The sequence below is a fragment of the Sciurus vulgaris genome (genome assembly GCF_902686455.1).
Source record: "Sciurus vulgaris genome assembly, chromosome: 15".
Taxonomy (NCBI): domain Eukaryota; kingdom Metazoa; phylum Chordata; class Mammalia; order Rodentia; family Sciuridae; genus Sciurus; species Sciurus vulgaris.
Window position 1 is genome coordinate 76,609,410 of NC_136476.1, and position 54,070 is coordinate 76,663,479.

At 39.6% G+C, this 54,070-nt stretch overlaps 1 protein-coding gene across 1 annotated transcript; it reads right to left on the reverse strand.

Moving 5' to 3' along the window:
- Positions 1 to 22,712: 22,712 nt before the first annotated feature.
- On the reverse strand, positions 22,713 to 51,477 carry FBXW2 (F-box and WD repeat domain containing 2). The gene is made up of 8 exons (XM_079112476.1): positions 51,383 to 51,477; positions 51,174 to 51,282; positions 45,964 to 46,473; positions 38,068 to 38,262; positions 35,908 to 36,041; positions 33,566 to 33,652; positions 32,812 to 32,981; positions 22,713 to 27,849 (listed from the first exon to the last, which is right to left on the reverse strand). The coding sequence occupies exons 3-8, from the start codon at positions 46,451 to 46,453 to the stop codon at positions 27,561 to 27,563; spliced, it is 1,365 nt and encodes a 454-aa protein (XP_078968602.1). The 5' UTR covers positions 46,454 to 46,473; positions 51,174 to 51,282; positions 51,383 to 51,477; the 3' UTR covers positions 22,713 to 27,560.
- Between the last annotated feature and the right edge of the window lie 2,593 nt (positions 51,478 to 54,070).

A 54,070-nucleotide genomic window follows, 5' to 3' on the forward strand; every position in this document is an offset into this window, starting at 1 on the left:
TATGTATGGTATAGAGCATTAAAAAGTTAATAAGTTCATTTTTAATCTCCATTTCCCAAGTCAAAGAGTTGGAGTTAGCCCAGAGAAGATGCTGGTGAAATGTTTCCTCAAGTATTGGGTTTTTTTTGTTTTTTTTGTTTTGTTTTGTTTTTTTTTTTGTTTTTTTTGTTTTTTGTTTTTTTTTTTTTTTGGTGTGTGGGGGTACTGAAGATCAAACTCAGGGACATTCAACTACTGAGCCACATTCCCAGCCCTATTTTGTATTTTATTTAGAAACAGGGTCTCACTGAGTTGCTTAGCACCTTGCCATTGCTGAGGCTGGCTTTGAACTCACGATCCTCTTGTCTCAGCCTCCCAAGCTGCTGGGATTACAGGCATGCACCACTGTGCCTGGCAGTATTAGGCATTTTGAACCTTTCCCCCACCGCCCCCAGTACTGGAGATTGAACCCAGGGCTATTCTATCACTAAGTTGTATCTCAAGTCCTTTTATTATTTTATTTTTGAGACAGGGTCTCACTAAGCAGCTGAGGCTGGCCTCAAAGTTGCAATCCTCCTTCCTCAGCCTTCTGAACTGCTGGGATTACAGATGTGTACTATCACATTCATTTGAAACATTCATTCTTACAGGACCCCTACAAAGTGAAAGAAGAAGACCTGGCTCAGGACAAAGGTTTATCCCAGAATGCAGTGTTAGGTTTCTCTGTTCTCCCTTCATGGTTGTGCCAAAGACGAATTAAGAAGAGTTTCAGGAGAGTATAGTAGACTGAAACATCATAAAATGATCATGGGGTGTCATAAATGCTGCCCAAGGACTCACTATATTATCATAGAGATATACAAAATCCCTCTCCTACCCTCCAGATGAGGAAACCAGTTATGGGGTGCTGTTGGGACAGCCTCCAGGGCACCTCTACACTAGATTCAGCTCACGTCTCTCATGATGGACATCTCAGATTCCATCCACCGAGAGATCACACACTTGTGTCATCTGCCCAGCCAGAGCTCTGGATAAATCCTCAAATACTGTGAGAGGCCTTGAGCTACTGATGACAGAGGTCAGGGGTCTTGGCTCTGCTCCAGGCGGTCAACTAGGAGAGATGAGCTGCTGAAGAATGGAAGCCTGACAGGAGCCCTTGTGCAATGCCTGCTTTTCCATGTTTGAGGCTCACTGGTAGAATCCTAGAATGTTTCAGTCAGAAGAGACAGCTTTCTAAAGCAACAAGGTCTAACCCAAATACTCTGCCTTCCAGAGAGAAGGAAAAGATATATTCAAGCTCGCACAATAACTTGGCAGCAGAACCAGGCCTGGAACTGCTATGAGCCCCATTCCCGATGCAGATGATCAACTTTCCATGCTAAGCAAACAGCAGGTGGGCGGATGTGGTCACTAACCAGTGCCCTAGCGTGTGGGTTCCTAAGCTTTAACCCCAGCACACCATTAACAGCTTAATCCAGTTCATCACCCTTTTCTCCCTGGAGGCCTGTCAGTCCACAAAACATGGATTAAAAATGAATGGTTCTAGCTGGGCACTGTGGCACACGCCTGTAATCCCAGGGGCTTGGGATGCTGAGATAGGAGGATCATGAGTTCAAAGCCAGCCTCAGCAAAAGCAAGGTGCTAAGCAACTCAGTGAGACCCTGTCTCTAAATAAAATACAAAATAGGGCTGCGGATGTAGCCCAGTGGTCAAGTGTCCCTGAGTTCAATCCCTCGTACACCCCACACCACCGAAAGAAAAGAATGGTTCTGAGCCCTGAAATAGGCAAAGAAATGGCCCACAGAGCCCATATGGTCTAGTTCCCTCAGTGATGCACAACCACCAGGATCTGTGCTGGAGCACCATTCCAGAGGCCAGTGACCTCCACGAGCTGGCTGATGGCAGGCCATGCAGTAGCAGAGGGTGGACAGTGGACCATGGGGGACATGGGCAAGGTGGGGAGCTAGCCCAGGAAAGTGGCAGCATGACCACTCTGCCTCATTGCAGCCCATCCAAAAGTTCTTTCATATTGAACTCAAGTCTATCTCTGAACTTCTCCGTGGGCCCAGCTCAGCTCCTGGAGGCCTGCAGACCAAGTCTGCTCTTTCTTGAGATCTGGGTAGGAGGTGGCGCAAGTCACGCCACAAGCGAAGTTGCTAAGTTAGGCAAGAGCCCCCATCTGCATGCAGCCCAGGCCCACCCTGACTGCTCTCGATAGGGAGAGATATATATGTCTCGCTTAGGAGGAGGAAGCAGGGGGAAGAAGAGCTGCGCCGCCTGGGATTCTTGGACGGATTCCTCTGTCCGTAGGTGCTGGAACTGTTCTCCGTTCTGCAGAGAGCAGAAAGCCTGTTGCTGTTCTCGTGAATGTTATATTCTGGTTGGAGATAGACAATGTGTGCATGTAAATGTATGTCATACAAAGTAACTGCAGAAAAAGACAGGGCTAAGAAGAAAACATGGGCTGATGACAATAGAAAACAGAAAATCCCATGGGCAGGATTTCACTTTTACTAGAGTGGCCGAGGGAGCTCTCTTGGAAAAGGTGCCCAGAGTTGAGGCCCAAGAGGAGGAGGAGGAGGAGGCAGCCTTGGTAAGGTCAAAGAGAGGGAGCGGCAGAGGGAAGTTTTTAGGACAGAAACAAGCTTAGAATATCCAAGGGAGAAAAACACCAGAATGGAGAGCATCCTTCAAAAGAGGGTAAGCAGGAAAGGAGACAGAATCTGGGAGGAGGTTTTGATCTGGGCCACAACCTACCAGACTGAACTGAGCTAAAGATTAAGTCACAGTAATGCTTTCCCTTCCAGAGCCACAGCAAAGCAGAAACCAGCCTCATTGTGATGATACCTGCAAAGGTCAAGCACTGGCATATATATGGCTGGGATGGGGTCCCCGGGGCAAATCCCCTGGAATCTGCAGCTCAGTTCTCAAACCCAGCAGGAAACATCCATCCTAAGTGTCCACACAACCTCAGGAGGGCCTGTCTCCAGCTCCCCACCCAGGTGCTCTGTCCTCCTAGACTAGAGAAGGTTTTAGGAGATTTCGTGAACTATAGGAGGCCAGACTCTGAACTTCGTGGACTCCTTCACTTGCTTTTCAGCATCTTCATTCCCAACTAGGCCTGTTCTCAGAGCCAGCTTTGGTAAAACACTTCACCCTGGGGTCCCATATTTTATCAAGAGTCAAAGTCCTGAGTCAAAGGAAAGCATCTAAAGTTGCATAACGTTTCCGCCATCCAGGAGGGGGAGTGCCTGTTGAGTCAGCAGGTTGACGCAGGGCCTGCCTGGTTGGTGCAGAGCCCCCTCCAGCAGGCCACGCTGCCTTGTTCAGGTAACACATTTATTCCCACCCACCACAGGCATTTGACTCTTGGGAATTCATGGGAGATTCTAGAACTTGCCAAGCTATGTATTAACTGCAACTGCACAATTCCTGCAAAGGCAGTTGAGGCGGGGGTGGGGTAGCCCTGAATAAACAGACAGTCAGAGGACTGGGATATCAGCGGAGAATATTCCCATGGAAAAACAGCCCAGCCCCTTCCAGCAAATGCTGCCTGGCTCAGCAAAGGGTGCCTTGTCCTCTCACTGGCACTGGTTCTGTGTTCCTTTCCTATTTCAGACCAGAAGTGAATGCATGGACAATCTCTGTGAGTCGGTTTTATCTTTTTTCAGGATGACTTAAACTTAAGTAACAGGAACAGGAAAATCTGTTCCTTTCCTTTGGCTCCTAAGTCCACTTCTGACAATTTGTCCTAAGGAAATATTTCCAAAGATTGTTTTAAAACCTTGTTTCAAAAGGGTTGATAATATCTATAATAGCATGAAGTGGGAACTAACCCAGTACCAAATAACAGGTAGATGAACAAACTCTGGCCTGTTTGAAGGAATAATATGACAAGTTTTAAAATGGCAAATATTACCTGGGTGTAATGATGCATACTTCTAATCCCAGCAAATCAGGAGGCTGAGACAAGAGGACTGCAAGTTTGTGGCCAGCCTCAGCAATTTAGCAAGGCCCTAAGAAACTTAGCAAGACCCTATCTCAAAAGAAGTACTGGGGGTGTGGCTCAGTAATTAAGCACCTCTAGGATCAATAACTGATACCAAAATATAAAAAATAAATAAAATAAAATGGCAAATATGCAGTTCATTGAAACATGGAAAAGCATATACAAAAGAATGTGTGGGGAAAATGTTAGAAATCAAAACTGCACAAGCCAATCGGTTTCTTCCCCAGAGGCCTACAGATGAAAACTGACAAGAGTTCAACAAGCATTTCAAAGAAATTTAACTAAAGCCCAGGTATTTGTTTTTTCTTGATGGGTATTTTGTGTGCTTAAATAATGTAAACAAAACAATCTTTATGAAAATGCTAATTCATACATCATTCAATATAAAGTCATTGTCCTTTTACTTTTTTTTCAAATAAAAATCAATACTTTAGACAACTGCTAATTGTTCAACCCCATGGTAGGTGGTTGGGATAGAGAAATGATGGTTTGCTGCCAGTGATTTAGGAAAAGTGGGGTCTCCTCTTCACCCAGCCTCTACCTTCCCAGGATTACCCAGGAACAGCACACGCTCACACCAGAGGATGGAAACCACTTTCTCAGGTAGACCTGCGCTGGACCAGGGGAGACTACCCACCAGGCCCAAAGGACTTGTCCTTGTAGAAAACTGTTCTGGTCCCCTAAATAATAGCTGTGAACAAAAATCTACTATGGTAGCCACTAAAACCTGCTATGGTAGTTTTCTGATAAAAATTATTATCATCCTTAGTATTGTATGCAGGCACTGTGCGAGGCCCCCTTTATCTCCTTTCATCCGTGACCTTGAAAAGGAGGCAATAATATCCCCCGTTAAAGATTAAGTAATTGAGGCTAAGAAAGGTGGAGAAACTTGTCCCATTGCCACAGATTTAGTAAGTGGGAGTGATGGCTTTCAAAGCAAGAGCTAACAGCCAAGCTTGATGTCTCAACTACCTTGCTGCTGTCTCTGCAACGAAGACCCTGCAGGAATCCAGCAAGCCAGCACCTGGGGCCTCCACCTCATGGGCCCCGGCTGGCCTTAATATTTCAGGGAAATATCCTGAGAGCTGGCTAGAGTGGGTTGTTGACATTCTCCAGCAGGGCCATGAAACTGGCTTCCCAGCAGTCACACTAATGGGCAGCCGAAGCAGCTCCAAAGCAGAAGTGCTCTTGGGGCCTCAGGAAACATCTGCGAGTCCTCAAGGAGGCACAACCTGCCCCTTATCACCACTCTAGGGGAGATAGCAGGTCTGTCCCCTCTCCAGGGCAAGGACAAACATACTGCCTGTACTTTCCAGGCTGTGCAAATGGAATGCCTCATTCTTATTTAAACTTTTTGACTGGCCACTTGGGAGCAGGCCCCATACTGGGCAGCGGGGTGGCAATCCTGAAATCAGAGCCACCACCTGCCTCCTAGGGCTTATGGGGCAACAGTGAAGAAAGACACAAGTATTATTTGCAATTTGAGGTGACTGGTGCAAGAAAAGGATGTGGTGCAAGGGGAAAATATGAACTTTGGAGTCAGAGAGACCTGTTTCTTCATGTCCTGGTCGTATGACTTTGGGCAAATTTCTTAACCTCTCCAGGTTCTTTCCTAACCTGGCAGAAGTGTAAGTAATGACACATGTACTTTTATTGCATAATTACCACGAGAATTTAAAGGAATAAGTACAGCCACAGTTAGAACAGTGAGCAGTAGAGGGAGCTCACTTAATGATAACTGCCGTGTTCACGTGATTAGTATTATTTTAAAGGCTCCAGTCAGGCATCTATAAAGGGTGTTGTTAAGGAGAAAACAACAGAAGGGACACATCAGCTGGGTTTTGACAACAATAAGAAGTTGGTTGAGGGGCTGACAGACAGGGTCTTCTAGTTAGAAACAACATCAAGGACAGCTTCCTGAAGGAGTATGGAATGTTCAGGCAACATGAGTGGACAAAGAATGAACTACTGAAATATTCCCATCAAGCTATAAGGGCCTAGCCCAGGACAAGAGGACCCTCTGAAATCCACTTTCTACCGTCCTCAATTAAAGGGCCACAAATGACCTCTCAGTGTAAATTCATAAGCCAGCATCCTCGTAAGCTGTGCTCCTAAAGCAGAGTAGCCTCCATGCCCCAGGCCTGACAACCCACAGTGAGCAAACACCGCTGGGAGCTAGACTCCACATGGCCCAACCCTTAGACTCATCCCCTCTGGATTAGGCCTGGGGCTGATGCCTGTCCTTGCTAAGTAACCTTGATAAGTCACTGATTTCTCTTATCTGTTTTATTATCTGAAAAGTGGGAATAATGACAGATCACCTAGAAATCAGTGTGCATTCTCCACACCTAACCCATGGCAGGTACTCTCTAGTCTCAAGAGGAAGTGGCCGCTGTCCTGCCTAAACTCACTGCAGAGTGAAGGTAGGTCTGACATATTCCTGGAGAAGCCCAGTCTCCGCCACTAAAGGCAGAAAAAAAATTCTCACAAAAATGGCATATTATAAAATAGACTGTATTCTGCATTTAGCTTTTTCAACGAATAATAAATCACTTCAATACATATGGTTCTTCATTCTTTTAAATTGAGATATAATCCCTGTATCATGAAGTTCACCTTTTTAAAAAGTGTATAATTCAATGGTTTTTAGTATATTCACAAGGTTGTGTGACCATTACTACTATCAAATTCTAGAACGATTTCATCATCCCAAAAGAAACTATACCCCTTAGCAATCATTCCCCGGCCCTGTATCCTCCCAGCTTCCCATAAATATTGAAAATATTCTGGCTGTATGGATTTGTCTATTCTAGACATTCTCCTGAAATGGAATCACACATATGTGGCCTTTGTGTCTAACTTCTTTCACTTAGCATAAGGTTTTCAAGGTTCATCCATGTTGTAGCATGTACCAGAATTTCATTCTTTTTATGGCTGAATAATATTCCATTGTGTGGATCTTTAAACCATGCTTTGTTTATTCATTCATCAGTTGATGGACAATGTGAACTGTTTCTATCTTTTGGCTATTGTGAATAATTCTATTTCCTTTTTAAAATTTTTTAATTTGTTTTAATTAGTTATACATGACAACAGAATGCACTTTGATACATCATATATAATGGAATATAATTTCTCATTTTTCTGGTTACACATGATGTAGAATCCCACCAGTTGTATAGCTATATATGTACATAGAGTAATAATGTCTGATTCATTCTACTATCCTTCCTAACCCAATAACCCCTACCCTCCCTTCACTTCCCTCAACCTAAACTAAAGTACTATTCTGCTGTGGGCTGGGGAGATAGCTCAGTTGGTAGAGTGTCTGCCTTGCAAGCACAAGGCCCTGGGTTTAATCCCCAGCACTGGGGGGAAAAAAAAAAGTACTATTGTTCCCTAGCCCTGCCCCGCTTATTGTGAATTGGCATCCTGGTTTGTTTCACTTAGTATGATATTCTCCAGTTTCATCCATTCTCTGGCAAATGTCATAATTTCATTTTTCTTTAAGGTTGAATAATATTCCATCATATATATAGACCACATTTTTTTTATCCATTCATCTGTTGAAGAATACCTAGGTTGGTTCCATAGTTTAGCTATTGTGAGTTGAGCTGCTATAAACATTGATGTGGCTGCATCACTGTAGTATGCTGATTTTAAGTCCTTTGGGTATAAACCAAGAAGTGGGAGGCTGGGTCAAATAGTGGTTCCATTCTAAGTATTCTGAGGAATTTCCATACCACTTTCCTAATAAACCCATTTCTCTTTAACAGTTGCACAGCAGTGCAAAGATTAGATACAGCATACTTTACTTATATATTTACTATTGAAGGATAATTCTGGTTTCTTTCTCTCTCTCTCTTTTTTTTTTTTTTTTTAATGGTGCTGGGGATTGAACCCAGGGTCTTATGCATGCAAGGCAAGCACTCTACACTCTACCAACTGAGCTATATCCTAGCCCTGCTTTCTCATTTTTTTGATAATGCAAAAACATATTGCCACAACATCCATTCAGTCTTCCATAGGAGGTAGTCAACACCCATTTCTGAGGAAATTTTCCAATGGAGGCAAAAAGTTACATTGACAAAGATTACAGCAATTTCCATAGTAACACGAATTGGGAGCTAGGGTCCACAATAAGGAACTCTTTAGATAAATTCTGTTGTTTGATAAAAATAAAGTACAGTTGCTAAAAATGGTAATTACAAAGGCAATATTAGCAGCAAGTATATCGCTAATGGTCATCGTAAGCCAAGAAAACACACACACACAGATGCCAAAGGGCCTCCCTTGCCCATGCAGGATGCAGGGTTTGACAGTGAGAAGTGGAGCTGGGAAGCACATCCTTGCCTGCTGGCCTTCAGAGGCCTGTTTCTGCTACATCTCCATGGTGACGAGAAGTCAGTCTTCCTCACTAAGCAAAGTTGGGAACCACTGCCACCCTGCACCTACTGAGGATACCAGGAGAGGGCTTGCTCTGAAAAGGAAGGAAGGCTCTCCTCCCACGGGACAAAGGGGAGCTAATGTCCCTAGATTTTGGAGGAATCACGGACCTGGGTCATCTCAATGGCTGTGGAACTGGTCATTCATAAAGGTAACGGGTGACCTGTTGCAATGGCACCTCTGAACTTCCTGTGTACTGTGCTGGAGCCCTTTGCCAACACTCAGTATCTAAGACAAAGGCTGACTCCTCAGAGTACCACTTGACACTGGGCTTTTCAGAGGGGTGATTGCAAAGACATTCAACCACAGGAATTGTGAGCACATTCAACTAAACCAATTGGTGAAACTTTAAAAAAAAAAATGTGTGCCTCCTGTTGCCAGAGTCACATATACTACAATCACTGCCATTGAGAGTACACACACAAAAAAAAAAGAAAAAAAAGAGTATACAATGTAGCAATGTTCCATGGCTGTACATAATTCTACACCAGTGATGAACACGTGCTTTCGGTATATGAATTAGGGGAGCACTTAGGATGGAGCTCAATGGTACAGCACTTGCCTAGCATGTACAAGGCCTTGGGTTCAAGTCCCAGTGGCCAAAAAAAAAAGAATATATATAAACATTAATATATTAATATAATTAATGTTATTAATATATTAATATTTGTATCATTTAATATATATTTATTTTTTGTATATTTATGGTTGTGATTTCTGTATTGCAATTTTGTATTTTGGATCAATTGTAACAAGTTATATTTCTTCCCAAACCTTATAAACAAAAAACTAATAAATAATTTTTGTTAAAAAGTCTGTGTGAATTATGTAGAAGGAAATGAGAGGGAGGGGGGTATGAAAAATGGTGGAATGAGACAGACATCATATAATTTTTGTTAAAAAGTCTGTGTGAATTATGTAGAAGGAAATGAGAGGGAGGGGGGTATGAAAAATGGTGGAATGAGACAGACATCATTACCCTATATACATGTATGATTACACAAATTGTATGAATCTACATCATGTGCAACCATAGAAACGAAATGATGTATCCCATTTGTGTACAATGAATCAAAATGCAGTCTGTAAAAAAATTAAAAGATTAAAGAAAAGTCTGTGTGAAGGAATATAAAGGACCAATATTATAGCATTTTGTAAAGTGACAATGACTTCCAAGTGCTCTGCTACCAGCTCCACAAACCATAAAGTGGTGTCACCAAGATGTCTCCAGTGTTAGGGAGAAGTATGTATTAGTTAGGGTGATTGGAAGAAAGAGACCAAAAAATAGTGGCCCAAACATGATCAAAATCAATTTTTCTCTTACCAAACTGAAGAGCCAGGCCAGGCTGGTGAGGTGATGCTGTAATAAACTGTTTCCCTGTTGCTCTGCCATCCCCTAGGGGGTCATCATTTGCCAAACCAAAGCTGGGTTGCTACTCCTGGGAAAGAGAAAGAGCCAACATCCAAAACAAGGAGCTTAAGCTTCGAGATGCCCAGAAAATGTGCACAGCACTACCTTGCATGTCCTTTAAGTCCATGTAATCACATGCCTACACCCAATTGCAAGAACAGCTGGGAAATGTAGGGCCTTGCTAAGCAAGTATGCCCAAGAAGAGGGGCAGGAAGAATTTAAGGAAGCAAGTAGCCATTTGCTACAGAGATTTTTTTTTTTTTTTAATTTAAAATACAGCTGAGTGTGATGGTACATGCCTGTAGTCCCAGCAACTCTGGAGGCTGAGGCAGTAGGATTGCAAGTTCAAGGCCAGCCTCAGCACCTTAGCGAGACCCTATCTCAAAATTCTCAAAATATAAAAAGGAGGATGTAGCTCAGTGGTAAAGCACCTCTGAATTCGATCCCCAGTACCAAAAAAAAAAAAAAAAAAAAAGTTTACAACATAAAAGAATCATCACAATTTCATCATACAACTTACTGACACTTCTGTTACTTCTCACTTGATATGAATGTGTATTACATTTACAAAGGTGCAAAAATTGTACATATGCAATTCTACATTCTACCAGAAATAAAACAATATGATGTAAATTACATTAGATTGGAACAATGATAAATTATTCTCATCTGTGACATTGGCAAAGATATTTTTTTAAACCTGGTAGTCAATGCTGGGGAGATAATAGGAAATGGCTGTTCTCCAACATTACTGATTAAAGTGTACATTTGTGCAACTTTTCTGAAGGCAATAGGTGATGTATTTCAAAGGTTTTACAAATTTAACCTAAGGGGAAAATTCAGAGATATGGGTACAGATTTGTGTAAATGATGAGTCATTAAAGACTTTTTTATAACGTTAAAAACTGAAATCAACCTAAATATCCAACGAGAGGGAACTGCTTAAGTGAATTATGATACATCCATCATAATTCATGTGATGGACTGTAATGCAGCCATTGGATTCATGCTCTTGAAGAACATTAATAATATGAAAAGTCTGATAACATATTGGGAAAAGCACATTACAAATAATGTATACGTTCTAATTCTGATTTTTTGGCAAAAACTAAAGGCACAGAAGGACTAGAAGAACATTCATCAACATGTCCATAGTTGTTCTTCTGGGTGAGTGGTATTAGCAGTGATTTTTTTACATCCTTGTTTATTCTTTTTTTTATTATTATTAAATGAACCTTTATTTTATTTATCTATTTTTTATGTGATGCTGAAGATTGAACCCAGTGCCTTACATGTGCTAGGCAAGTGCTCTTCCACTGAACTACAGCCCCTGCTGCCCCTTTTTATTATTTTTTTGAACATTTTTACAAAACACATATAACTTTTGTAATAAAGGTGCTACTTAAACCATTGAATTAAATGTGCAGAATCCTACCATGTTAGAGCAGGAAGAGTGCCCAGTGACCACTGTCTTGCATTTCACCAGAGAAAGGGAGACCCAGCAAGGGTGAGTGACTTGCCTAAAGTAACACCACTGGTCAGAACTAGACTTTGAATTAAAGCAGTCTGTCTTTACGCCTCCATACTTATCACCATATCCACTAAAAAACTTTCTAAAAACAACTTACTGCCTGGCAACTTAGGCAGTGTTGAGGTATACACAAAGCAAAGTATCTGCAAGTCCTAAGAAGACTGACAACAAAATCATACACATGCATACACAGGTACATGCCATGTGCACTGTATTTCTTGTACAAACAGTACTGATGATGTAATATACACCAGGAGAACACCCACATTGATAAAGGCAGGATTTGAGCACTTCCTTTACTCTTTCATAAGACATTTGTTAGCTGGGTGCAGTGGCACATTACCTGTTACCCCAACAGCTTGAGAGGGTAAGGCAGGAGGATCACAAGTTCAAAGTCAGCCTCAGCAACTTAGGGAGGCCCTAAGCAATTTAGCGAGATCCTGTCTTAAAATAAAAAATAAGCCAGATGCAGTGGCACACACCTGTAATCCCAGCAGCTCAGTAGGCTGAGGCAGGAGGATCATGAATTCAAAGCTAGCCTCAGCAAGGGCAAGGTGCTAAGCAACTCAGCGAGACCCTGTCTCTAAATAAAATATGAAATAGGGCTGGGGGTGTGGCTCAGTGGTTGAACACCCCTGAGTTCAATCCTCAGTACCCCAAAAACATAAAAATAAAAAATAAAATTATGGCATTTGCAGATAAATGGATGGAGTTGGAGAATATCATTCTGCTGTCATGTATGAAATAGGGCTGGGGGTGTGGCTCAGTGGTTGAACACCCCTGAGTTCAATCCTCAGTACCCCAAAAACATAAAAATAAAAAATAAAATTATGGCATTTGCAGATAAATGGATGGAGTTGGAGAATATCATTCTGCTGTCATGTATAACTAAATAGAACAAAATTTAAAAATGTAAAAAAATGAAAATAAAAAAATAAAACAGGCTGGGGATATGGTTCAGTAGTTAAGCACCCCTGAGTTCAGTACTGTATCAAAAAAAAAAAAAAAAAAATGTTGAGCACCTATTACACTCCGTTTTTAAACACTAGATCTTGGAAACCAATGGTGAAGACATGCTTCTTGTTCTTATGGTGCTTAAAGTCTCTAAATTCTGTTAATGTTTGTTGAACATCTATGCATCACATATTTTCACAAATCTTTGTCTATTATACTACCATAATAATATTAACCCCCACTTTCTGAGTTAGGGTCTGTTAAGCACTATAACTATTTCTAATCTCACAACAACCCTATGAGGTAGGTACCATTAACCCCACTTAACAAATGAGAGAACTGAGAATCAAAGACACTGAGTGAGTGTCCCAAGATTACAGATAGAAGGTGCAGAGCTCTGTTCCAACACATCTCAGTGCCTTAACACAGGGTCCTGTTCCCAGTGGTGTAGCCTCACCTTGCAACATCCGCTCATCAACTAAGACCTAGGACTCAATGGACCTGTTTAGATTTATTGAACTTGCCGGGATGGAGCCCAGGAATCTGCCATCTTAATAACATGCCCATATACACTATGCTAAATGGCAGGAACCACTGCCCGAACCCTACAGTTCCATCTCCAAGAACAGCTCAGGCCCCAGCATAGACATACTAATCCTCAGGTTCCTCTAGGGGGCAGTACAAACCAATATTTCTACAGAACTTGTACAAGGTCAAAGATTATTACCACTGATGACATTCATTCATTCACTGAACCAAGAGTGAGGGCCTACCAGGCATCAAGTACTGGGCTGGGCACTGGTGGGTGATTCCTTTAGCTCTGCTGATACTTACAAACTAGGAAAGCTACTTTATAGCAATGTGGCAGGTTGAAAAGCTGGACTTTCCTTATTAAGAGGTAGAAATCTAGGCTGCGGTTAAAGCTCAGTAGAGAAGCACTTGCCTAGCATGTGTGAGGCCCTGGGTTCCATCCTCAATACCACGTAAATTAAATGAAATAAAGGCATTGTGTCCATCCACAACTTTAAAAAATATATTTTTAAAAAATCTATTAACCCACTCTTTGATTCTGGAACGGTGTCTTGGCTTGCTTTGACCCAGAGAACATAGTAGAAGGGATTTCTAGAGTTCCAAATCCTTAACCTTAAGGCCTTGCTGCGTCTACCTTTGCTCTCTTGGAAGGCACCTGTCACTGAGTAGAAAACTCAGGTTGAAAAACCAGAGGGACCCCAAGGTCCCAGTGGAAACCCTGGATATGTGGGTGAGACCATCTTAGACTGTGCACCCTCCAGACTCCAGCCAACCAGTCATCCCAGTGAACTGTGGGAAATAAACCAGTATTTTTTGTTTTATTTTGTTGGTACAGAGGATTGAACTCAGGGGCACTCAACCACTGAGCCACATCCCCGGCCCTATTCTGTATTTTATTTAGAGACAGGGTCTTGCGGAGTTGCTTAGCGCTTCGATCTTGCTGAGACTGGCTTTGAACTCATGATCCTCCTATCTCAGCCTCCCAAGCCGCTGGGATTACAGGTATGCACCACCTCGCCCAGCTAAACCATTGATTTAAGCAACTAAGTTTCACAGATTATAACGTGGCAATGGGTAACTGATAAAAGCAGCAGTGCACAGCAGATTTTTCATTTATTGAACAATTACTTACTGAGGACCTTCTCTATATCAAGAATGGTCATTCTAGATTTGGGGGCTCTGTACCTGTGGGAGCAAGATAGAAGCCCTCAGCCACTTATGGGGGGGAAAGGACAATAAATAAGTAAATTCCCAGATATATAATCTCATAAGGAGATAAATACTATGAAAAAACAGAGCATGTAAGGTGCTGGAGAGTGACTGAGGTTGGGGAGAGACAGGTTTAGGATAGTGAGCATGGGAAGCTCTAGAAAAATGAAATTTGTGGGTAGCCCTGAGTACCGAGAAGGAGAAAAAACTATGAATATTTGAGAGAAATATGTTCCGGGCAAACAGTGAGTACAAAAACTCCAAAGCAGGAAAAATATCAGTACGCTCAGAATTCAGACTGGAAGTCCCAGCAGTTTAACTTATTTTGAATTCCTCATATTTCAATTTCCCCATCACTGAGTACAGGGTGATGCCGCCATTCATATTCATTATATGCTGACTCAAATAGATATCATTCTAAAGTATTTGTTAAAATATGGTTTAAAAGTTCTTTATTTTTCTATATTTTAAATCAGCAAACTATTTTCTGCTTTTCTGTGGTTTTTACTGTCCAGCATTCTCTTACGATGTTTCGAATGATTTTCTGATCTACAGCGTCTCTTCTAAGAATATTAAACATTTCTAAATCAGAAAAAAATAATCAGTTCTAAATCAGTTTTTCATCTGTTGAGATGAAAAACTAATACTGAGTGCATTCTCTCTCTCCCAAAATCCATTCTGGAGAAATTATTTGAGTGAAATGGAGGAATGGAATCAAGAAACCCAGAAAGCAAGAAGAGGCAGCTTCTAGGAGACAGAAGTCAGTTGGGGAGGCAGGTACAGCCCTGGTGCAGGGCTGAGAAGGGGCAGAGAGGAAGGATCTGGAAGGCTGGCCATTACCTTAGCGGGTGCTGTGTTGAATAATCATTGCCTATCCATTCTCTTTAGAGACCAGAAGCACAGCCAGGCCACATGGATCAGCCAAGAAGAGCAAACAGACAAAGATTATATACACCAGAGAGACTGCCTGCTGCACCACGCTGCTGCTTCCAACACATTTAGGGGTAAATTCCAGAACAGAAGATGAGTCCTACTTAGAAAGGTGGTATCAGACTGGAAGGATCAAAAGTGATCCTGTGGATCCTGAGGTTCTGTTGACCTGCCTCTCTCCTTAAATCCAATGGGAGATACATGGAGCAGAGCCTGGGGTCTTAGCATCTCCTAAACACTACCACACAGGATAGCTGACATCCCAGCAGAATGGGAGCTCACAGACCAAACAAATGAGCCTCCTGAGGAGGACAACCCAGCAAAAGAACAACAAGCGTCTGCCATCCAAGCAAAACTACTGGCATGGAACAACCAAGAATATGCGTGGCAAATAAATGCATTCGACTGAACCAGTCATGTGAACCTCTTCTTCGTTTTTTTTTTTTGTTTTTTTTGTTTTTTTTGTACTGAGGATTGAACCCAGGGGTGCTTTATCATTAAGTTACATCCCCAGTAGTCCTTATTTTTTTTATTTGGAGACAGGGTCTCACTAAGTTGCTGAAGCTGGCTTTGAACTTGCAATCCTCCTGCCTCAGCCTCTCGAGTTGCCAAGATTATGCGAATGCACCACCATGCCCTACTAATCTCTTTTTAAAAGAGGTAAGCAAACTCAGAAAAATAAGGAATTTGAAAATATAAAGCAAGCACAAGATCATTTTTACCTCTTTAATAAAATATAATTAACACGCACATATTTAAAAGATTCGTCTGGATGAGTTTTGCCATAGTACATGCCTATGCAACAAGCCATTGCTATGAGCAAGATAATGAACACCTCCACCCAGGCTGTTGTAACAGAATACTAGAAAATGGGTGGCTAAAAACAACAGAAATTTATTTCTTACAGTTCTGGAGGCAGGAAGTGCAAGATCAAGACATCTGGGGAGAATCAGCTTCTTTAGAGACAGTACTCTTCTTACTGTTAACTCACATGGAGAAGGGACAAAGAAGCTCTCTGGGGTCTTTTTATAAAAACATCAAGGGCTCTACCCTCATGACCTAATCATCTCCCACACTTCCCACCATCTTGGAGGCTAGGATTTCAACCATGAGTTTTAGAGGAATGTGAACACTCAGTCTATAGCACCCTGTAACTCACCTTCCCTCCACTCCATCCCAGATAATCGCTAATATGCTTCCCATCACTAGAAATTAGTTTTATGTACATGATGCTGTATAAACAGAATCAGTCTGCCTTTTTTGTCTTATTTCACTTTAGTATAATTTTTCAGTTCACCCATGTTATTATAGGCATTGATAGTTTTCCTTTTCATTGCTGAATAGTACTCCATTGCACATGTATACCTCAATTTGTTTATCCATTTATCTGTTCATGAACAAACATCTGGAATGTTTCCAGTTTGGGGACTACTGCAAATAAAGCTGCTATAAATATATCTATGTACAAGGCAGTGTGGATAGTCATTCTATTTCTTTTGAGTAAAAAAGCTAGGAATGGAAAGACAGAGTCATATGGTAGATTCTTGTAAAACTTTTAAAGAACCTACTGTATTTTTTTCAAACCATTGAACCATTTTGTGTTCCCACTAGCAGTGTATGAGAGATCCAGTTGCTCCACAGCATCCTCAGTACTTGGTTCTGTGAGGTTTTTTTTTTTATTTTATTTTAGCTATTCTATTGGATGTGCAATGCCATCTCACAGTGTTTTGGTTTTCATTGTTGTTTGTTCGTTCGTTTTATGGTATTAGAGATTGAACCCAGGACCTCACATATGCTGGGCAATTGCTCTACCACTCAATTACATCGCCAGCCCTTTTCATTTAACTCTGAGACATGGTTGTTCTAGTAGTCCAGGCTGGCCCTGAACTTGCAATCCTCTAGCTTCAGTCTCCAGAGTAGTTGGGATTACAGGCATGTGCCACCACACCCAGCCAGCTTGTACTTTCTATTTGCATTTCCCTGGTGGCTAATGATGTTACGCACCTTGCGCTCTTAGCCATTCACATATCCTCAATTGCTGGCAGGAGTAGTCTTGGTGGCCGTCCTGGAATAATCTGGTGGTAGTTGGTCATGTTGAATATTTTCACACAGGTCCAAAGGGGATGTACATCAAGTGTTCATCCACCACAGTGTGGAAGGAGGGAGCTGGCTGGGCACCTGCAGAGACCACTTCTAGCACAGAGAGGTGGTGCCTACAGAAACCACCCAGAGAGGGTTCTGGGGGACTATGCCCAGAAAGACTAGGTCTAGGGAGCATTGAGAAAGCGCAGACCCTCGAGAGAAGTCCTTCTTTCCCCTCCATCTGGCCACTGCAGCCTGGAAGAAGCTGGAAGGAGCTGGAATTCAGCCAAAGAACCCCAGCACAGGGTCAAACAGAGGCTTGCACCCGAGTGGCCTACGATTGTGTCCGGTTGCCTCTTTTTGACCTTTTCGCAGCTGCTGATGCGTAATGCCTGTCTATTCAGTGAGGTTACAAATGGGCAATATTCTTTTTCTCCCATTATAGTTGGAATAGTTTTGAGACCCTTCCCCTTACCTACTATTTGAATGTCTAAGTAATTTTTTCTTTAAAGTTCGGTAAGTGGAACAGAGTGTTTTGTTGTTTGGTCTCTCTGATCTACATTCTATTATACTTTCAGTATGTGGTTTCAACCTTTTTAAATTTCCAAAACGTTTTCTTGTGTTATATTTTTTAACATTTGTTCTGTTCCTCCCTTGCTTTGGTTTTCTTCTTTAGAGACTCCTAGTACCTGTGTTTGATTTTCTTTGCCAGTCTTAAATATCTGTCACTTCCCCTCCAACTTTTATCAAATTTAAAATTTTTTGTTTAAAAAAATTTAAGTTGTTAAAAAAACAACCTTTCTTTTACTTATTTCTTTACACACGGTGCTGAGAATCGAACCCGTGCCTCACACATGCTGGGCAAGCGCTCTACCACTGAGCCACAACCCCAGTCCTCAACTTCGTTCATTTCTTCATTTCCTTTTTCTTTAGACATACTCTTCTTTTTCAATGTATCTCTTAAGGTTTATCTGTTTAGTTCTTGCATTCTTTTTGGTTTGGTCTTCATTTTTAATGTAATTCTAATTTCTGAATTTGCTTCATTTTTTTGGCTTTTCTCATTCTGATGTATGCAGTTCCCCCAGGTCTTACATCAACAGCTCAACATGTTTTTTAGTTTTTAAATAAGCCTCAGTTTTGATCTGTTTTCTGACCCCTGATGTGCTTTCATTGTAATGATGCTATTCTCTTTCCTTTTACCCTTCTTTTTGCTCCAATAACTTTGGAATTTTGCCTGGATGCCTTTCTATTATTTATTTTTACACAAAATTAGTTGTACTTTTTGAAGTGAGGTTACCTTCAGGCAAACTCTTCTACCTTCACAGAGCCCCATGTTCTGTTATTTTGTGTAGAGTTGAAACACATGGCAGCTTGCTTTCTGGGATTTTCTGCCTCTGACCTTATCCTTACTTAAGTCTGGGTCATCTCTTTCTCTGGTCTCTGTCCTCCTCAATTTTTATTTTAGCCCCAGAAATGTTCTCTACTGTAGGGCCCTATCCTAGGAGAGAGCAGGTCGGACTCAAGAATGTACAAGGGGGCTGGGGTTGTGGCTCAGTGACAGAGCACTTGCCTAGCATGAGTGAGGCACTGGGTTGATCCTCTGCACCACATAAAAATAAATAAATAAAATAAAGGTCTCGAAAAAAAAAAAAAAAAGATTGCCACTGGGCGTGGTGGCGCATGCCTATAATCCCAGCGGCTCAGGAGGCTGAGGCAGGGGAATCACAGGTTCAGAGCCAGCCCCAGCAATGGCGAGATACTAAGCAACTCCGTAAGCCCTCACACCCCTGTCACTGGGGAGGACAGGACCTCTCCCAGTTCAGCAGCTGCTGAGATAAGCTGCCTCACTGTTCAGTGGTCATCTGTGGAGCCTATTTTGGGTTCCTCCTCTCCACAAACCTACTAGTACCACCCCTGTTCCTGCCGCCCCTTTACTCTTACATAATGTTTTGGGGACAGTAGGTTTTTGCCCTGACTACTTGTTTATTGGGGCTTATGGGATTACCTTATCATGTAGGTTTGTTTAAGTATTGCCTGGGCTTTTGGTTTTTCTAAGTAGTATCAGGACACATCCAGAGTGTGTCCTGAAAGTGCAAGAAAGTCCTCAGGATAATTAATGTATTCAACAGCAACAGAATCTGGCTCCAACTCATCACCAGCTCCTACTCCCCAAAATTCCACCAGGGGGCAGAACAGGCTTGATAATGGCAGTGACTCAATTTTGGGGCCACATCACCTGTGGGGTGCCAACTGATTGGGTCTGGCAATAATTCATATTTCTAACAAGTTTTCAGCTGATGGGAATTTGCTAGAAGGGAACCATACTGAAAAGACTGGATTACAGGAAGTCAGCATAGACTAATCAAAACCCCTCCCCTCCACCCCAGCAACCCATCCCTCCTGTTTACTTTGTACTAGAACCAGGCAACCAACATGCGCACAGAGAACAAGGCACAGCTATTTTTCTCCAAAGAGAAAAGGAGAAGTGAAAAAAACGAAGCAATCAAATCTCTTCATCTATTATGTCTGCCTCTCCATTGCCTCTAACACACTTAGGTGTTAATTTTCTTACTTCTCTGATCCCCTCTCAGAGTCCAGGCTGTGGTGCCTTAAAACTTGAATGATCAGCAAGTTCAGGAGTCACCTTACATAGCTAAATCTGAATTGACAAACTAAGGAATGTTTGCTATCCTGTGAAAACTGAGATGGAAAATCTCCCAACTTAGGGCCTGAGATATAAAAGCACACGTGGCCTCCTCTTCCCTGACTCTGCATTAATGAAGAACAACCAGGATTACTATGTTGAAGGAATCTGAACTTGGTTCCTTTCTGGATATATTCATTTTAATTTCAATACATATTAGTTCTGGGGAAAAAAATCTTTTTATTTAGGACTGGCTGTGTTTTCCTTTCAATATTATTGATGACCTGCAATATATCTTCATTGGGAAAAAGTTAAAAGAATATTGCCAACCAAGGTGGCACACATCTGTAATTCCAACTACTCAAGGAGGCTGAGGTAGGAGGATGGCAAGTTTGAGGCCGGCCTGGACAACTTAGTGAGATCCTGTCCTAAACAATAAAATATAAAAAGGACTGGAAATTAACTCAGTGGTAGAGTGCTTGCCTAGCATGTACAAGGCCCTGGGCTCAATCCCCAATACCACCAAATAATGCAAACATATAGATATGGATGCTTAAATATATACACACACACACACATATGGTTATACTATATATCCAGTACTGTCTAGCTCCATTGTTTTTACTAGACCTACTTTAACAGACAATGCATAATTTGATGCACTACATTAATTAACAGTATGCAAACAGCAAATAAGTTTGACACACATCCTTTTCCTGTAATTAAAAATAAAAACTACCATATACCTTGAGTTTAATTATAATTCTTAAAATGTATACAATAGTGAAATTTTATTTATAACCAAGATTAATCTCTCAAAATTTGAAAATGTAATAAAAATGGATGGGTGAAAGATGCAGGAATAATTCCAAGAAATTCAAATAAGCACATAAATCTGTCCTCACATGTGAAAGAAATATCAATTAGCCAGATGTGATGACACACACCTGTAATTCCAGCTACTCAGGAGGCTGAGGCAGGAAGATCATAAATTTAAGGTGAGCCTGGGCAATTTAGTGAGACCCTGCCTCAAAAAAAAAAAAAAAGAAAAACAGAAACAGAATGTGGATGTAGCTCAGTGGTAAAGTGCCCTGGGTTAAAAAAAAAAAAAAAGTAAAATAACCACTCAGAACTGATGTGGTGAAAAACAACACTGATCCAGCACTGTGACAACATACATTAATTTCCACTTGGAAAGCTACAGGCTAAACATAAAGTAAAGGCCAGAGTGTTCCTTCCTAGACAAAGAGGAGGTTTCTGGGGCACAAAGAATGTTTTTCTTGGCCAGTGGACAGACAGATGTTCACTCTGTAGCTACTGATAAAACTATTTTTATGCACGTACCTATCTGTAGCATAAAAATGTTTAAAATTTCTTCCTTTGCTTTTATCAACAAATCTACTGGAAACTTGTTCTAACAAAATACAAGAAATTTGCTACAACATTATCTAGAAAGCAAAACTGGAAACTACCTAATTATCCACCAAAACAGGAATAGTTAATCAAATTACAGTACTAAAAGAATGTATTGCAAAGTATTACAGTGATTATAAAGATTTAAAGTACATTTCTGACAGCACACTACAAAACAATGTTTTGCAGTCACATATACACATGTACATTAAGATTAAAAGATAATATTAAAAATTGTAATGAAGCAGCTCTGGGTAATATTCCTTACAAGTTTTTATTAGATTATCTTTACCACAGAGAACATGTGGTTAAAACATAAAGGACAGGAACAGCCCACTGGCAAGGACTATTTATGTCTAATCACAGCATGTGAAAATACTCTGTCCAACTACAGAGTACACTTTGGATGATGATTGGATGTGGCAGGAAGCCTGAGAGAACAAGAGCTGTGTGGAATTGGTCTTTCATTTTGCTTATGACATTTCATTCTGAATTTCTAATATCCTGAGAATCCATTATTTTAGTTCACTTATCATTTAAAATTATTATTAAACTATGAACAACTTACTGAGCATTATAGAATCCCTATTATCAATCTTAAAATGTTTCTGGGCAGAGAGAGTATTCACCTGAATTTTGAAAAATTTTTGGATCAAAGGTCAAAGTTCAACTTGTCAAGTATGGAAGATACCATAAGATTCATTGCCAAATGAACCGAACAACTAACTACTCTAGACAAAAATGCTTGGTTGGGCTGAGTGGGGGGATGGTGGTCAGTAGAGGCTTTGAAGACAGCGAGAGGCCAATGGGATTCTAAAGGTTGGCCCTAGGACTAGTGGGAAGGAACATGGAGAACTTACCACTAGGATGGGGAGAATGGGCCCAAAGCACAAGAGCAAGAAAACACATATACCAAATACTGTTTGCAGGAAGAGATTACCTGGGCTCCCATTATGCTAGGTTAAGGAATCTAGATATGTTCTGCTGGTAACCCAAGCCTTGTGCTCAGAGGCCCTTGCAAATAGATCATAACATAACTTCAAAGATGCACACAGGTGGTGAAGGCAGCAGTCCAAGTTTGAAGAGATTTGATGTGGGGAGAAAAAAGGAAGGAAAAGAAAAAAGGGCAGGAAAAATCCAGGTCTGTGGAGGCTGAAAATCAGGACTTCAAATTCATTACCCACGACTCCTCTAGACAGTTACTTTCCCATGCCTCAGCTCTCTCATCAACGGAAAAAACAATCTGCCCTGTAAGGGTGCTGTTGGGAGAGCAAAGGTATAGAATCACGCTAAGCAAATGACAAAGAGCCCTACACATTCAGAATAAACCCACCACAGAGCATGATGGTCACAAGAGGGGAGAGGAAGGCAGAAGAAAATCCCGAGATCTAAAACCTACAAAATGGTAGTTTTCCCTCCATTTGCATCTATTCATGAAGGGTGCCAAATTTCTCCTTGCAATTTTGCTTTTAAATTTACTGTTTTCCCTTTTGGATCTCCTTGAGAAACTGCTACATTGTTGAGCTTTATACTCTACAACATGCAGGAAAAAGCAGAACAGAGCCTCTTTAGGTCACAGGAAAGGCAGCTCCATTTCTAAAAACACATTCTAAATTTTTTTTTTGGGGGGGAGTGTTGGGGATCAAACTCAGGGCCTCTCTCATGATAGCCAAGTGTTCTTCAACTGAGCCACACCCCAAGCCCCCAAAACACTCACTGAGAACTAGTTAGAGGAATGAGAAAGTCCAAATTGGTTGGGAAAAAAAAAAAAAAAAAACAAGAAAAAGTCTTAACTACAGAATGTGTGTGTAAGGAAATGCAGCTTTATTACTTTCAAGTACAAACAACCGCTTGGGCTTGGCTAGCCAAATGTTGCCTAATTGAGGGAATCTGCTTTCACGTATAGATATAAATGATTTATACTTAGCACAATCACTCATGGGTGAAAGAACGATTCTATGATGCTTGAAAATAACTTCTCATTTTATAAAAACATCTTATTTCACAAATCACTCCACTATTTGCTTAAGTAATCCCTTCTGACCCCCACCCCACACAGTTCATATATAAACTTCACTTATTCCCTCTAGATCACAACATACATCAAAAATTAGTGAGACGTGAGTTGATGAATTTTACCATGGTGCTGTATGTAAGTGAACCATGAGCACTCTCATCAAGAGTACTGTCTCAATTAGTGAAATATATCTGTCTGTTCACTATGTGAGTATAAAGACACCAAAACATTGAGTTTGTCATCTGAATTAATAATTTCCTGGGTTTGAATATGCAAAAACATTTTTTATTTAGGCACACTCATGAACACAAGTAGCTGGAATCCATGGGCTGCAGTAACTGAGTTTACGCTGGTCAGGACTGAAATACTAACAAAGCAACTGAACTGCTCTGGGTCTGGGCAAGACTGGAAACTGAAACAACTTGACAGCAAAACACCATTTTGCACTGGGCATGATCACTTAGCCTGATGGGAGTGGTGCAAGGATCATTCAGAAATACACTGGAGGATTTATTCTGGAAAGATTTCACTTTCGTAGAGCAGGCATGGGAGCTTCTGTTCAGAGACACTGCCAACGATGGCCAGTAGGCATTTTGTCAAGGTTAAAACTGTTCTTTTCATCAGATACTCTGTGACTGCCTAATTCTCAAGTCTCAGTTGTCCCAATTATCTTGGCAAAAGCACCAGCATAAACAGGTAGAGAAGCTGTGTCAAGGGGACAGACCTAAAGAGCGTATCTGCTATCCTTACAACTCTGTGTCCCTAAAGGCAAAGGGATCAATGTGCCCTACCCAAGACTGCATCCGTGAGTAGCAATCAGATTCTTCTCACTTCGCTACAGAGAAAGGCAAGTGGCTCATACACCAGGGCCCAGGGAAGAGGCACAGATAACTGTAAGAGTGATAGTAGGAAGATTCATTCCCAGGCTCCCACGGACCCAGAACACACAATCACAGCTTCAGTGAGTCAGCTGGCTTTGGCTAAAGCAATGCATCGATCCAGGCTCCACTGTCCTTATCTGCTTCCGTTAAGTCAAAATGCCTAACCTAAACAATACAATTTCTTCATGTCTAAAACAATACTGTTTCCAAAGGTATTTTCTTTTCTCCTTATTTTATAAATGCATACTAGTAATCGTTCTGTTAGCAGTACCAGAATGAAAATATAATCTTCAAACTTTATCATTTTCAATTGCCAGAATGGAAGAATTTTCAAACTATGAGAAATGAAGTCCAAACCTCAGATTGTAATAGAATGCTCCCCTCGTGTTTCACTTTTGAAAACCCATCCAAATATATGTATCTTCCTGTGGAACTTTCTCAATCTCCATTCCTTCCACTGGAGGGTCTTTCTTATTTCTCTGATAGGTTTAAAGGATCAGGTTAGGGTCATATTTTACAACACTTATGACTTCAAATAATGGAGTCGGAGAAAACTACCTTTCAAAGGAATGGGAACAAAGTCTACTAAAACCTCACACCCACTCAGCGCTACTGTTCTCCCCTGGAGAGTGAAGTTGTTACTGTACCCTTTATGAACCTGAGAGAAGAGACAGAAACCCCTTGCTTCTGCCATGCCAATGTTACCCAAGACATTTAATACTCATTAAAAAAAAAAAAAAAAAAAAAAGGATGGGCTATTAGATCAATAACTTAGAATTTTTCAGAAATGAAAATATTCACAGATGAGGCAAAGGTCATTTCCTTGCCTCTAGGCTAAGAAGCAGAGTCACCATGTGCACAAGACAACCCTCAACTCAAAGGAGACTAAGAAAGTACAACTTAACTTTAGTTATGCCCTGCCTGTTCCTTTCTCTGACGCTGACTTGCTTTATTTTGTAAAAAGGATGAACTACCTTCTATTTTCTTTTTCTTCGAGACAGTCTCACTAAGTTGGCCTTGAACTTGTGATCCTCCTACCTCAGTCTCCCAAGTCGCCAAATTAAAGGTGTCCACCACCATGCCCAGCTTACCATTTACTTTTTATAAAAGCTAGCAATCAATTCATCATCTATAAAGCAATTAAATAAAACACTCAAGTGAAATAAAGGCCTGTGTGAGGAAGAATCAAAGCCAGGACTCCAATGACTATCTTAAGTACTGCTGTCAAAATCCAGCAGCACCACTTTGACAATAACTTCCATACCACTAAAAACTGAAAAGTTTCACATCAGTCATTTTTAATAAAAATTTTTTCACAAATGAAACTATTGGATAAATTTGAAAATGACGTGGAGGGGAGAGATGGTCTTTAGACCAGTAATCTCAAAAATTATTTATTCAGGCTGGTTGGAAATGAAAAAGTGATTTACCCTTATTGTCCAAAGTCTCCATGGGCTTCTACAAAAGATTCCAGCTATAATTCTAGTTCCATTTCTAGGACAAAGCAGAGGTCATGCACAGAACTCAAATGTGACATGGATTAAACTGGATATTAAGGAAGATATTATTCTTTAGCCTAATCCCCTGGAGTTTCAACATGGTTATTGACAATAAACCAGTCCCTGAAATCAACCACAAGTCTCTACTAACTACACAGCATTCTGAAGTCCACCATCTTGCTCTATGCTAATGCAGATTTGGGGAGAATTGGGTTCCCAATCTATAGTTTGCATTCTCACCTCTGCCAGCAACCCTTTTCCCCCAGCTGACAAAAGATATGCTCTATGTGGGAGGAAGCAAGGAGTAAGTCATATTGCTAGGCAGAGGCTTTAACTGAGGTTCCAATTCTTACGTTCATGTTCAAACTACATCCTGGCAGGTCTGGGAAAGAAATATGCCACCCCCTCACTCCCCTAGTAACACAGGGGAACCGCTTTTACTGCTGCTCCCTCTACTTTCTTCCTAATATTTGTGACAATTATTTTACAACATTTCCTCTGCCACAAAATTACCTAACTTCAGAGTGAGAGAGCAGAGGACACAAACTGGCACCACATAGACATGTTTTGTTTGGAATACCTTATTTAAAATTATCTTCAATCAGTTGTCAATATTTTAAAAATCAGAGGATTTTTAGATGTTTAGTCTTGTCCCCCTGCCACAACCCCACCAAAAAACAACAACAAAAAACCCCCAGATCTGTCAACACTGGGCTTATTTCAGTTAATGACAAAACAGTAAGAGCTGAGTAGGTGCCCTGAGATGTACTCTCCAGGGTTCCGCACAACGCTCCACAGTACATTCTATTCACTTATGTGTACCTAGTGACTCCCTTAGGCATTTTGTTTTTTAAATACTAACTCAGGACAATTCCTTGGTGGGGAGGGAGTTAAACTGCCTGAGGCCACAGGTCAAGTTAGAAGCAAAGGAAGATGACAAGTCAGATTCAGACATCTTTCCTTCTCAATTAGCAGACTGCCTCCCTACAGAACTCAGACTCCTGTCATTCTCAACCACATGAATTACTTAGTTTTCTAAGTGGAAACTCGTATTTTCTACATTCACCCTTTACTCATCCTTTTCATACGATCAAGTTCCTTAATAACTCATCTCCCACCTGACAGGAACAATGAATCAGGGATCAGACGAAACTGCAATATCAACTTCTGCACACTTCAGTAGATGCTGGACTGAAAGAAATCTTAGGTGAACACCTGGGTGCACAGACAATGAATCTGGGGACCACAGAAGTGAAGTGCCTGACATTGCAAAGCTCCTATGTAACACCCAGTCATCTTACAGTTCAGTGACTCCATGTCACCTGTGCTATCATCAAGGCAGGTGGAAGGGGACCAGTGTTTTCCACATGGAAATACAAACTACAGAGATCCTCACATGTTAACCATGGCCAACACTGACTCTGCCAGGGCTTCGAATGAGTTGTGAACAATTTATACAATTAGATTTGCACTGGAAGACAGAAGTTCTGTAGAACTTGTATTTGGTGGAAAGTTTGTGTCACAGGACTCAATGGTCTTTTTAACACTGGCTCTTACAAAAGCTAAGCCCCATGTAAGAGAAGTTGCTATAACAACATCATATAGCACCTTTGCTTCAACTTCAAAAGAAAAAAAGGCTATGGTAAGAAGCTTTAATAACAGACTGAATGTGATTTTTATAGGCAACCAATTAGCAGATTAATGAACCATTTCACTTTCTTTACTTAAAACCAATATTCCACTCAAGTAAGATGAACCAAAAAAGCATCCTCTTATCCTGACCAGCATAACTAAGTACAAATGAAGTCAATGGTGTACCCCATTAGCATGCTGCGCCATATGTCAATAAAACAAACCCTCCCCCACCCTAAGCCCTGGCCCCTGGCAAACATAGATAAATGATTGTGCACTGCGTGATGATACCATTAGGTGAGAACTTTGGTTCATGCAGTGGGCTGCCACAGAGGTTGCACTCAAAACTTGCAGCCCCGGCACCCAAAGTCAGTCAGTGGTGATGGTTTGTGTCAGCCGTGCTCCTTCCACAACACCAGGTGAATACTGTGGTCAGGCATGCTGGTGGCAAAGACCAAGCCTGTGTCATTGTGCCCATCCAGTCCATTCAGCCAGGACGCTTCGCCTGCCAGGAAGCTTGAACCTCTCTTTGATTTCCTGTACTCTGGCAAAGGCCAACGGCTAATCAGGCTCTCTGTCCGCAAGTCCATGATGTACAAGAAGCGGTTGTCAAACAGCAGGGCAAAGACATCTCCAAAGCCAAGCAAGGCCAAGTTTGCTATCTCAGGAGTCTTGATGACCCTACAAGGATGAGAGTTAGGGATCATGAAGTAGAAGGTAACTTTGCTTCTGTTTATGTCACTGTAATCTTTTTTGTAGACATTTAAAACCAGCATAAAATTCAAGTAAATTTAGAGTTAAATGGAAGTTTTTAATAAAAAGGAAAATATGAAGCCAGACACAGTGGTGCACCCTTGTAATCCCAATGACTCAGGAGGCAGCAGGAGGACTACAAGTTCAAGGCCAAGCTCAGCAATCCCTAAGCCCCTGTCACAAAACACAAAAAGGGCTGGGAATGTAGCTCGGTGATAAAGCGACCCTGGGTGCTTTCAGTCTAATTGGCATGTAAGAGGGAGGTAGTATCTGATGAAAGTTTATAAAAGCACAAAACATCCATCCAAGTTAGACAAGATCTTACAGATGATCTAAGTTAAAATCTAAATTTTTAAAATATAAAAACTAAAGCCCAGGCAAGGTACACCCTTTAGCTAAGGATTCACAACTTGACAATTACCACTTAGAACTAGAATGCCAAGAGTCAATTCCAAGCACGAGGTAAAAAGTCTTATTCATAAAATCCTAAATAATAGGACCCTGCAGTCCAGAACAAACCTAAAGGCAAGTGACTACAGTTCTACTCTGCTCACCAGCCAGCAAATACATGGTTTTCTCTCTAAAAATAAAGGCTGAAAATTCATAAGAAGTTGTTAGAGACTGGCAATCTGGGGGGCAGCTCCAACTTTTGCAGATTGGCAGTTTTCAGACTATTAAAGGCACAAAATGGGAGAGACATAACTAGGCAGCAACACAAATGAAAAAAAAAAAAAAAAATTTTTTTCCTGCAATCTGCACCCTTAGTAAAGCAAAAAGTTGATAAGAAAAGTTGTTTTCTTTGGCGGCACTAGAAAAAGTTATAAGATATGAGGTATGTAACTACTGCTCTACAATATGGTTGGGCTCCTGGGGGAGGGAAGTTCAGCTTATGTGTTAATAAGGACACTACCAACCACTGTATGTCCAAGAGTCCAGCCCGCACTGGGAGGGCCTGGTAGACAGAACAAGTAAGGAACACCTGAAGGACATTAGCTGAAGAGTGGGAGAAAAAGAATGGCAGGGAAGGTATACATCACTACCTCTAAACAGCAGAGGATGTGTGTAAGAGAAAGGCCAAACATTACAAGGTCTAGAAGACAGAACTAGGATCAAAGGGAAAGAGTTACAAAAAAGCAGGTTTCAGTTTGATATTAGGAAGGGAGGAGACTTGATGTTTTATCTAGCATTTACCAAGTGCCAGATGCAATTAACATGTTATCACAATCCTCACAATGAGGTGAGGTAAAGGTTCATCTCCATTTTACTAGTGAATAAACTGAGGTGAAGAGTAACATGTCTTGCCATGCTCACACAGCTAATATGATGCAGACCTAGCATTTCAGCCCAGATCTGTCTGACTCTGGAACCTACCCTCTTTTCTCCATGATCTGCTCTTTTCTATGAGGAGAGTAGTGAGCATCTCCAATCAATGTATACAACTCCTAAATGAATGGATAACAGCACAAATGAATGGATTTCAACTGAACAGATGTGGTCTTAGTGTCAGACATGCTAAGTAATGACTGGGTCCCTGAGAAAAGACAAGTAAATGGTGTTTGTCCCTTGGAAGGGGGAAGGCACAGCATACATAACTGTCAGAGACTATAAGAGCATGCTCAGCACAAACACTACACTGGATACAGTGGGAACATCAAGGAATGAGCATATCATTCTACCTTTTATCAGATGGCCTTGGAAGAAGAGCATTCTTTCTTTCCTGAAGAAGTGGAAAGGCATTCCACATAGAAGACATTATTAAAGGACTCTAAATTTTACAAATTCTCTACCACAAGACGTGTTTTTCTTACAAACTGATAATCTTTGATTTAAAAAGATTTTGCAATACTAACAATATCTATAGGGACAACACTTCTACAAAACTAAGAAAACTTTAAGAAGTGCTGGTCCTGTGCTTAAAACACAGATCAGAAAGTAAGTTCACCTTAAACAGAAGAAACTCCTACTAAAAAAGAACCATTTAGATGTCTATATTCAAGAACAGCATTCATCCAAACTCAATCACTGAACACTCCCTGTTGTGCAAGCCTGGGATTAACCTCAAGAAAAGGGGAAACAGAGCTTCCAATCAATGTCCCTCAGATGAAATATAATCAGTTACTCATTCGTCAATCTCTACGTGGTGATTCATGTTCATTCACCCAACAAATATTTACTGAGAATCTAAAATGTGCTAGCTACTATTGGAAGTAGGATTAAGTAGTTAAAAAAAAAAAAAAAAAAAAAAAAGGTATAGTTCCTTATACACAGTCTATGTAAAACTGAATTTATAAACCAAACCTGTTTCTCCATTTCCTCACTTGCTCATTCACCAACTGCTCAAGCTAGGAAACATGGCAACTATCTAACTTTCCTCTACTCAAATCAGAAATTCAACCACCAATCTCTATTGATTTTACCTTCTGAATTTTTCTCTAATGTATTCATTACTATCTCTATTAACCACAGTTCTGGTCCAAGACACCATCTTAGTCTGTACTATTGCCAACAGCTTTCTACTGATCTCTCCCCAAGAAAAAATCTCTTGAATATTAGCATTCCCTCCTGAATTTAGTAAGTATTTCTGTTGCTTCCCAGTGCACATCAAAATATGTGACACAAAGGCAGGTGCTCAATAAATACCTGCTAATGAATAAAACAGCGGTACAATGAACATAAATACAAATTTCTATAAGAGAGATACAAAGAAAGCTGGAGAAAACAGCTAGAAAGTCTGGTAAGTTCTACATCATTGGCGTAAAGAATGGTATAACTAGAAACACTGGAATCTGGGTAGTGCTAGTGATAGGGTTTAACAAGGATATAGACAAGCTGATTCCAAAGACAAACAAATATGTTGCAGAAATAGAACACAGGTCTTGACAGGCTTAGGCCCTTTAACTCCTGTGTCACATTAGACCTATAAACAGACATCCCTGCTGGCAGTCTGAGCCTTTCAACCTAAGTAACCATGCATGCTGTACTGAAATAACCTAGCTGAAGAGATTACATCACATCTCACACTTATTGAGCAACATGCTGTCATGTGTGCTTTGCTTCTTTTCTATTAGCTTCAAAGCTTAAGTAGTCCAATCAGATCTTAGCAACTGAGGCAACAGGATTTGTACTAGTGTTTCAAAAGAGGTTAGTTTATTTGCATTTGGAAGAGAAAAAGCAGATATAAAGTAGCCTCTTTTTAAAGAAAACTGTGAACCACGTGCTTCCTATCAGCAAATAATCTTGCATGTTCTTTGATTAAAGCTAGTGCATCCAAACACGAAAAGCCAGCAGAACTTTCATCTGGGACACCATGCTGAATAGGAAGTATATATGAGAAAGGTAGACGCGAGATCAAACTGAAGCCTTTAAAGACTCTAAGCATTGAAATGTTTACGATACTTCTCTTACACCTTCTTTTGCATTCTCCTCTCAAAATTTTAATTCAAAATAAAAGTAATATTAAACTGTAAAAGATGTGATTTTTCCCATGGTGAATACTTGAACTTTTTTCTTTGCAAAATATCAAATTCTTTCACAAATTTCTTTTCTCACTTTTTGGCACTCTTGGCTTCCTGGTATGTTATGTTTATGCCTACCAGATAATCCAGCCAAGGATGGATGAGTGTTGGATTAGAGTAAAATGTGGAATGCAAGGCAGGGCCCCTATCACATCTCAGTTTGTTTCCCCCGTCTATAAAATGAAGAGCTTATAACTAACATTGTCTGGAGATGTTTCACTCTTTTTCTCAAAGCATAAGCATCAATTATTTCTAGAAATTATTCTTAAAGCTCTGAAAGTTGGTCTGACTCCGGTGACACAAATGACAACGTAACTTGTGACCAGAGAGATTGGGGCCCACCAAAGTCCTGTTGGCTAGTATGAACAGATCCTACTCAAGATGATCTCAAATAGTTATGTATTAAAAACAATGAAGAGAATTCTCAATTTTCTCTTACTCCCCCAAGCTGGCAATTCCTGAACCATGCTGTGGAACACTATTTCTATGAATTATTAATAGGTGTGTGCACCACAAGTGTAAAGTATAGGGAGTTAAAACAAATTCAGACAGGTTTCTTATTGCAGAGTTTCTCACAGTTACTAGGAACATCTGTTAGGTCCTGTACTAGATCCTCAGCACAGGCATTTCATTTAACATTCACTTTACAGATGAGGAAATTGAAGCACAGAGGAGTCAAGACATTTACGCAAAATCATGCAGCCCAAGAGAGATGGCACCTATTCTTAAACCAAAGTCTCAACACTAATGTAAATTCTCTCACTTATTATATGGCACTGGCTTCCATCAGTCCTATATGCTTATAGATATTTCCAATGTCCAAAAGGGGTCTATAATGTGCAATAAGTCACAAAATTATTTGTCCATGGACCTCTTACTTATTTCTTTGAAGGGAAACCATGCAAGTTACACTTCCTCTAGCTAGCTGTCTTTCTACTAATCGATAAAAGGTCACTTGATGCCTAAAGCCCCACTGAGGTTGACCAAGCTCACATAATAATTCCAACTTACTATGCAGAACTTAATTATTAGAACTAAAGAAGATCTGAAAGCTCTTCTCATCCAAGCCTCTCATTTTCCAAAAAAGAATGTTAATTCTAAAAGGAGAAGTGATTCATGACTCAGAGTAAGGGAAAGCACAGAACCCAGATCTTTAGGTTTCAGCATATTAACCCTTTCTTAGTCACTTACTGTCTCTAAATCATTTTGCCTATGTGAGATATTCAATACATATAATCCTGTTTGTAACTGATACAGTTCATGTTTCATAAAAGCAAGCTATTGATTGGTATATTCAAAAATCTAGTCTTGTCTTTACTACTGAACTTTTCAAAAGACTTTCAAAGGTAGAGCATAAGGTCCAAGCAAACATTACCTGAGAATATCATAACTGGCAAAGTCCCACTGATAGAGACCGAGGGCTGAACTACAGACAATGTATTTGCCATCAAAATGAAGTCTTGGCTGCAGGCAGATACTTCTATCCTCAGAGACAGACAATGTCTTTAAGCACTTGCAGTTGATTTCTCTTCCAATTGGCCAAATCTATAGAAAAAACAAAGTTAGGAAAGATGACAGAGAACATCACCACAGAAAAGCTTGTCTTTAAAATACGTTGCATTTGCTAAAGTCAGATACAAAGTGAAATATACTGCAAAGACTCAGGTTTTACAGATAAAAGTCACATATTAAAATCCTTATTCTTTTGCATGATTCTAGATAAAATATTTAACCTCTTTGAATCTCTGCTCCTACAAGGAAAATGCCTACCACACAGATGATTAAAAAAAGATGCAACAAGAATGTTTTGTAAAGAGTGTTTTGTAAATTCCTCACAAATCATTATAATACATGAAGTTTAGATCCAAAGCAGGAGGTATATGTCTTAAGAGGATGAATGACGGGAAAACAATTTTTCTGTACTTCTTTTTCATCGGCAAATTTAAGAGTTAGAAACTGCATACCATGGAGCTATCAAACATCCCTCTCCCAATGAGTTTAAGAGGACTTAGACTAAGACATTCTTGGTCTTCCCCTTGAAACATTCTCTCTTTGCCATACACTTTATTTTTTTTCTATTTGTCAGTTTTTCTTTGATAAGACAAATTAACAACAGAAAAAAAACTCACCTTGATTTCATATTTGTCTGCACTTAAAAGGATGTAGTCTCCAGGGCTATGCAAGAGAGACTTGACTTTGCACTTCTGCAAAACCACCTACAAATATCAACATCTATGTTACAGAAAGATCCTTTTAATGCTGCCCCGATACTTATCTTATTTCACTTTTAAAATAGAAAATGAACTTGAAACGATATACTATGCTACAATAGCTAAGCTATAACTCTATTACCAAGTTAACCTATACTAAGATTTTTGCTACAACTAGATTTTGTTATTAGCAATATCTAAAAGTGTCCATGTTGGCAGTATTTAATCTTCAGTATGGAAGAAGACATTAGAACTAATTTTAAAAGTTATAAAATGTGGCATAATATAAAACATAAGCAACAGAAATGGTACGTACATGTAGAAGTAAATGATCTGTTTTCATAAGCATGAACATTATAAAGAAAAAAAAGCACTGGACTTGGGACCAGAATCTGCCATATACTAAACTCTGCAACCCTGGGCAAGACCATCTAACCCTTTTCTTTCTTTCAATGCTGGAGACTGAACCTAGGGTTGTATGCATGCAAAGCAAGCACTCTACCACTGAGCTACATCCCCAGTCCTATCTAACCTCTTACCTTCCCCACCTTTAAAACAGAAAGCAAGGCACCTATCATCTTACTTCACTTAACTGCAATGAACATAAAATAAAACCATGTAAGTAATATTAGTATTATAATAAAAACTAACGTGCCATTAACACTTGAAATAATCTATAAACACTACATTCCAGTTAATTCTTTAAAATAAATCAGCATGAGGTGAAACAGGAGGCAAGATTCACTCATTCAGAAATCTGGGTTAGAGATTCAACTGAAACTGATGGATCTGCTATTAAGTATTAGGTACCTTGTTGGGTATGCTCCCAACATCTCATTTAAGTCAGTCACAGAAACTTAGCAGATGATAAAACTCAGTTCCTAAAGGTGAGAGTAACTTGTTTGAGACATCATAGGCATATTTTGGCTCAAGTCTATTGTTTTCTCTAACATCAAGTTGCCTTATATAACATCTCTGTTTAAAAATGAAATTTGCTCAAAACATAATGTTGATCTTCTCACAAACTACTCTTCCTCTAGCTCCACCTATTTCAGAAAAAGACAAACACCCACCCAATCTAAAACCTATCAGTCATCTGATTCTTGATCCCCCACAACGAATCAGTAGGTTTAGATGGCTTTACCTTAAAAACATGTCCTTCATGTGTACCGCTTTTCCTTCATTATCACTTAAGTCCAGTTGTGAACATCTCTTGCTTAGACTAAGCCTAACTGGTTGCCCTGTATCTGTTTATATTTCTTAAAACATAAATCAGACCCTGAATCAGACCTTCCAATTCCTTCCTACTACACTTCTGGCATCTACCATTTTTACTCTGGCCTAGTAAATCATACATGATGACCACCTCCACCTGTCTCCCCAAGTACAGAACAGTTACACTGGCCTTCTTCCAAGTCATCAAATGTTCAAGATTCTTTCTCATTCCTCTACCTGAACCACTCTTTTTGCTATTCTTCCCACAGCTACTACCTATTCATTCTTCATGGTGTGCCTCTTCTCCAAAAGCTTTCCCTGAACTACTTAAATAAGATACCTTCCAGGATTTTCTTATAAAACACTGTACTCCTTTTAACAGAATTTGTAATTATAAAGCATTTATTTGTGAAATTACTGTTTAATAAGTATTCCTCTCACTAAACCAACATGCATAAAGATAAGGTCTAGGACTATTCTGCTCATTCCTGTATCCTCAGCGCCTCACAAAATGGTATGAGAAGCTCAAGAGAAGTGCTCACGCATGGTATATCCATTAATAATATACTGTATTTGACCCTAGCAAAAATCTTGTTCTGAAAACTAGAAAACGCAACATTTTGTTGAAATCTTCTACACTTTTCTTTGCCCCACTTTTGATGTGTTTTCTTTTTGCAGTGCTGGAGATTAAATCCAGGGCCTTGTACATGCTAGACATGCAGTCCACCACTGAGCTACATTGACAGTTCTTTGCCCCATTTTAAAACTGGAAGGAAAAAAAAGTGATGACTGCTCATCTGATTAGAAGAGAAACATGAAAAATATAAAGAAAAGCGAAATATGAGTATCTGAAAGGGGGAAAAAAGTGTCCCAATCGTACCAGAAACAATCAACTTCAAAATTCTGGTACTACTGCACACTATCATGCTTTATGACTACATTTATTCCACTTATGACTCATCTACCACTTATAAGGCAATGTCTACCATCCTCCATTGCCCACCCATGAAAAGCCTGTTATCAAGATTTCTTCTCGGTCTTCATACCTTGGTGACCCATTCCGTGTGCCCGGTGAGTGTGTTCAGGCATGTCCCAGCAGATAAAGCCCATACTTTCACAGTGAAGTCTGCAGAGCCACTCACCAAGATATCCAGTTCATCATTGTAGTCCACACTAAACACTAGTGCATATAAATACATAAAGTTAAAACATGCCTCTTTGTCAATGGTTCTTTTATAATAAGTGGTCAGTCATGTTTATTCTCCCTAGCTGCCCAACTATATAATTTCCTAACCTGATCTACTATAAGAATGGTGCTACTCAATCAGCAATTTTATGATTAAAAAAAAAAAAAAATCTATTTCAAAATTCTTAAGATAGCATATTATTCTAAGGTTGGAAAGTCCTGGGAACAATGTAATCTCTAATATCTGTGCCACCTTCAGCATGAAGCAAAACCAGTGAGGGAGATAATAGCATTCCTTCTTAGGATTATCTGAAGAGTAAAACAAAATGTAAAGAATATAACTGCAAAACAGTACCCAGGCTCAAGAAAAGTCAATGTAAAGAGAAAAATACAAGGATCTCAAAGGTCAGTCTAAGCCATTCACTTAAAACAATGTCTGAATTTCTTCACAGTTGTATACCTAGTACCTAAATCATTTCAGGCAGCACAGGAAGTACTATTTGTTTTTAAATGCCTGCCAAGCTCTAAAGGACAGTGGAGACCCAAAGATGAAGACATTGTCCCTTCTTTAAGGAACTCTAAGTGGGGGGAAGAGGAGGAAGTCCAGAAAAAAATAAAAGTTTACCTCTTGCTAGGGAAACACCAAGGAGAATGACTAACTCTGCCCAGGGCTATCAGGGAGGACTTCAGGGAAGAGGCGATATTGGAGATGGGCCCTGAAGGATGAGTAGAGTTTATCAAGAAAAGAAAAAGAAAATTGCAAGTAGCGGGAACAGCAAAGGCACGGAGTTAAGAAAAGCCACAGCAATGTCCAGGAAACAGCAAGTAGAACATTTTCTAGAGCAGGGCTCTCAAAGCTGATCAGGAAATAAAATGACCTGGAAGTCACTGTATATCTTAACATTGTGGAATGTTACACTCAGTTTAAAATCTAAGTTCTATACTAAATCATAAACAACAAATAATTTCTGAAACAGGTAAGTGGTAGCAGATAGCAAAGACTGAAGAAAAACATACAGGAGGACAAACAAAATGTTTAAAAAAAAAAAAATGGTTTTAGCAGCAAAACAGCTAGGTTTAGTTTGAAGAATACTGAGCACCAGATACAGTGCAAGGAATCCAGGATATAAGGGTGAAAAAGACAGGCAAGATCTCTGTCTTCTGGAGTTTACAATCTGGTGGGGAAGTAAGGTTATGTGTACTTGCATGATGAGTGTTACAACAGTAATACAGGTTATGGGGAACCTACAGCAGAGGTGTCCAACCTGCTCAGGGAGTCCTAGAAGGTTACTCATAAATGTGAGGCCTAGGAGCATAGATTGTAACCCCCAGAGGTGAAAGCAGTACATATATGGAGGAAAGGAAGAGGGAAGCTGCTGCACAAGAGGCCAGGAAATAGCTCAATATTTAACAAAGCTCCAAAACAAAATACAACATAGGGAGCTCAAGTCTTAGGCTATATTCAAAAGACCAATTTTCTGCAAAATAGATCTGATGCGCCTTTATTAAGAAACATTCAGGGATATATTCCTTTCATTTTATCTTTAGGTGGTTGCTTGCATCAACTGGTGGTCAAGCAAGCTCCAATTAGATGTAACCTTTAAAGATCACACTATCTGAACCACCATCTCTCCAAAGGATTTTCAGTCTTAAATCTACAAATAAAGTGGTCTGAATTCCCAAGTGCAGGATTCACTCAGTTTGGAAGTATAGACACTTATAAAACAAAAGTGACTGCATGACAGGGTAAAAATGAAACAGAAGAGGGACAACTCTCTTCAAGTACCCTCCCAGCACAAGGGTACATGGAAGAATTTTTAAATGAGCCAAGGAAAAACAAAACGCTGAAATCATCCCAAATAGGATAACTGAGATAAAAGGAAATAACTCAAGTGATTGAGAAGAGTGAAAAATAGCAAGTTAAATTTAAAAAAAAAAAATTTTTTTTTTTAACATACTTGGCTCCTGGTTTCAAAGAATGATGTTAAATTATAAAAATCCTTGAAAAAGGGCAACCCACCCGCCCCCGTGTGCCCCCGGAAGTGCTGGGTCCTGGCTCCGGAACTCCATTCCCAGCAGGCCACAGTGTTGTCAAAGGAGCCTGTCACAAGCTTCTGTTCATCAAACTTCACCGCTGCACAAGTGTGGGTCTGGATGCCATAAACGCACTGCCCTGTGCTCACATCCCACAGCTTTGCAGACAAGTCATCTGACCCTTCAAGAGAAAAGTAGGGAGGTTAATACAAAAACAAATACCCTGCAAGGACAATTAATCCCAAAACCATGGTATTCTCAAAGCAAACGTTCAATGATCACCTTCTCTAGCACTCCTACTTTTAAGGTTGAGAAAACCAAAGCATAGAGAGGGCAACATGATTTGCTCGGTCATCAAAATGCTATCAAGCACACTACGACAAAATCCAAGCCTTTTTGTGTCCCTTCCCTTAACTTTCCAGGCTATAGAACGGGACTAAAGTATCTCTTGGTGCTTCCACTTAAAAAAATTCATAATATATTACAAGCTCCAATTTGAGTCTGAAATGGGTAGGTATTCCTTATTGCTGCATGTTAAACCTGCATGCTTGTCCACTACACAACAGTCCTGAACAAATAAGGAATGTTGAATAGCAGAGCTGTCTGCTAGAAGGTAGTCCACTCAAAGACAAGTCAAAGGTAAGCCTTAGATCATGGGTTAAGTTCTGCAAAAGCTAACTGCTAATTTTTTGAGCCATCTTGAAATATGCAAAGGAACATTAAAACAAAACAAAACAAAAATGAACAAATTACCCCCAGACATTCACAGCAACTCTACAAGAAGTGTATAGAATCAACTTAAAATTCTGTAGAAAAAATTAGGTTTTTCTTCTGACACTGATGAAAATGTTATACTAATCATGATGACAATTCAACATTGTTTTCTTATAAGTTTAAAATTCTAATGATTGAATCATATCTCACAATTTATTTTTTATTTAAAGACTTAATAAAGAGACCTTCTGAGAAGATAGTATAGGCACTATGATCAGGACACCACATTCCAGGAAAGCACCATATAAACAGTTCTCAAAGAGCTGAGGCATGGTGGCGCACACCTGTAATCCCAGAGACTTGGAAGACTAAGGCAGGAGAACTCCAAGTTCAAAGCCAGCCTCAGCAACTTAGCAAGACCCTGTCTCAAAATAAAAAATAAGGGCTGGGGATGTGGTTTAGGGGTTAACATCCCTGGGTTTAATCCCTGGTTTAAAAAAAAAAAAAAAAAAAAAAAAAGCTGAAATAACTAAATAAAGACACAACACCACCTTTAGTTAAAAGACATTATTTCAAGCAATGGAAAAGTAACCATCACTCAGAAAAGAGTAAGATCATGTGACCTCAACTTTGGCAAACTCTATAAGGTACACTAAAATGAAGACTATTATTTGTTGCCACTTTGCTGTTTAGGACTCAGTTTCTCTTCCCATAAAATGTGGGGCTGGACTTGCTTGCTGGTTCTCAATGGGTATCTGAGACAGTGGAACCATCCAGGGAGCTTTAATGAAACAGACAAGCAGGAGTCTGGGGCATACCTCAGTGCTAAAGCACATGCCTAGCAAGTGCGAAGCCCTGGGTTCAATCCCCAGCACAGGATAAAACGAACAAACACACAAACACACACACACACACACACACACAAGCAGGACCCTATCTTCAGAGATTTTTAATTTAAAATATCTGAAATGAATTCCAATCATCTTAAGTTTGCCAGGTGATTCTAATTCATCAGCAACATTTTGAGAACCAAAGGTCTAGAACAGTTCTATCCAACAGAAATACATTAACTGTATAAAAAATGTAAAATGTTGTTAATTAGAAAAATTAAAGAAAATACATGAAGAAAATGTATTTACCTAACTCAATATGTTAAAAATATTAACACTTCAACATGTAACGAATATAAAAAAAATTAATGAAATATTTCATATTCTTTTATATTCTAAGTTTTTGAATTCTGGTATTTCACATCAAGTTTGAACTAGCTACAGCTCAAGAACTCCAAAGTGAAGTGGAATTGGTAGCTACTATACTTGGCAGCAGTCTAGATAGAGGGTCTTTAAGCTTCTTCAGCTTGAGCATTTTATAACTGTATTCTTAAGGAGCTAGAGCAGGAAAATACATCATTTTAGGCCCTAAATAAGCTTGGTTCTGATTTACTTCCAGTGTTCAACTGGGGTCTCATTCATTCGCTGATTTACCCATTCAATATATATTTATAGGACTTCCATATCAGGCAGGGTTCCTGGTCTCATGGGACTTAAATCTACTTGGGAAGACAGAAAGGCTAAACAAGGACTAACAATTCAGTCAGTGGTAAACAGCACAAAAGTCCACAGCAAACACAACGGGATAAAAAGCAAAAAAGTTTCAGATGAGGCTCCAGTGAGATTGATTGTGCTTCTCAACATGCATGTGTTCTACAAACCTATCTCAGGAGTTAGCAGGACCAGCTCCTCAACTATACTTCTCTTTGGTTTTTAAGCCAAGCGTATTTGAAGAAGGGATTTTATGGTTTAAAAAACTTTTCAAGTTTTTACTAATTGAAATACGAAGGATGTCATGGCCCAAAACTTGGACAATTACAAAAGAGAGTTTGGACTGACTGCAAAATAGTGGCAAGGTCAAGTGGGAACACTGAATCAGGAGGATTTTTGACTCTGACCTTATCTACATGTCTGAAAGATAAACATGGCCGCACTGTGGAAAATGGTTTGAAGATGGGACAAAACTAGAGGCAAGAACGCTATATAAAAATCAAAAGGAATCAGGTGTGGTGGCACACAACTGTAATCCCAGAGACTTAGGAGGCTGAGGCAGAAGGATCACAAGTTCAAGGCCAACCTCAACAACTTAGCAAGACCAGGTCCCAAAACAAAAAATAAAAAAGGGTTGGAGATATGGCTCAGTGGGTTCAATCTCCAGTACAAAAAAAAAAGAAAGAAAAGAAAATCTAAAGTGTGTCCATATATACAGTGGAATATTATTCAGTCTTAAAAAGGAACAAAATTCTGACACTGTTACAATGTGGAGGAATGTTAAAGATATTATGCTAAGAAAAATAAGTTGGTCACGAACAAATACTACATGAGTACACTTAGTTGAGCTTATTACATTAGTCAAATTCACAGTAGAATGGAGATTACCACAGACTGAAATAATAGGCAATTAGTGTTCAGCTGCTAAAATTTCAGTTTGGAAAGATGCAAAAAAGTTCTGGAGATGGATGATGGTGATGGTTGCACAACACTGGGAAAGTACTTAGTGAGATGGAACTATAAGCTTTAAAGGGGTAAATTTTTTGTTCTGTCTGCACCACAATTTGAGAAGAGAAAAAACTAAGGGATTTTCCAAACTATTTAAACTAATTTTACAGAAAAATGGGACATTCCGTTTTATACATTTAAGAAATTAAAAAAAAAAAAAAAAAAAAAAAAGGAAAAAAGAAAATCAGGTTGGGTTCCATTTTACACTGGTTCAAGTTTACTCCTAATTGTTAAACCTTTAGGAGCCACTGTTCTCCGCACCTTTCTGGCATTACTGTAAGCCTCTCTTCTGGACTCCCATTTGCTATCCTCACATTTTCTGAAAGAGGTCACCAATAATGCAGTCTAGAGGTGAAAGAGATCAAATAAATGTGGACTCTTATATCTAGTGGAAGAATAAAAAACTCAATTCTAAAAACAGTACTTTGATACGAAAAATGACAAGGATGGGTGTGTAACAAAGGGAGGAGAAAAATGAACTGTAACCCACATGGAGTAAACTATCTTATCAAGTTTAAATACGTAACTGGTAGAATCAGATCTCAGCTCTCGAAACACCCTGAGGCATGTGACTCTGGTGACCAACTGAATTAACAAAACCAGCACCTCTTCAAAACAGGCATCATTCTCCTTGAAACTCTTCATCACACTTCTGTCTTTTACTTCTCTTATTTCTCTTAAGTACTCTTAATCAAGGATCCACTCAGGGTTCTTTTTCCTAACTCTCCGTTTAAAATGTCACTGCTCCAGTCATAGTTGTGATGTTACCAACTCCTCATCTTTCTCTTGAGCCCAGAGTACTCTTCAAAGCTCTGACTGCATTTCCAAATACCATGAGAACTCTAAGAAGACATCTAAAGGGCAACTGAATTCAGTTCATCCCAAACAGAATTCTCTCTACCTCTCAAATTCATTCCTTCATTTTCTAGTCTTATTATTAGTGCTATTATCTTCCCAGACACACAAAGCTAGACACCTCAGCCATTTCTAAAACCTTTTCTCCTTGCCACGTATTTAAACCATTGCTAAATCCTATAAATTCTACTTTAATGACTGCTTTTTTATTCAACTGCTGCTTTTTTCATCTCTATCCTTACTATCCTAATTCTAGACCTATGTTCCTGGCCTACACAGTAACAGGTTACACTTTAATTTGAAGGCTCAGAACTCAGAGGTACTGAGAACTGTCAGAATGGTATCATCTCTTAAAGAGATCATTTTAGAAACTTATGGAGGAGGGATATTACTGGCCTCAACTGGGCAGAGGCTGGGAATGCTAGATACCCTGCAATGTTTGGGACACTGCATAAAAAGAACTGTCTTCATTTTGCAAGACATTTTTGATGGTTCTGCCAGATATTCACAAATGAACTTATTTTTAGTCACCTGAGACCAGAAATCTTTTTTATAAAGTATATGCTTAAATATATACCAAATTTTCTATGAGTGTAAATGCCAGGTAAACTGAGGAAAGATGTGCCTTGTTTCATTGGAACTTTGTGAAGAGTCTTACCACCAAATATAAGACAAATCCAGCACGTGCTTTCTGTTGTCATGTTCATAATGACGGTACTTATGGGTGCAAATGTGTTCATTTCACTGCCTTTAGTGTAGCCATGCTTGAACATTACATGTTTAAATGTATTTTGTTTTAAATTAAAGCCCTCTTATTTCTCTTCTGGATCAGAGTTTAGGCATTATACGGATTTTAAAAATATGTGCATGTGTAAATAATGTATTTCTATAAATTCAAGATAAGATAAAAGAGGACTTGAGTCTGACAGAAATAAGAACCACTGGTCTACCTGAAGCAAAAAGATCTAACCACAGTCCCTGGTATGCTTAGAAATCTTTCATGGCTTTACTTTTTAGAGAGCTGTCCAAACTCATGTTCCCAACATTCAAGGATCTTTGCATCACAGTCCAAGCCTACTTCTTCAGATTAGGTTCTAAGTGACCCTTTTAAGAGGCCCTACATACAACCTAAGAGCTCAATTAAAATGCATTTTGTTTTCTTCTACATGCTCCATTGCTTAGTCCCTTCCATAGCTTTGCTTATGCCTGTCTTCCTGTTGGAAAGCTCTCACTCTGTATCTCATCTCTCTAAAGTCTACCCAATCTTCAAGTCCCAACGTAAACACTGCTTAATTTTCCCATAGGCAAGAAATCCTTTCTTCTGAACAACTTTCCACACAATTGAACTGTGTCATTTTGACTTGTTATAGCTCTTGATTCTCTAATCAAGTATAAGCCAGAGGTTACAATACAGTAGCTCACAGGTTAAATATGACCCAACCACAATATTTTTTAAAGTCTGAATAAAAATCAATACAGGAAAAAAAAAATCAGAATATTTCACAAAAATCTAGATTTGAGGTTTCTCTTGAAAAGTAAGATCTGGGTACTCTGAGCCTGAATCCTTCGTGGCAATAATCCATACAATGGTGCAGAGGCTACACTCCTGTGGAAGGCAAGTGTTCTCTGACTTGCCACAGTCCACATGGAAACTTTACCTAAGTTGGGTCACCTTCCTCATGCCAGTGTGTATTCTGAGAAAATAAATGCATAAGAGTAAGAGAACTCAGTCTACACCATGTCAATTTTTTAGCATCAGCTATTTAGCATTAGCTATAATACTATCTTCATTGTTTGCTCAAGGTGCTAATCTAAAAGTCACCAAGCTTATTGCCAAATTCAGGATTTCACAATTCAAGTGAAAATTCAAGCTCTTAAGAAACAAGATAACATAAACACATATATAATTCTGTAACAGGTACTTCTCTCACTAGTGAACTCACAGGGATGATGCTGTTAGAAAAATGCATTGGATCATTTAACAGCTATAGCATAATTTTCAATATGCAAATGTGGTGAATTTAATTTAAAAAAATTAATAGATAAGCCCACTTAGAGACTAATTTTAAAATGTGGGTAGCTCAATGGTAGTACACTTGGGGGACAAGGCTAGGCATATTTACTGTAGATATTAACTTTCCAAAAAGTAAAGAGAATTCAGTGACTTTCCTATTGATTTCTGCTCCAAGTAATTATTTTTTTTTATTGTATTTCAAAAGTAAAGTATGATGAGAGAAGAAAATTTTTGTAAAGCTGGGGTGGCTGTGAAAACAGTCAACAGTCAACATTTACCTAAGTGGAAAAGAGCTCCAAGGCAATACTACAACTTAATCTTTTAAAAACACCTGCCATAGATCATGAGGCAAAAGGGCATGGAAGAGCCATCACCACAAATGAGAAAGTACATCAAAGGACAGAGGTACAGATGACAATGTGCCAACAATCAGACTTATGAGACAGGGGAAATAACGTAAGCATGAAATAACTTCAGGATGATAAATCGAACCATTGCCTTAAATCAAATGTCTATTTTATAAAACTGGCAAGGTGTCAGACATTTCACAGAATATATTACTATGTGGGAAAATATACATCCATAAGAAGGAAATGCAATTTTAAAACAACCTTGAGAATTTACATATCTCTTAACTATTAAAAATGTTAAAATTGCATCTGGTGAGACTAAAAGAGAGGCAAGTTATTTAAGAATTTGCTGTAGACATGGCATCAATTCAGTATATCTACAAAGTCACTAAGTGGAGCTATAAAATCATTCATACTTCTGGACCTGTACAAATGTTTGTCAGAAATTTTCTTGGGTGAGGGCTGAGGTTGTGGCTCAGTGGTAAAGCCCTTGTCTAGCATGTGTGAGGCACTAGGTTTGATTCTCAGCACTGCATATAAATAAATAAAAGTCTATCAATGACTAAAAAAAATTAAAAAAAAAAAATTATCTTGGGTGAAAAAAGAACACCAAGTAACCTTATACATTATATACAATACAATAAAGCATTGGGATCACTGATTAGAACTGCCTAGAGCAATTCCAAATATTACTTAATTATTTACACAGCCTGTCAAAATGTGTTGCCTAAAATGTGGGCAGAGATTACTATTTGTAGAAACACATATTCATTATAATTCAACAGTAATACATGAAGTACATTACACAAAGTTCCAAATTTTAATGATTACATGTGTTATATAAAGTCACTTAATTGCCTAGTTTAAAAATACACAATTTATTCCTATGCCCAAACTCTCAACTTTCTTAGAATCACAGGATTTTAGAGAAAGAAAGAAAATCCTCCCTTCCCATATTTTAATGACAAGGAAACAGGTTAAATAATTCATCCAAAATGATCTAACTACTTGCTAGAATTAGAGTCCAATGTTTTCGCCTACTGTTTTTCACCCCCAAAAAAATCACTGATAGAAAAAGAAAATTAACCAACACAGAGAGCCGTACATGGAGGAAAAATGTAGAAAAAGTAATCTACAGCTTTCTTGTTCACTTTATGCTTAAAAGAATGTCTGAAGTTTTTTTTCTTTCTTTCATCAAACCTTATAAAAATGATTGTCCTCTGCAGTAGGAAAGAAGAGGATAAAGAGGGGTGGAGAAATACACTCACAGGCTAGGAAGAGTATGCCATTACAGATAGCTCATACAATCAACACTTAGCCTTCACAAGCTTGAGTAGTGTGTTTTAAGATTATACCCTATCAAATGCAAACAAACAAAAACAACAACCAGCATTTCTTACCTGTACAAAGAAGTCCATCTTTGTAGTAAAGTGCATACACTCTGGCACTGTGTCCAATTAATGATGAGGTCTCAAAGGCTTCATGGTCCTCCAGTTGCTTCATTCTTAAAATAGCCTTCAAATAAACCTTCTTCCAGTGCAAAGCGTCCTGAACAGAATCATCTATCTGCCAGCCCAAATTTTTACAAGCAGTCTGCCACACCTCTGTACAGGCACTTATCACCTTATTCCACTGTTTAGAGACGAGGCAGCATGTGAGTAAAGTCTGAGGATCAAGCCATTTTAACAAATAAAAACTGAGCTCCAAGGGAAGGAGTTTGAGGAAGTCCCGCTTGAGGAGAGTCTCCAGGTTATTAGAGAGATGCCTGAGCTGGACTGCCCCACTCAGACTAATCAGGTGATCCAGAGTTTCATTTTTCTGCAAGTCCGTCAGAGAAAGAAACGTAACAGAAATGTTATCAAGCCATGTCTCAAAGTCCTTTCTCTCCATAAGGTTATGGAAAAATTTACCTGTGGCACATCAAAATATTGTATTAGTTCTGCTCAAAAAGATCATTCAAGCAAGACTGCTAACAAATGAAGTATTAAATATTAGTGTAAAAATTTTAGCATTACAACTTTATGATTGGTCACTACAATTTCACAGTTAATATTCTATATTCACCTGAAAACTTTTCCATGCACATAAAAGAAAATACATTTGGGAAAACACCTTAACAAACCATGATCTCTGAAACATAAATCAGTGAAACAGGCTGGTGTGTCTGACTTGTTCCTTTTGAAGTCTAGCACATGCTACATGCATTATCACAGTAAAAGACTTATTATAAAGTATTCATTCATAATGAAACAATGTATTCTACAATACATCCCCCTCATCAAGACCATTATAAAATTACTTCCTTAATGAATTCCTTAATGTACTCTATTTGGGCACTAGAATTATAAAAATAAGCGTTAGGTACAATAACCAGAAAGCAAGTCTCTGGAGCAGTAACCCAAACATTAGTTGTCTTGCTAGGTTTAACTTAACCTGTCACCAAAATCTCAGAATTGACTGCTTGCTTTTCCAACAGATATCCAGGCAAAAAGATATGAAGAAAAAAATAAGCAGATGTAGTAGGCTATGTGCCTCAGACATTCTACCTCCCTTATGGGACTATTGGTTAGAACGTGAATTACACAGTCTGTTTTTACAAGCCTCAGATGAGTAACTGGTAAGTCTTAACCATGTGTGCCAGAGACCCTTGAGGGTCCTAGAAGCTAGAAGCCTGCACAAATAAGGCAAATTAATAACTCTAATACTATAGGGCACAATGGCATATGCCTGTTACCATAGCTACTTGCAAGACTGAGGCAGGAGGATTCTAAGTTATAGGCAGCCTGGGTAACAAAGTTGAGACCTGCCCTTCCCCATCTCAAAAACACAAAATAAAAAATAATCATCTTGATGCTTAAAAAATACCAAACCAAACCAAACAAAAAAAAAAAAAACAGTTATCACCATCTTTACTTTGCAGATGAGGAAACTACAGGTCATAGAACACAAGTTATTTGCCTATACTCACAGAGCTAGTGAAAGAGCAGAACGGAATGGAAGCCAGTGCTCTCAAGATCAGTACACCAAGTTGTCTGTCTTAAGTCAGTGACAACCAGAAGAACCATACTTGGTGACAAGATGGGGGGGAGGAGGCTATGTCTATCCGATTATACCATTTCCCTTTTAGAAGAATGACAAATTGCTCCAAGGCTTATTGAGACAAAATAATTTTAAAGTATCCTGCATTAGTATCAACAGGGGTAACAGGGGTCAATTTCCTCTTCACAATGTGGACTAAACTAATGGAAAGAGAACAAAAAAATAAAGCAAACCAATTAAAAAAAAAAAAAAAACAAAAAACACTTTTCCCCAAGGTTGGACATATACTAATAGGTAGGTGACAGGTAGATACAGGTTAATTATTTTATTTTCACGATTAGACATTTCCATAAGACCTTTTTTTTTTTTTTTTTTTTTTTTGGTACCAGGAATTGAACCCAGGGGCTCTTAACCACTAAACCACATCCCCAGCCTTTTTTTATTTTTTATTTTGAGACAGGGTCTCACTGAGTTGTTTAGGGCCTTGCTAAATTGCCAAGGCTGGCTTTGAACTTGCGATCCTCCTGCCTTAGCCTCCCAAGTCACTAGGATTACATGCGTGCACCACCACACTCAGCTCCACATGACTTTAAAAAAAAAATCTTATTCTAATTAGTTTCTTACAAGGCTATCCTCTAAATTCTTAAAACTTATGTCCACAATAACTGAAAAAGGAAATAAATTTCTTTCCAAAGAGATCACCTAGATCACATCTACACAAAAAGTCAGATCTCATCTTCCACCTTTAATATAAGATGAGCAAAAGTCATAAGTTTCCAATATCAAATCTGGCAAAAATGAATTCAAACAAAAACTGTGATTTTTAGTTCACATCAATCACATCTTCTGCTATATAATAGTTTGGGTTTCTGGAACTGTGAATGAACTTCAAGATAATACTCTTGAAGGGTTTGAGCTAAAAGATATTAATTTATATTAAAGATAACTTCATTGCCAAGAATAGTTCAGACTGTTTTATCAACTTATCACAAGATAACAATCCTCTGTATCTTAGCAATCTTCTAGAACAATCCTTTCCCGGGAGGATTCACACAATGTCAAAAGAGTTAATTAATTAATAATGATCAATTAAAAACACATGCCTTAGAATCTTTTTTCTTCAGTGAAGTATAGAGGGGCTTCCTTCATCACACCCACCCACCTACAAACTAAGACACACATCTGCTTACATTTATGAATTAAATGGCCACAAGGCAAATCTAAAATAATCATTAAAACGTTTCCAGGTTCTCACCTTCCTGAGTATTTAAGAGCTATCCTACAACAGGGCAAAATAATGTGCCCACAAACTTTCCAGTGAGCAACTTTATTTAAAAAAAAAAAAAAAAAAAAGTCATTTCTGAGATTTACATATTCTCCTAAGTCCTGAAAAGAATTATTTGGTCCAGCTCTTACATAAAAGAGGGAGGCTATGGGAAAATCTATGGGAGGCTGTTTTCTAGTTCTTCACCTCTGATTATAAAAGTTTTATTTTATTTTTTTTTAAATAAAGGAGGTTTCATTAACTCTGCAGAATGTACTGTTAAAAACACCAATTTCCCTCAGCACCACAAACAAGACAAAAACAAACAAACCACCAATTTTTACTTTTCTAAAAGAAATAACTTTGGAGGGAACTTTCTTAAGGTCATAGGTCTAAACTGAACTCTTTTAGAGCGCCTCTAGGAATATCATGTACTGGCAGCACGAGGTCCCCAGGGAGAAACCTCAGGAAGTGGAATTTCAATTCAACATGAGGAGAAGCTTTTAAATCATCAGAGCTTTCCAACAATGGAGCAACCACCTCCAGAGTGGTGAGCTTCCCATTACTGGGAATAATCTGGACAGCTGGATACAGACAAAGACAGAATGGGATAAATGAAAATGCTTTGGAGTTGAATTTTTCACTGATTCAGCCACTTCCTATGTGATCATGGGAACGTTCAACTAACTTCTATGTTTCAATTCTGTCATTTGTGAAATGGAAACTACTATTCAACTTCAGGATTTTGAGAGATTTTGAATATAAGAAATAAAGCAGGGATGAGTGTGGCACAGTGCCCAATTTAGGGCCCCTTAAATAGTACTTTTTATTAGTCTCATTACTATGAACACCTGGGAAGGATTCCTCTTTGTGCCACTGAGGCTGGAATGACAAGACCACTAACATCCCTCCCATTAACATCCTTATCACAAAGTTTCTCTTAATAGTTGGAAGAAAAATTTAAGGATTCAAACTTAATGGGTTCAATTTTATAATTAAGAGTAGTTACTGACTTAAAAGTATAATTGCTCACTAGGTACTTTTCCCTCTCTACCCACATCCCCTGCTTACCCTCCCCCCACCTCAACTAAATATTAAACTTGCCCTTCTGCCTTTGATATCGACAATCACAAAGCTCTGAGGAAATATGTGTTGTACTGAGAAGATTCCTAAATTGAGAGATGAAATCCTGGGTTTGATCTCTGGTTCTGCAATTAATTCTGTGTTCCCTTAGGTAACTTTCTTATTTAAATTGGTTTTCGAAGATTGTAGTACTGCTCAAAAACATTACTTCATTTGATTTTCACAAGTTCATGAAGGGTGTAGTATTATTGCCCTTGTCTAACATGAGAAATTTATGGCCCAAGAAGTGGCATTTCCAGAACTGCATAGAAAGTATCAGGCTTAACATCTTGGCCAGTCTCCACCCTTTCCAAGCAAAACAAAACGTACACTCCTAGGTCTTATAAAGACAGGGAATTCTAGATAAAACAGTGTGAATGTTTTCTTCTACTCCACCAGGACCCAGCCTAGTAAAGAATGAAAGCCAGACATATATTAAGAAGGCAGTTTCCTCTTCCCTCTTTTTCCCTATCAAGCTTAACCAGCTTTTAAAAAAGGCTTTGAAAATGTACATTAGCTTATAAACTTACATATGCAAAACACTCAACATTTTGAATACTGAAGAAACTGATAATATTGTTGCCTTCAAAAAAGGAGAGATGAGGAAAAGGAGAGGTTCCTTTTAACTGTATAAGGGCTCTGCAAATCAACTTGTTGCCAAGTGAACTTGGGCAAATCATTTCACCTACTTCAAGCCCAATTTCCTTACTTGTAAAAAAAAAAATGCAGCCACTAACAGCATTTCACACCCATGAACTGGGGTTTGTGAGGATTTAAACAATATAAGGCACAAAAAGCGTTTGGTATAGAACCTGGTTCACTGTAAGCACACAATAAATGCATTACCATTGTTACTTAGAATTAATATTGTTATTTTTGCTTTTTTCCAAGCAGCACCCCACATACACACCTGTTTCCATGGCATACCCACAATTATGGCGCAGTCCCCCACATCACAGCACCACCTTATACTTCATAAATCACCTCGCACACTTCATCATCTTTCAACTCCTGGTGGCCCTGGGACATCACAGTTATCTCATTTCGCACCTAAGAAAACTGAGGAACTAGGAGGCAGAACTCCCAGACCTAATTTTCCCATCTCTAAAATGAACTCCAGATCCCTGAGCCCATTAGTAGCTCACAAATCCCCGGTTCCAGGAACTATGCTCCGCGCGCACTGACCTGAGCGAGCGCCCCGGGGCCCGGGACCTCGCGCCGGGTTCACACCGACTAGGCGCGCTCGGGCCGCCAGAGCCTCGCAGCGGCCGGGTCCGCTCCGCAGCCATGGCGCCTGCAGGGGGAGAAAGACAAACAGCCCAAGGAACCACGGGTCAGCACAGGCGCGGGTGCCAGAGAATCCCCTCCCTGACGGCCCCGCCTCGCACACAAACCTGGACCTGCGGCCGCCGCTCTGGGTCCGCAGCCTCACTGGGGAGCGGCTTCCGGTGCTGCCTGCGTCATCTCCGCGCGTCCCGCTGCCCCAAGTCACCCGGCGGAAGCGGCTGCACTTCCGGCCCCGCCCGGAGGGGGAGATGGGAAGGAAAGGGGTTAGCCAGAGAGGCGGGGCACGCAGTGGGGCCCTCCCCAAGCTCCTAACTCAGTGGAGGCGCTATAGTGTTTTCGATTTCATGCGGAATATTCCAAATTTGCTGAGGTTTATGTCCCGCATCCAATCTTATCTTGCACCCACTCAGCCACAGGTTTTCTTAATAGTCTCAATTCACAGAGGAGAGGAAGCTATGGCTCAGAGAAGTTGAGATGTGTCCAGATTTAACTGACTAAGCAACTATTATAACCCAAACATTGTTCTAGGAGATAGGTTAGGGTAGAAAAACAGAAATCCCTGACCTCCTGAGGCCTACATCTAGTAGAAGCAGAAAGACAGGTAAATAAGCAGGCATGGGACAAACCTTAGCAGGTGCTATGGAAAGAAATAAACCTTATGGGGCTAGGGTTGTGGCTCAGTGGTAGAGCGCTTGCCTGGCATGTGTGGGGCCCTGGGTTTGATGCTCAGCAGCACATAAAATAAATTAATAAAATAAAGCTATTGTGTCATCTACATCTAAAATAAATAAATAAATAAATAAACCTTGCAAGGGGGTAGTTAGGTGATGTAGATTTGAATCACAACACTTAAACTGGCTGTGCCAAACATCTGGTTACTTAACCTCTGAGTGTTTATTTTCCGCAGTTGCAGAGTAATTATAGCACCCTCCTCATCCTCTTGAAGGAGATGAAGTTTGCAAATATTTAATGTCAAGAATTAAATCTCTTTGCTTCTCGGCTATCATGAACTGAGCATCTTTCCTCTACCATGCGGTTCTAAGAGGCCACTCGTGTTAAATTCTGACAAAGAAGTTACCTACATTTTGCCTGTGTCCTGAGACTTTCTGTGAGGCTGAATTTAAAGGTGATGGACTAATTAATCTGGAAGAGGAAATTTAAAGGTAGTCAATGAATATTGAATATTGATGACAGCTTTTAGTCAAGTTTACTGTGATAATCAGGAGCAGAAAGATTTGAAAAACTTACAATTTGGCCAGAAAAGTGCAAGTAAGGGGGCTGGGGATATAGCTCAGTTGGTAGAGTTCTTGCCTTGCATGCACAAGACCCTGGGTTCAATCCCCAGTACCACCAAAAAAAAAAAAAGTGCAATAAAACTGGGACCAAGGAAGTTGTGGCTGTTGAAGAGAGTATAGCCACTAAAGAGATGCTAAGTAATTTACACAGGAAACAATAAGAAAGATAGCTTGAGGGCATCTCAGGAATTGGCAAGACCCTACCCATCACAGGTTCAAGAGTGTAAAAGTGAAAATTCCTTTCAGCAGAGACCATGAGGGCCCTGCTTGAATGGAGGGCCAAGAAAGTTGTTTCATCATGCTCAGGCACTCACAGGTTGCTACAGCTGTGATCCCAGGAGGCCTGGCTACTGCTTTAAGATGGCAACAGACCTTGGTGTCATCCACATGGCACTGGTTCTGCAGGAATGTAAGATACAATAGTTAGGGGGTAATGGAGGCTCCTACTGAGATTTCAAAGAAAGATCTGGGAGGCCATGCAAAGTGTTGCAGGTTCAGAATTCCTGCATGCAGCTCCTGAGAGGCTAATGTGTGCAGATATGAGATGGAAGCCAAAGATGCAGTGGAGACCCCTGAGATTAATAGATGCCAGTAATTGGAACATTTGCTGAGGAAAGCTGCAGAAATCAAGTAGAAATAAGTCAAGAGAGATGCCATGTGGGCTGCACCCAGCAAGGCCATAGGGGTAAAACTACACAAGCCCTTGGGAGAGTACATCACAAAATCATGTGCCCTAGATGCTGGACATGGAGCTGCAGGACTTGATTATCCAGCTGGATTTTGGTCCTCTTCCCTTCTTCCTATGTCCCTATTTCTTATTTTTGGAATGGGAATGTTTACTCTGTGTCATTATATATTAGACATATGTGACTTGCTTTTGATCTCCACAGAGGTTTACAGTCAAGAGTTTTCCTTGAGTCTCAGATGAGATGTTGGACTTGACTTTTGGGCAATGCTAGAACTGTTAAGAATATGGGGACTCTTGGACTAAATGTATTTTTATTGTGATATGGGCATGTGCTTTTAGGGACCAGGGGCAGAATGTTATAGTTAGGATATGAGATGTCCCTTGATAGCTCACATGTAAGACAATGCAATAATGTTCAGAGGTGAAATGATTAGATTATGAGAACTGTAAATTAGTGGATTAATCCATGGTGGATTGATCATTTGAATAGATTAGTGAGTGGTCACTGTGGGTAGGTAAGGGTGACCTACTATAAGCCCTTGGGGATTATGTTGTCCCTCTCTTCTTATACTCAAGTTCTCTCTGTATCCTGGCTGTCATGAACTGCCACAGCCTTACACCATGATGTTCTGCTTCACCTCAGGCCCACAGCAATGGACTTGTCCAACCATGGACTAAATCTCTGAATCCATGACCCAAAAAAAACTTTCTTCCTCTAAAAAAAAATAAAAAAACCTAAAACTATGCTACACATCTAAACACTTTATTTGTATTGTCTCAATTCCCGCAACAGCCTTTCAAGGTAGTTACTA

What these genes read in the sequence shown, in the direction of transcription:
- FBXW2 (XM_079112476.1), bottom strand. Translation starts at nt 46,453, where the DNA reads ATGGAGAGAAAGGACTTTGAGACATGGCTTGATAACATTTCTGTTACG. An exon ending in CCGGGGGCACACGGGGGCGG is followed by an intron (nt 36,042 to 38,067) that starts GTGGGTTGCCCT and finishes TATATGCACTAG; the next exon opens with TGTTTAGTGTGGACTACAAT. An exon ending in GCCAGTTATGATATTCTCAG is followed by an intron (nt 27,850 to 32,811) that starts GTAATGTTTGCT and finishes TCATCCTTGTAG; the next exon opens with GGTCATCAAGACTCCTGAGA.